We start from the raw sequence: 72,089 nt of genomic DNA on the forward strand, positions 1-72,089 counted from the left end.
GAGTGTAGAGTATCGATTCAGACAAGAGCAAGATTCAGCTGGCAAGCCTATGCCTTGGAGGCATTGCCTTGGTTTGGTGGGAAGGCGGGACCCAAGCTGACATGAAGAGACATGGTAATACTATTTCTGTTTGGAGTGAATTTGTTTCTGCAATAAAAAAGTAGTTCTATCCATTGGCCTACATGCAACAATCCATGATGAGCTGGCAAACTCTTCGACAGTTGAAAGGGAAAAGTGTACAAGGATACACCCAAGAATTTAGGAAGAGAGAATTGATTCTAGGAATCTCATTAGACTCACCTGAGGCTCTGTTGAAGTAAATTAGTGGTCTACAAAGCTACATGAGGCACACTATCCTCATGTTTAATCCCACTAGTATAGATGAGGTATTTGTACAAGCTACTCATCTAGAAGCTAGAGGAAGGAATGGAAGTCTAGAAGTTGGGGGATCATCCCAACCCACTGCAAGAAAAAATAAGGAGAAAAGAAAAAAAAATGGAAAGCAAGGAAGGCTAACACTGCACAGAAGAGCAAGGCTTCATGCACGCAATGTAAGAAGGATGGACATGAGGATGAGCACTGTTGGCTTCTGAATCTGGAGTTGAGACCTAAAAATTTCAAGGGCAAGAAGAATAAGACTGTTGCAGCTATTCAACAAGATTTGGGGTCAAACTTAGGAGATGAAACAAATATTGCAACCACAAGTATAAAAGGTAAGAATTCTGAAGCATCTACTACTAATTCTGCACAATATACTACTGATGAAGAAAATGAGAGAAAAAGACATGAGCTTTTTCATATTCGAGTTATTTCCAAACATCAAAAGATTGATACTTTGTTTGATAGTGTCTCACAAGTAAATTTAATTTCTGAAGAAATTGTAAAGAAGTTGGGATTACTAACTACATCTTACAAGAAACCATACCCATTCGGATGGTTAAATGATAAAGCACAACTACAAGTGACTAGACAATGCAAACTCAAGTTTTCTTTTGGGTCGACATTTGTAGATGAGGTTGAGTTAGACATAATTCCTTTGGATATATGTGGAATTGTTTTAGGAAGTCCTTACTTCTAAGATAGAAAATATATTTTCTATAGAGTTGAGAACAAGTATCTACTTGTTAAAGATGGAATCAAATACTTTGTAAGAGCTCATAAGCTCAAGGATAATTACACTCTCATAAACTCGGGGCAGGTGAAACGAATGATAAATTCATGAAAACAATTATTACTGATGGTTGTAAAGGAAAAGAAGCCTGATAAAACCAATGTATTTGAGGGCTGTAATGCTAAACAGCATGCTGATTTAGAAAAAATTGTTTCAGAGTATGATATCTTGTTTCAAGAACCTAAAGGTCTGCCACCTAAAAAGGAAATAGTGCATGATATTATTTTGCAGTAAGATGCTCCATTTCCTAACATTAGAATGCACAGGTTGTCCACTTTAGAGAACGCAAAAGTCAGGAAGCAGGTGCAGGAGTTGTTCGAGAAGGGGTTCATCAGACCTAGCACATCACCATGTGGGTCACCAATTGTTTTGGTGAGAAAGAAAGATGGCTCGTGGAGAATGTGCATTGATTACCGAGCACTCAATAAGATAACAATAAAGAATCATTATCCCCTTCCTCGCATAGATAATATTTTAGATCAATTGAAAGAAGCTGTTTATTTTTCCAAGTTAGACTTGCATAGTGGATATCATCAGGTTAGAGTTGCAGAACAAGATATATGGAAGACTGCTTTCAAAACAAAGTAGGGATTGTATGAGTGGCTGGTTATGCCTTTTGGCTTAACTAATGCTCTTGCTACTTTCATGAGATTAATGAATGATGTACTTAGACCTTTTCTTGATGATTTTTTCATTGTGTATCTAGATGACATTCTGTTATTTAGCAAAACATGGGAAGAACATTTAAAGCATGTTAAGCAGACACTAGATGTTTTGAAAAGAGAAAAACTTTATGTTAAACTCTCAACATGTGAATTTGGCAAGACATCTTTGAATTATTTGGGTCATATAGTAGGGGGTGGTGAATTGAAGATAGATCCCTCTAAGGTGGCAGTCATTGTAAACTGGCCTAAACCCAAATCTGCTATAGAAGTTAGGAGCTTCTTAGGAGCAGCACAATATTGGAGAAAGTTTATTTCTAACTTTTCCTTAATTGCATCTCCCTTACATGCCTTAACAGGATTGAATAAGGTGTTTCAGTGGGAAGGCAAATAGCAGAAATCCTTCAACACCTTGAAAGAAAAGATTAGTACAACACCAGTACTAGAACTGCCTGATCTTCAAAGACCATTTGAGATCCAAACGGATGCCAATGACTATGCCATGGGAGCAGTGTTGACACAGAACAGTAAACCCATATGTTATCATTTTGAGACATTTAATTCTGTGGTAGTCAACTATCCTACATATGATAAAGAATTGTATGCATTAGTACAGAGTGTGAAAAGTGGAAACATTATTTAATGGGCAAAGAGACAGTAATACATACTGATCATGAACCGCTTCAATATCTACACTCCCAAACTAAGTTACAACAATCAAGACACTATAGATGGATGGGTTTTCTACAACAGTTTCATTTAGTCATCAAATATAAAAAGGGCATACACAGTAAAGTTGCAAATATGTTATCTAGACCTATTATAAATGCATCTACTATACTTAAGCATAATTCTGTGTTACATGAAAGCTATATTGAACAATGTGCTCAAGAGATAGACTTTAAGGATGTATATGCAACTTTAAGTCAAGGCAAATGAGTAGAAGAATTGGATTATCATATTAAGGACCAACTCCTATATCATTGTGGGAAGTTATGCATTCCACAAACTGAAAGAGTAAAGATAATTCGAGAAGCACACACTTCTCTAATATCAGGTCACTTTCGGGTAAGTAAAACAGCTGCACAGCTACAAAGATTTTGCTATTAGCAAAAAATTAATGAGACAGTTTCTAGATATGTAAGAGGGTGTACTATGTGTGCAAAAAGAAAGCCCAACAATAGAAAACTAGGTTTGTACACTCCATTACCAGTTCCTTCTCATCCTTGGGAAAGTGTTTCTATGGATTTTGTTGGAGGACTGCCTAAATCTAGGAATGGTCATGATTATCTATATGTTTTTGTGGATAGATTCAGAAAAATAGATTACATCTGAACAAACTACAAAACTATTCTTTCAACATGTATGGGTTCATTTTGAACTACCCACTTCCATTGTATCTGATCAAGACACCCGATTTTTGGGGAAGTTTTGATCAAGTCCGTGGGAACTGATGGACACCAAACTGAAGAAAAGCATAGCCTTTCATCCACCAACTAATGGCGAGAGCGAAGCAGTTAAGAGGAAAATGATCTAGTTACTCAGGGGATATTGCAGCAAACATCCTAAGCTTTGGGATGAACATTTGTGTTATGTGCAACATGCTTACAATAGAGCAAAACATTTTTCTACACAGAGATATCCTTTTAAGACCTGTTTTGGTTTTATACCCAGGTCACCCTTAGATTTTATCTTTGGTAAAGTCACCACAGTTGAGGGACACAGTGATGTGGACAAGGCAACTAGGTTCATTGAACAAATCCGGGAAATCCACCAGGTAGTACAGGAACAGCTGGAAAGGAGCCAAGCCAAATACAAGGCAAGGCATGACAAGCATCGGATGGAGCATAGTTTCCAAGTTGGTGACCAAGTCTGGCTGTATATTAGCAAGGACAGAATGCAAGGTGAAGGTAAAAAGGTAAAGCCTATCAAGTATGGACCTTTCAAGATACTTGAGAAGATTGGTGAGAATGATTTTCGTCTTGATCTACCAGCTTACATGCACATCTACTTAGTCATAAATGCAGATTGCTTGAGATTATTTGAACCTCCTATAATTGAGGATCCTGAAGAGTAGAGTCAATTTCCTTCTATTGATGACATGTTACCTGAACATCTTAATGAATTGCAGGAAGACACAGTTCTGGACAGGAAGGTGAGAACAACACATAGGGGAGATGTTGAGTACCTCAGAGTTGGGCTCAAGGGTTCAAAGCCAAGTAGTGCAAAGTGGATAGAGATTGGACAAGTGAGACAATTGTACCCTCACTTAGTTGATGCTTGAAAACAAACTTTTGGTGGCCCAAAAGCTTTTTTAGTGGGAAGGTTTTGATCCAAATTGGATCCATGAGAATTATCATAGTTCTATGAGTGTATCAAATCATGACAGACTTCAAGAAACTTGTGAACAATGAGCTATTAAGAAGACCTCTAGATAGTGGAAGTTTGTAGCCAGTAAGGAACGACGAGGACCTCGGTCAAAGTGCGTTGACTTAGGCCCATGGAGACCGCGCAGTGGTGCAAACTAGCAATTAAGAAGTCCAGATGAGAAAAAGGAGGTCATTTCTGATGCATGATTAGAAATGGAAAGGCCCTAAGGCTCATGCATCGCTGGGCAAAACCCCTCGAAATGGAAAGGCCCTGAGCACTCGGTCACAAGGGAAGCCGAAAATTGTGGGAAAAGTACTAAAGAAAAAGGCAGGTCCCGTCCTTCAAAACTGGTGGAATATCGGAGGCATTTGGGTGGTAAGAAAAATTTTGAGGGAAACGAGCAATTCCATACATTGCATGACGCGTGTGTGGTAGATGAGAGAGAAAACTGCCTCTCATCGTGGGCTAATGTCTGAGAAAGTCAACCACACGATAAGAGCGATAACCGTAGGATCTGGAGGCCCCAGATCTAACAGCGGAGATTGTGCCCAATGGGAAACTGGATTTGACAGGAGAAATAAACTTCGGCACATAAAAGTCTGAAGTCCAATTGGACCGCTGAGTTGGCAGATGAACCATTACACAGAGTAACCAAAATAATGAACCATCGAGGAAAGATGGCGCTCATTTTGCGAGAGGACAAGTGGCCACTTCCCTGTGAGATGTTACATAGTGGCGATGATGCCGAGGAAGGGAAATCCAAGCGAATAGCAGCAGGTAATCCGAAGAGGCAAAAGAGGAAGCGAGCAGTCATGAGACAAATTGGCTTTAATCCATGAACGAAAGAATACTGAGAGGGAGCACTGTAAAAAAAATAAGGCAACAATGAGAAGAGAAGAAGGAGACCGAAGAGATAGAAACAAAGAACAGAGAGCTGAGCTGAGCATCAGAGTTAAGGCAGCATCGAGTAGACAGAACCATTGTTGTAGGGAAAAGTATCCGATTCGGATGACCCTATCCCACTCTAAGGGTGATAGTACCTCAGCAACAACTGTAAAGAAAACTACTTAAGGTTTACTTCTTTATGAAAGCAAGAGAGAATGAAGAAATGCACTAACCGTTGCCTTGCGCTTAATGTCGAATCCAAACTCTTCTCTTTGCTTGCTTGCTCCCAGCTCCTTGCTCTTTTGCTGGCCCAGCTACAATGAGATCCTGCAAAATAACAAAGAAGGAAACTACAAGAAGCATGCAATCATAACTGATTCAAGGATTAGCATAAATCAAATATACAATTATCACAACACATCATTGAAACAAATGCATATAGAAGAACCTCAATAGCTTTTATTAATGAAGAAGTAAAGTTCTGAGAGAGTTACAACCATTGAAGGCCCCAATCCAGCAACACCTCCCAGCAGAAAGAATTTCTCCTCTTCACCTCCTTCAAGCAATCACCCAATAGCTCTATAGTGAAACCAACAGCATATCATTACTTTGCACAAAATTCCAGCCTCCTGAGCTCATAGGAGAGAGCTCAATATATAGATGAATTGAGAAAGGATGAGTCAGCTTGCAACTGATGTGTAGCTACCTTGTGTCCTCTCTCTCTTCAGTTGATCTTCAGTTCTTGAGTCCACTTGGAGAACTTTGCTTCCACTTGGAGAAACAGAGCCTCTGACTCATCACAAGGCGAAATCCCTGATCCAAGTGTCATTTTTGGAAGATTCCAGAGCAATGACTCAGTGTGCACTTGTCCCATCTCGCTCAGCGCAGGTGGCCTTTGTTCCACTTGCTTTGCAACGCAGGTACACCATGGAGGAGTTGAGTTTCAGTGCAGAAGCCTAGTGGAGCACCTGCTTTGATTTCAGGATTTCTTGTTTTTGAGTGTTTTCAGGTGGAGAACTGATCTGAGAGCTGTTGGTTTGCTGACCTTGTTCCTCTAGGGGTAGGAACATCATGTTTAGGGACTTTGGATCCCTTGGATTATTGACAATTCATGCCTGATGCTACAAGGCAAAAAATTGTCTATAACAGATGCCCCCTAAAGTATGAGGTCATTTATCGGGTGAAATGCTTTATTAGGAGGATCCGAAATTCATTCAATCTGCTGAGAAGTGTCTTGTAATAAGATACAATACAATACATTCTTTTTCATTCTTTTTCATGATCTAGCTGAGGCGGGCATTCCCATGCTCTGCTTTATAAATTCATTTTGGTACATAGAACAGACGATCGTCTGATGGTAGACTGATAATTCTCTGCTGAAATTATCATCCTTTGAGAAGGATGATCATCTGCTGCAATGATGTACACATCAAATGTCTTTATATCCTGAATATATATCGCAGCCCGGATGGATGAAACTAGATCCGGGGTCTTCAATCTCTTCCGATCTTCACTCGATGTACAAGTCAATCCATGTGAGAATTTCTTGGAGTCGAACATGGAAAGACATCGCTTGATTACCGGTCAATAATGTAAACTGTTAACAAGCGCGAGAGGAATCACCGATAAGGATGATGACCCTCAAGGTACGGCAGTACAATTCACATGGTGGGAATAAAGGACTTGGTGTCGACCACCATGCAAAATCTTCTGGTCGAAGGTCATTGATGTATACCTGTCGCCGGAAGTGAGAAACTTGCCATTGAGGCATGCAAGCTTCAAAGTACTGAAGGGGTTGTTCCTAGATCAACTCCTTGGATAATGAGCTGATGTCGACAAGGAGCGATCCGTCAAAGGAGGGCCTTAATGAATCCCACATCAGTGACACGGAACGGAGCTAGTGATTGTGATGAGGTGAAAACAAACTGTGATGTATGATTCAGGGTGGCGGTCATGAAATGGATGAAGGACAATGTATGGCAGTGGATGGGACACGGTTGACTCTTTGCAGAACAACATCTCTTGAACATATAACGACACTGATGTGATGGATTGGTAGCATTACCCCAAATGTGGATGGTGTGGTGAGGACCATGGTGATGAGACCGGTGAATGAAACAACCCAACCCGATGTGACACGGAGGACAAAGTGTCATGTTCAAGAGCGACTTGCTACCATTAAAGCTGTGAGGTTCTCCCAATTTTTCCCCAGTCATTGCTGACCAGTACCTCTTTATTTTTGTCAAGCTTGAGGAGGATAACATATGCTTGTTCTATAACCTGCCCTTAGGGCAAGCCTATCGCTATGTTTTAACGAGCCTAGCGATAGGGAAACTCGTTCTCGTCTAAAGACAAGTTTGTCGCTATTTAATGAATTTAACGAGTCTAACGACAAGGATAACTCGGTCCTTTTCATTTTTAGAGAGTCTGAAAAGGTACATAAAGTCAACTCCAGAATTCCTTTTTCGTCATCTAATCCCTTAAGTCCGAAAAAGTATAAAACAATACAGAAGGGATGAATTTTTGATTGCTTTAACGAGCTGAACAAAACAAGCGCTCGATCTTTTTGTGCAATAATCCCTCAGGTCCAAAAAGATTAAAATCTAGAGGAGGGATAGCTCTTCCGGTCGTTTAACGAGCTGGAAGACCAAAACTCGGCAAACTTTTCATATTTTACGAGTCAGTGAAAAGAGCTCAAAGAAGACTCGTCTTTTGAGGAACAAGTGATGAACAGGGCAGCAGCAGATTCCAGGTACAGGTTGGAATATTCCAATCACGGCAGTGTCACAAGGATGGCTAAGTGAAATCACTCTTTGCAGCTGTTCCTCAAAATGGGTAAACAAACATATGGAGATGAACGATTGGCCAAATGAACGGATGGAGGTGAGACTGCAAGAACACGACCAAGGGCTTTAATATGGCTGTCAAAGGTTACATTCACCAAGGTTATTTACCGGTTCATTTTTCTGGGTGAGCTTGAACTCTAGGGAAAGATTGCTCACAACTTATGTTTATTTTTTAACGAGCATGAACTATGTGCTAAAACTGCTCGGATCTTGCGTTTATTTTTTAACGAGCATGAACTGTGTGCTAAAACTGCTCGAATATATGGTTTACTTTTGATTTTTTCTTTTACCATAACTAGCTTCTCTTTTTCACTGATAGCACTGCATTTTCAAATTGCTGCAACAAACTAGTTAGAAATGAGTAATATTTACTTGAAAATGAGATTAACACATTAATATTTACCTCGAATTACGTAAGAAAGCAAATAAAGAGGGTTTTTACCTCTCATTTTACCATTTCATTTGCACTTGCTTGTTGGAGCTTTGGAGGAGCCTCTTTCCCCTCGATTTTCATCAGCTGATTCCGGGAGATTCTGCGGACGATTTTCGGCGCCGTTTGGACTAGGTAGGAGCTAAACCTGAGCTCTTCATTTTCATGGTTTCATTTTCCTGTTTTATGCCTGTTTTGCTGTTCTATTGAGCCTCTGGGGTTTTGCCAGGGCGCCCTCTGATCAACGCAGGTTCCCCATTCGAAAACTGCGTTGGGATCCAAGCTGCTTGAAGGCAGCTTGTCCCCCAACGCAGGTAGTACACTGGGCACCTGCTTTGGGGCATAAAAGCAACAATTTTTCACAGATTTTGATGAAATTTTCGCCAGTTTTTCATCATTTTCAGGAGCTGACTCATTCTCTTGTTTGTTTTGCAGGGATTCTTGATCAAGATGGCCCTAACATGGCGAGAACGAGAACATGAAGAAGAAGATATGATTGCCCTTCATGATCCTGTTACGGTGGGCGCATTACGAGACTGTGGTTTGCTGAAGTTTTTCCGTATCTCTAGCATGAGAGCACAGATTTCTCTACTGCAGTATATGCTTGATGCTTGGGATCCTGTTAACCAAGTATTCCAGATCAGGAACAAACCTATTCCGTTGACTGTGACAGATATTTATTTCTTGACTGGCTTGTCAAGGCGGGGTGCCCCCATTTCTTTATCAGGTACAGTTCGGGGGAATGATTCCGTGAGAGATTATGTCCGCCAGTATTGCAGGGAGGGGTCCCAGCCGAGCAGAGACGACAAGGTAGTCATCCGTGATGTTACTAGCAGGCCTCTCAGGTCTATTATGTATACTCTTGGTAGGATGGCCGGTAGCGCATCTTTACATGTTGCCAACAGGTCTCATATGCAGCATGCCTTGGAGTGTCTCCAACCGAAGATCTTCAACTGGAGTGATGCGGTGCTTACTCAAATGAAAAGTCAACTGAACAAGGTGAAGGATGGGAAGCTGAAGAACTTTGGTTTTGGTTCGATTCTGACTGCCTTCGCCTTAGAGAAGATCCCTCTGATGCAACCTCAGTATATTGATCTCGGAGTGCCTTCTCCTACCGAGCCACGTATGCAGCGATGGGTCGATCACATGTCCAGACATGCAGGTCAATCCCAGATTTCTTTCAATGCCGCTTTCTTCAGGTGGTTCGATCGCCAGGAGATGGCTTTTTCCGAGTACCCATATGTTGGTATGGATTTCCGGGGTGATCCGGATATGGTACTGCCAGATGGTGCTCAGTGGGATGCTACTGGTAAGAACTTCAACCATATTACTATTCATTGTTTTCATTTATAATGTTCTTGTGCTTTATTCTCTCAAGACTTTAATTGAACTCATGTGTGCCTGCAGATGTCGGTCCTGTTCGTCCGGCAGTTCGTCTGAGACCACCTGTTGCTGCTCCAGCAGAGGAACCTGCTCGGAGAGTTATTATCCGTGATCTTAGCGATACTGAGACCCTTACAGCTGTGCAGGGGCAGGTCAAGAACCTTACCCGTGGTCTTCCGGATGTACAGATTGACGAGTTGCCTTTACCGATGCAGCAGCATACTATTGGTGTACCTAGACGATGCACCCGTCTTCTGCGCATGATAGCACAGACTGTGGCTTACTATCAGGAGCATCACTAGGCTAGGGTGCCCCCTAGCATTTTTGAGTTTTTAGGTCACATGACCAATTTTTTGTCTCGGTTACAGGACATTATGTATGAACTTTATGAACAACTTATATATATATTTTTATTTTCGAGTTTTATTCTGGTTGATTTGGATGATTCATATGTACACTCTTTTATGATGTGTCCTTTTTATAAATGTTGCAAATGTCTATCTAACACATAGTTTGCTAATGAGTCAGTTAATGTGTTTAAATTTCTTGAAATATGTTGATATTGAATTGAATCAAATCGTCTTTCCAAGATTTTTACTCTTAGGAACATGCGATAAATAGCTGGATTGCGAACAGAATATATACCATTGAGTTGTCGTATTACGAGCTGTGAGTCTAGCCTGACGATTAGTCGGCATATGCCGCGTGTGATGGCATCAGAGAGTAGTTCTATCAACGCGCTATACTCAGCGATGTTATTCGTTGATTGCCCAATACATACACCTCTGAAACTTACTAACTCGCCGCTTGGATCAAAAATGGCCCAGGCTGCGGAGGATAGGTTCCGCGAACTACGACTCGCTCTGTCAGCATATCCAACACATGTCTCCATAAGGTTTGACATCTGCAACGAATGAAAAAGGGGAATCACTCAACCCGAACAAGAACTTTGGCGAAAACAAAATACAACAAAAGCATGCAGGTTACTATTTAAGCATAGTAACGCTTGAGGTACAGCCCGTTCTGGGGCTGCGCCAGTGGAATTCCGTCGTAATCTATTAACTCATAGGCTCCTTTTTCTAACACTCTTTTAACAATATAGGGGCCCATCCATAACGAATTGAATTTACCTGCTCCTAATTTATCGGATTCTTGGTCATAAAGCAAGACCGAATCACCTTCTGAGAAGACACGGGGTTTGACATTTTTGTCGAACTGAGCCTTGACTCGTTTCTTATGGGCTTCGTTAGCCAAAGCGGCATCATGACGGGTTTCATCCAATTGGATTAATTCCAAGAAACGAGCCTCTTCTTCTGAAGTTCCGGGGAGGAGATCAATTGCGAGTTTAAGCGACGAAATTTCACACTGGATCGGTAAGACTGCTTCTAGACCGTACACCAATTGGAAAGGTGTGAATCCGGTTGCGTTTCTTACCGAGGTTCGGTAGGCCCACAAGGCTGCATACAGGATTAGGTGCCATCTTCTTTTATGAACTCCGATCATCCTCTGCAACATACGCTTCAGGACCTTGTTGATTGCTTCAACTTGTCCGTTGGCTTGTGGATAATACGGAGTAGAGCTGTCGTGAGATAGCCCTAGTTTGGCAGCTAATTCGACCATCATGTGATTGCGGAAATGCGATCCATGATCTGTAACTATAGCCTGGGGTACGCCGAACCTGGCGACTACATGATTGAAAAAGAATAGGGCAGCTGTTTCACCAGTATTGTCCAATGTAGGCATCGCCTCGGCCCACTTGGTAAAATAGTCTACTGTGACTATAATATACCCATGCCCCCCGGTCGAGGTGGGGTTACATTGCATGAAATCGATGCCCCATTTGGCGAATGGCCCAACTGCAACTATTGGTTGCAGGGGTGCGGGCGGTCTTCTGGTTTTGCTATCAAAGATTTGGCAGGAATGGCAACTTCGGACTGCGATTATGCAATCTTGAACATTGTTGGCCAAAAATATCCTGCTCTTAATATCTTTTGGGCTGTAGCGAAACCTGATTGATGCCCCCCACACGCGCCTGAATGACAGTCATTCAGGGCTTTTTCGGCTTCTTCATGGGTGAGACACCTCCTCAGAACGGTATCGATACCACGACGGTAAAGAGTATCACCGACGATCATGTAGTCTTTTGCTTGGTATCGTATACGTTTCTGTTCGGAGTGTGAGGTGTCTGGCCGAAACTTTTGGGTTTGGAGATAGATAATTATATCTCCATACCATTCATCGCTTGCAGATATCAGAAACAAATTCTCGTCCATGATTGATTCTTTGGAGGTTTTATCGTTGGACGACGAAGGGAGGTCGCATAATAATTCTGCGAATACCTGAGCTTTCTTTGACTTGGATTTCACAAATTCCAGATCAAACTCTTGAAGAATCGCTATCCATTTGGAATACTTGCCCCCCAGCAACTGTCGCGACAGTATATAAGTCATGGGGTTGCAATTTGACAGAATGGTAGTTTTCCTAAAGAGGATATAATGTCGAAATCTCTGTACCGCTTGAACAGCAGCAAGTGCTAGCTTTTCAACGTAAGAATATTTAATCTGGGGCGTACATTAATGATGCGTACATTAATCTGGGGCGTACATTAATGATGCTTTTACTAGAGATTCTTTCAAAGCGTCAAAGGAAGCTTGCGCAACCTGGTCCCAATCGAAGGGTACATATTTTTTCAAAAGACGTGTATAACCTTTAGCAAGTTCTGCGTAATTTGGAATGAACCTCCTCAGAAAGTTTGCTTTCCCTTGGAGTTTCTGAATCTGAAGCAAATTCGAAGGTGGAGGCAAATTGATGATTTCCTGAACCTTACAAGGGTCGAGACGAATCCCATCTTTAGAGACTACAAAGCCAAGTAAATGACCAGAACCGACGCAAAACACACACTTGTGTGGGTTGAGTCTTATCTTGTAGTGTCGGCAACGTAGAAATATCGCTCTTAAATGTTGCGGATCATCAGTCCGCTTTCGCGAATGAGCCGGAAGATCGTCGAGATATGGTTGAACAATGCTCTTGATGTCATGGAAGGCATAATTCATAGCCCTCTGAAAAGTCGCCCCTGCGTTTTTCAAGCCAAAGGGTAATTTTCGATAAGCGAATGTGCCCCATGGACATATAAATGCAGTCTTCGACTGGTCCTGCGGGCGGATATTAATTTGATTATACCCGGAGAATCCATCCATAAAGCAAAAGATTTCACATCCGGCGCATTCATCAATTATCTGGTCGATGAAGGGTGTAGGGTAGTTGTCCTTCGGACAAGCTTGATTTACATCTCTATAATCGATGCACACTCGTATTGTTCCTTGTTTTTTCATAACAGGAACAATATTCGATACCCAATCGGTTAGAGGAACTGGGTAGATGAATCCAGCATGGAGAAGTTTCTCAACTTCTGCTTTAATGGCAGCGGCTTTCTTATGGTGCACCTGTCGAAGCCGTTGTCTTACTAGTTTGACATCAGGATACATTTTAATTTCATGTTCAACGATACTTGAGTCGATGCCTAGCATTTCATCATATGACCAAGCAAAGACATCTCTAAATTCGCAAAAAAGAGCGTTATATATTTCCAGTTCTGAAGGGGAACAACCTTTGCCAACATGAATATTCTCTACAACACCTGTTTTGGTCGAGATATTTATGGCTATGGTCTCTTCGATGTTGGATAAGTTTCGCTCGGAATCCACCGTGTTTACAGTATTTGTTAGGAATTCAAAGACTGAAGGGTGGTAAAGGTCTTTTTGAGTATCTTCTTCGTATTCTGGAAGAAGGGAACGATGGTGGTGGTCATTCCATGGTGCCCCCTCAATCATCATTGATTGTAAGATTCCTTCGTCAGTCCCATGTACTTTTGACCAAGGATCTAATGGGGTACCATATTCTCTAGATCTATCTACCCAAACGCATGACGCTGATTGGGGTTTGCCTCCCAGGCCTGAAACATTGATTGCTACAATATTTCAATGGGGCTTGGTGGCAAAACCATCGAATGATCCATAGCGACTCTGCCTTCTGTGACTTTCAAGGTGGATACCATATTGCATGTTGCCACAAATGGTACATTTCCTATGCAAATAGGAGGTGGCAGCGTGAAAGTCCCCATCATGGTGGGATCTTTCAACAGACCTACTCCAATATCTTGAATCGACTGGTCGCTTCCATGGATCATGGGAACGCTTCCTGTAACTTGTGAACCATTAGGGAGGAAGTTCTGTTGGTCGACGACCGTAATCCCTCCTTCAAAGGGGAATGCGATCTTCCTAAAATAAGTCGACACCACAGCTTGCATGGCATAAATCCAAGGTCTTCCCAGTAGGATGTTATAGTCAAGATTGCCATCGATGACTTCAACATCTATTTCTACTGTTTTTCCCCCTAGTTCAACTTTCAAGTTACTAAGGATACCGTAAGGGGTATATATCCTTCCGTCGAATGCTTTTAATGTTGTCGATGATCGCGACAAGGTTGGAGATCCTAAAGTTTTCCAGCAACTCATTGACATAATACATGTCAATGCCCCCTCATCAATAATCGTTCTATGAACTGTTTTGCTGAGGGCTTTCACTTGGACGAGGAAAGCTAATTGAGCTGGTAACTGATGATCATACCCTTTGTGATCAAAGGATACAAGATTTGAATCTTTAGGATCCACTCCACCAATTGCTGATAACAATGCCTGCCTTTGGGATGGGCAATGTTGTAGTACCTCAAGAGTCGACATAGCAGATGGCGATTGCGCCAAATCTTCCACTATGTTATAATGCTGTGCCGCTCTGGCACGAGGATTAAATGTCGACTTGTGTACTACTCCCTTTGGTGGTTTTATTGTTAATTCATGCGTGATGGGGGGTACAACTTCTGCCGAAGTTGTTGTCGAACTGCTAGGTTGATCTTTACCTTTATCGTTCGACACCTGTGGATTCCCGTAATCTTTGTTCCTTGTCGAAATCAAAGCATCATTTTGCTGTTTTGAAACTGACAACATAAGCACTTGAGATGGGGAAGCGTTTCCGCTATCGACCAGATTTTGACCTGGGTTAGGAAATGGATCACTCGACACAGTTGAGGCATGAGGACTCTTAAAGAACCTCTTTAGCTCAGCTTTGAATGGGAAATTCTTAGTGTTATGATCTTTGTCATCGCATATTTGACATGGATTTTGTTTCCTATTCCCAAGAGGGTTCGAAGAATTTTTCTTAGGGGATGACTCACCTTGTTTATTCTTCTTCCCTTTGTTTTGTTTCTTCCTGCTTACTGGTTGATTGGTTTCTTTGCCCTTATCTGTCGATATGGCATTTACTTCCGAAGCAAGAATTTCCTCATGCGCATTTTGATTCGAATCCTTACGGGCCTTCTTTTGATTGGTCCTTTTCGGATTCGTGTTTGCCGTGCCAATCACGCCGTCGCCGGCATGAGAGTCACTATTTGATTTAGGAGGAGGAGGGATTGAAAATTCTGGTCTAGGGGCGTCTGGTATTTTGTCATAGAGCGTGCCGGACTGAGTATATACTAAGTCCAAATATTGTGCACGAGCGATAACCTGCTCTTCTGTTACGACCCCCCCTTTTGCCACATCTTCCGTTATGGCCGGAAGTAACGACTTTATAAACAACTCAGCTAAAAGCTGATCAGGAACGTATGTTTTGACCATTCTTCGTCGACGTCGCCACTCATGTATATGATCTGATATATGAGTTGCAGTTGTCTGTTTGAAGTTAGTCAATATCTCTGTTCCCGTTTCATACCTTATTGGTAATTGAAAGTGGGTTAAGAATGTCGTGGCAAGGGAGCTAAAATTGTCGAACGAAGCTCTTGGCAATTCTATATACCATTTCGCCGCTGGACCTGTCAATGTCCTCTGAAATAGGCGAAGTCTTATCGAATCATCATTTAAAGTGTTCGACGAACACCATAGATGAAATGTCATCACATGATTCGACGGGTCTTCACCTGGATTTCCATTGAATTTAGGAATGTCGGATGGAAGTTTGTGCGGGATCACTGGCCACCATGGGGCGTAAGCGATTGGATCATTGGTTAACCGATATAAATCAGGCAACTCTAAAGTCGCCACGAATGGTAACTGTTGATTCAAGTTAGGGGAAGCGTAACCAGGGTACGATGGAATTGCCTGAACAGTTGGTCTTTGCATACCAGCATAATGGAGTTGATGTTGGTATGATTGATACGGTTGATGGACTTGACCACCATAAAGTGGTTGATTTTGGCCATTTTGGATATATGGTTGTCCAGTATTCGCAAAGATTTGCTGTTCAGAACCTTGGTACCCTTGTTGGAATTGTGGCTGTTGGTATTGCACTATCCATGGTTGCGATACCATGGGTTGTTGCGCTACACTAACCATTGGACCAAGATGTGGGGTAATTGTACCCGATTGTACTTGTGTCGCCCCACCAGTAGGCGATTGTGGTTGGGTCGCAGGGTCAAGGGGCTGTTGCATGAGAACCTGAGAAATCTGAGGTTGACATACAACAGGCATCGTTTGAACTTGCGACACGGTTACAATAGCCGGTGTAGTTGGGATGTTCGTCACAGGTTCACACTGTTGCATAGAATATACAAATCTTGGTGGCTGGGATAGCATAGGTACCCAACTACTCATTGCAATTCCACCATAACTTGAATAAGGTTGAGAACTCCCATATGGGTACCCTCCCGGAGGGGGTAATGAAAGGGCATACTGCCCCCCATACGGTGGTAATCCAGAACTCAAGGCAATTGATTGTCCTGGAGGACTGGATGGTCTAAATTGATTCCCAAAAGGGTCAATTTGATGAGTCTCACCATAAGAGTTACCAGACATTACTCTGGAACAAACAGGAACAGACCATACTACCGAGATAGTCCCTTGGTGGACTCCTTCTAGCGATTGAGAGCTAGTTGGGACAGATGGTATGCCGACGAACATTGTTGGATTTGCAGCAGGTAATTCTGCCGTCGCCGTGTCATTTGACACAGTCCTAGATGTCGACGGTTGTTCAGACATTTTGAGTCTATCCAATTGATTGCCTAGTGATTCTACAGGAACTTCCACTGGTGATGGACAAACTTCTGTTGTAGCAGGAAATAGAGTGACCCCTACTCCAAAATGAGTTGGAGTGGATACTTGCGGTTCCTCTATAATTTCCTCTATCGCAATCAGACCAGGTGGAAGAGGAAGACCGTCAGGTCCGTAATAGATTTCCGGTGCCGAAGAAGGGGTTGTATCGACAGCGACAGATGTTTGAGGAACAAAACTCTCTGGACCAGTTACAGATGGAACTGGTTCAGTTATACAGGTATTTGCCCCCAGACTAGGATCAGTATTACTGTCCTTCTGCGGCGGTTGAACTTCTTCTATAGAGGCAGGGTTTCCGGAAATGTTTGGAGTAACCAGAATCTCAGATGTTGTTGGAACACTTGTTCTAATTTTTAAAGGAGATTTTGAACTGGTTCGACGAGCTCGCTTTGTCCGGACTGTTTTCGATTCCGGAGACAAAGACGATTGACTCGCAAGCCTCCGAGAATGACGGATATTCAATTGACTTTCTTCCACGATTGCGGATTACTCGATCAACTAAAATATAAAGGGGAAGATTTGTGTTTCCGATTTGAATGAATTTTATTAGACGCTTTTAAACATAACTTTGCTTTTTCATGTTTTAAGAGTCGAGAAAAAGCTAAAGATGACTCTAGTCTCCTTCGATGTATTAACGAGCCCGAAGTGACAAATGCTCGGTTGGACCTTTTCAGTTATAGAGTTTGAAAAGGGCCAAAAGAAACTGCTCTGGAGATCTAGGCAGAGGGTGTGCCAAACCTTTCGCGAAACCACAGAATACGTTTTACGGTACGGGTGGTCGATCTTCGTGAATGCTGTATTCACTGCATCGCGATCAGTAGGGCAGCCGACACGGCTTCCTAAGGATAAAGGATAAATGCCTATAGGGGTCTCCCAATATATACGCGACGGTACGTGGGAGCACAAGTCCGTATTAGTGCTATCGTCCCTCAGGAGGAATCACCCACCTTCGTAGAGATCGACAGTCACTACGTTTAACGACGCCGGAACACGTCTCTAGCTTAGACCTCTATGTGTTTGCGTTATGTTTCAATGCGTTGTTAGGTTCATTCAGTATATTTTAAGTTGATGTTTTTAAAGTTTGCCTTTCAAGGTTCACCACGAGATGTATATGACAAATTCCTAAATGCAGCCTAAGATGAGAAGCAAGCTTTTTCAAATCTTTTTGACTGATGAAAATCTTAACTACTGAGGGAGAAGAAAGGCATATCTTTTCACACAGTTCATACAGCAAAAACTAATGCACTTTCTCCTAAATCATCATGCAAACTTTTTCAAATGCAAAATGCACAATACATGTATTTTCTTTTCCCTTTCTTAATGTTGATGTATTACAAAAAGAAAGTTGTTATTTAACTTTGATTTCGATTTAAAGCGAAAACAAACAAGTTTGTCCAAAATCAAAGAAACCTTAAGATTTACTTGTTTAATCACTGGAAATACATGAAATCAAACCATAATGACGAAAGTAAAAAGACTAATCAGCTATGGATAGCAAACAAGCTAACTCTTTAGACCAGCAAAAATGCCTAACACAGGTTCAGATCTAAGAGGCCAAAGCAAGACTAGTTCACTTTCGTTATGGGAAATTGCAAATGATGTAAGAAATACAAAAGAACAAGTACAATTTCGTTATATAACAGAGGCGGAATGATGGCAAGTAAGGTTGGTTTCAGAATAGGCACAAGACTGGTAACTGGCAGCCAAATCTATAGTGAAAACAGGCAAGAAAAAGGGAGGAAACCCCAAATGCACAAGGCAAAATTGGGCCAACGCAGGTGCTGCACAGCCAATCTGGCTCTCAGTGCAGGTAGCCCCTTCGGGACCTGCATTGCAAAGCAGGTAGCCTCTGTACTACCTGCTTTGGAAAACGAAAGTTGCGTTTTCTCAGTTTCCGGGTCACAATTTTCTCAAAAATGCACAGTTTTTGCTCAAATCAGAAGCAATCAGTCAAGTACACACAAAGGGATGATTAGGAGGATGAAAAGCTATCACTAAGAGCTTACAAGGATCCTTGTAGATCAGCTCTTCAAATCATGAACATGCTCAGAAATGAGCTAGAGTAGCTGCCCTCTACTTCGCTTTTGATATAGTCAAAAGCTTTTCGATTTGGTACTCTTTTGTTCAGGAAATGAATAGCAAAATACTACAAACAATCAAACAGATACGGTCCCCAGCGGAGTCGCTAGTTTGTTGTAGGGAAAAGTATCCGATTCGGATGACCCTATCCCACTCTAAGGGTGATAGTACCTCAGCAACAACTGTGAAGAAAACTACTTAAGGTTTACTTCTTTATGAAAGCAAGAGAGAATGAAGAAATGCACTAACCGTTGCCTTGCGCTTAATGTCGAATCCAAACTCTTCTCTTTGCTTGCTTGCTCCCAGCTCCTTGCTCTTTTGCTGGCCCAGCTACAATGAGATCCTGCAAAATAACAAAGAAGGAAACTACAAGAAGCATGCAATCATAACTGATTCAAGGATTAGCATAAATCAAATATACAATTATCACAACACATCATTGAAACAAATGCATATAGAAGAACCTCAATAGCTTTTATTAATGAAGAAGTAAAGTTCTGAGAGAGTTACAACCATTGAAGGCCCCAATCCAGCAACACCTCCCAGCAGAAAGAATTTCTCCTCTTCACCTCCTTCAAGCAATCACCCAATAGCTCTATAGTGAAACCAACAGCATATCATTACTTTGCACAAAATTCCAGCCTCCTGAGCTCATAGGAGAGAGCTCAATATATAGATGAATTGAGAAAGGATGAGTCAGCTTGCAACTGATGTGTAGCTGCCTTGTGTCCTCTCTCTCTTCAGTTGATCTTCAGTTCTTGAGTCCACTTGGAGAACTTTGCTTCCACTTGGAGAAACAGAGCCTCTGACTCATCACAAGACGAAATCCCTGATCCAAGTGTCATTTTTGGAAGATTCCAGAGCAATGACTCAGTGTGCCACTTGTCCCATCTCGCTCAGCGCAGGTGGCATTTGTTCCACTTGCTTTGCAACGCAGGTACACCATGGAGGAGTTGAGTTTCAGCGCAGAAGCCTAGTGGAGCACCTGCTTTGATTTCAGGATTGCTTGTTTTTGAGTGTTTTCAGGTGGAGAACTGATCTGAGAGCTGTTGGTTTGCTGACCTTGTTCCTCTAGGGGTAGGAACATCATGTTTAGGGACTTTGGATCCCTTGGATTATTGACAATTCATGCCTGATGCTGCAAGGCACAAAATTGTCTATAACAACCAGGCTTGAGAGGTTCAAGCAAATCCCTGTGAGGATATATGTCAGGAACTGAGTAGCAAATTGGACTCATCCCATCAAGACCAGTTGAGGTCGCGACTTCGTAAGGGAGAGTCTGTGCACTCTAGTGGCTTGGGGAATCCAAGTACCACCCTACTAAGTATCATCTGTTTCAGGAGACTCAAATTGAGCTCCTTATTGTAAAACTCTGTTCACAGACACAATAAAAGAAGGCCACCATTGAAAGCTCGACCAAAGACGTAGCCTAGGAGGATTGGGTGAACTCCTTATTAATTTGTTGTGTTTTTGTTTTGCTTACTGTGTTTCTTGTACTGTTTTCTGTTTTCCAGTGTCTGTGTATTTTGCAATCTCATCGATCTGTTGCCTAAGATAACATAGACACACACCAGCACATGAGTCTATAATACCTTCATTAATTAATTAATTAATTGAGATCACTCACGAGTGATTTCCAGATCAAATACCAAAGAAACATTTTAACTTCAGGCCAATCAATGAAATTGAGTACATGAGACCAATCATCCCTTTAGGATCTGGAGAACATGCCTTCAATGGTGCTTATTGCTTCAAAGAACAACATTCTTCCACTGGAATCTCCAGGGACAAGTTCATTAATGGCAAAACAGGGTCAATAAAGAGATGATCCCAATGGAAAGTCAGGAAACAAATAACAGGGATTCCTTCCTTGTTTTAGTCATCGTTTCCAACCAAATACTAAAAGTGGATATCACAAGATAATTTATCATTTTCAGTTAGCTTTTGGATAGAAAACATTAATGTTGATCATCCTCAGTTTCAATTCGTTCAAACAAATCTATTTGGTTCTTATTTGTTAGCTAACATGACTAATGGAAAATGGATAATTGTGTGCCATGAGCAGTGCGACTGGAAAAATTAAGGAGCAGTGTGTTCTCTTGGGGAGGGGAGTAGGAATGCACGAAGGAAGCAAGAGCAAGACAAAGGAATTCTGGATTAGTGAAGATAAGCCCCTCAGTAAAGTTTTGAAAATTACAATTTTTATTAAAACATTGATTGCCCAAATGGCCAAGCTCAGCTCCAAATTCCATGCACCTTGCAGCCATAACACACAAGTCAAACATCAAGCCAAGCCAATCCAAGGAGGTGTATAATGTGCACAATGCGTCAAACTATGTTGTGAGTGGTAAGTATTATAAATAACTACGTTTTATTTTGCTGCTTGCATGTGGGATAAATCCCATTTAGAAAAGTGTGGTTATCTATATATGCTGCGCCCTTGGACTCGTCAAAAAACATGATGGTGATCAGCATGAATTGAGCGCATACTCGCTACAGAATTTTACTGGAAAAAAAAAAATCGTCTTCAGCAATGACCACGAAAGGCAATAATATCAGAGCCCATGTGGGCATCTTCCCAAAGGATTTTTGTTTTTTTTTGGAATGATCGTCTCATACATAGAAGTTAGGGGCACTGCATGTAGCCCTTTAGCACTACATGTAGGGCCATCCTTAGATTTACATCAATGAAGGACACCCAGCGTTGGGATGCATTGACTGGTGATGAGAAGCACTTCATCACTCATGTCCTTGCATTCTTTGCTACCTCTGACGGGATTGTTCTCGAAAGCATGGCTGGGAATTTCATGATTCAACTCTAGCCCCTTTAGTTTCAACTTGTTTGATACTGAATCTGGCTCACTAATGGATGGAGCAACAATAGGAGCTACAATTCTCAGAGACAAGGGTTTTCCATCATTGGCAGAGGCATGCCTTAACTTGGAAGCCAATGCAACCAGGCTAGAAGCCAAGTCACTATCCTCTATATCCATAGAACTGTAACTATGAAGGTGATCATTATTTCATGATGAGATAATAAAAATGTTTATGATATCCTTTATGATTGATAATCTTTCAAAAATTGTGCGACATAATTACATCTTCCATTAAATTGACATAACTCTTATCCACTGGTAACCCTGTAGCACTAAAGCAACCCTGATCATCTTGTTCTGACACATATAGAAACAATTTATGTTCCGGTGAGGTTAGCCTTTGAAGGACCCATGAAGAAGATGAATAATAGTAAGTTGCTTCATTTATCAGACATGAAAATAAAAAAATTTATGTTCATGATAATTTCCAGGATTTAGAATTGTGACAATTTGAGTAATAGCTAGTTGGAACAACAATCATCCCATCAAATGAGAAACAATCTTCATTCGACCATATCTTTTGATCCGGGAGTTGGTTTCAGGCATGTGATATACCATTGGAAAACTCTTTCTAAGGTTTTTGTGATGGACATGCTTATGACATGTTTTACACTAAACATCATGTGCCAAACATCTAACAAAACAGACATAATAAGAGGCCCATTTTGATCACTAAAGGAAGGCGAAAGGACTAACTCTAACAAGAGGAACAACGTTATCCTTGGAAAGTAGTCACTTTCAAGAAAGGGAAATGTAAGGCTGTTATAAGGTACATATAACATAACAGGTTCATTTGTGAATTTCTTGTTTAAGGGTATTTATATAAATATGCATCAAGGTTTTTCTATATGTTGAGTCTAGGATTTGTAGTCTAATATTTCTTTAATATTTTTGAATACCTAGGATTACAAACCCTAGACAAATATTGAATTAGAGAATCCTAGTTCATATAGAAACCCTTATGACATTCTATTTTGTTCCCTCATATAAACCCTAGTTTTGGTTTCTAGGGTTTGTAGGTAGTTTAGGGTGAAATGAAAAGCCCTAGTAAGTATAGAATTGGATTTGGAACCCTAGAATTGATATTTTAGGGTTTTGGATATGAAAATACCAATTTTATAATCATACACTTGTACTTGTATTTTTTTGGCAGTACTTGATAAGTAAATGTTATAGGTACATAAAGAAATATTGATCTTATGCTATGCTTCATGGTAAGAGAGAGCTCCTCAAGAATAAGCTTCGACATTCTCACAAAAATATAAGTATAATTTTTTATGTCCTATATATTTAACTTTATCTTTGTTACTTAATGATTATTCTTTCTCTTATATTCTTCTTGGAAAGACTAAGCTTGCAGGTATAAGGATTATGGCTAGATTCAAATGGAGACTTCAAAATGTTGGAAATAATACTGAGAAGTGGGGGGATGAATCAGTATTAGCAAATCACTAACTTTTTCATTTCCATAATCTGATTCATATATGCTACTTCAGTTAAGGGAACTTGCGTGTACACGCAACTGTGCTTAATGCAACTAGCGTATATACAACAAACTTGTGATTCAGTTAATTCATCATAAGTTGATCTTTAATCAGTGCATCAAAACTCCATTAACCATATAAATAGTAAGTAGGTGCAATAAAACAGAACATATCATCACAGATAAACACCATGAGATAAGGTGGAAACTCAATGCGGGACAAAAGCCACCTGATGTTGTCTTCCTTTTAATATAGAAAAACATGTTTAAAATCTTGTACTAGAGGAGACTCATACCAGTATGTAGGCACCAACCTGCAGAAGGCTACAACCTTATCTTGTTCTCCAGCTTCTACTTGAATTGATCTACAACCCCCTAGTTCTTGTACTGGCCGATATGTTTACTAGTATGTAGGCACCGACCTACAGAAGGCTAGAACCCTCTCTCGTTTTCCAGCTGCTACGGGAAGGGAGCTCCAACCGCCTAGCTCTTGTACTGGCTTATATGTTTACCAGTACGTAGGAACTGGCCTACTGAAGGCTCCAACCTTCACTCTTCTTCCAGGGACCACGTTTCATAAGTTTACAGACTGGATACTCCCGAAACATAGCACCATAATATGAAGGCCACATTTCATCCAATTTTCATACTGGACCCATCAACAAAATTGAAGCTCATAATCAATCACCACTAGAATACAACCATTGCATCAACCAATCATTAAATTCTAAATCACCAAACAATAAATCACTAAAGACCTGTCACCAGAACACAGAGCAGAACCCAGAACTCTGCAACAATCACGAGAACCATTTTTACATTCAGATATCATATTTCATAATGTATACACTACTCTGATGAGCCGAACCAGCATGTATACATGCTTTTACCAAAGAGAAACCACGTACAGATCTGCAAATATTAGCTCATAACTTTGCAACTATTCTAGACATCAGTCATACCTAGATCATAACATTTATAGAATAAACATGCGTCAGTAATTCAAATCTAGTCTATCCATGATCAAACAACATAATTATAATACATTTCAAGCCTTATGATCTTGATCCATCATCCATCATCATCCACATAGGTGCATCCTTAGTTCAGATCAAGCAAAACATCACTAACCCATAACCTGCATACTGGATCTCACACTTCATCAGATATTCAATACTTGCACACCTGGCCTAACGATCTTCTCCTCCTTTTATAGTTTTAGGCCTTTCTCAATACCATGGTCAAAAACCACTTAGGACCAATACCTTGGACCAACTACCTAGGGTCAATACCTCAGACCAGATACCTTGGACCAATACCATGGATCAAAATACCATGGACCAAATACCTCAGACCAAAACTTAGTTTTCCAACATATACATGCCTTTCCTTCTGTGAAACTGTGTGTGTATGTTATACACACCTTTTGGTCTATTAACCCACGTGTATACACTCCTTTGTCAAGGTGAACCTGAGTATATCTCTCTCTGATCATTAATTCTTTTCTATTGATCTACTGCACTATGATCTGTCATCTGAGTGAGTTGCCATCAAGGACAACACCTGTATCATAATTCCAACACAAAATACTTGTATCATGAAAAAAGCCTTGTTGTTGAAGAAACCCTACAAATTTTGTGAAAGAAACAACTATATATATGTATAAAAAAATTTAGTACATCTACTTCATATAAGGTATGATCATTTTTCTTATTACTAACTTTTATGTCTATTGTTGTGCTATAAATATTCTTATGTTGTTGAGGTTGACTGGTCTTTAGATGAAGTCAATCATTGTTGTACTATCCTTCCTTTTTTAACTTTCGTAAAGCCCTAATATTTAGGGTTCACTATAAAACCCTAGCCTACTTAGGTTTTGCTAATAAATTCTAGAGCATATAATGAAATGCTAATCTCTTGATGTTTAAGGTTTTTTGATATAAAACCCTAGATTTTTAGGATTTGTTATTGAGGTAGATTATATAATGAAGCCCTAAATTTTTAGGGATTAATGAATTAGGGTTTATGAAAAAACCCTTTAAATAGTTAATGGAAGATCCTAGGAATGAAACACTAGATGTATATGCTTATGTATGATTGAAACCTTAGCTTGGTCAAAATTGTTGAATATCTAACATTGAAGTTTTGATGTTTGTATCTAGGGTTTACGAAAAAACCCTAGTATAAATTGATATGAGATTCTAGGGCATGATAATGAAGCCAGAGATGTAAAATGTTTTTGCTATGATAGAATTCCTAACTTGATTTAGTTTTTTAGCCTTGATGATGAAATCTATGGTTTGTAGAGAAAACCTAGCAAGTTTGTTGTAAAAGTCTAGGGTATGAAGTATGTACCCTTTATTGATTATAAACCTAACTAGGCTTAATTTTTGGATACCTAAAGCTTGATTTCTTATTTAATGTATTGATAACCCTATATTTTCCCATTGTAATAACATGCTAACATATATAGATAAATTTAATTTAATATATATATATATATATATATATATATATATATATATGTGTGCATGGTTTTAGTTGTTGTTGTTGTTGAAGATTTGTAGGTACATAGTCTTCAAGATGTCAAATATGCTTACCTAATTCATACTTCATGATGACTTGATGATGATGTTGAGCATGATGGAAAGATGGGGTTGTAATAGATGACCTTGTTAAGATAGAAGGAATGATCTTTTGAAATGTTGAAGTTCTCTAATAATATGATGGTAAAGCTTGTGTGGTTGCATTGTTGTCCCTTAGTAAAGAAGAATATCAAATAAAGGAAGTCTATTACTCCCTAGTTAAGGGGGAGGGAATATTGTGACAACTATAGTAGAGACCTTTAAGAAAGAGTAAGATAGGAAAAAGGATAAAGCACTACAAATGATTATTCATGATTGATGAAAAGAAGAATTGGATGTCTTGGAAAGTGTTGAGGCTAGGTTTGGTGTCGTTGAATAAGATGAAGAAGGAAGATTTTGTTGAAATGTTTTCTGATATTGTGATGACGTAAGTAGCATTAGAATAGTTGAAGACCCTGAAGATTGTGCTAGCATACAAGAACATATATATTATAAATTTGAATAATAGTTGGGGTCGTGAAGCTACAATATGTGCCAGCAAATGAATAAGTAGCTTATGTGTTGACGAGATCTCTTCACAACAAGAAGTTAGTTTATTTTAGGAGCATGCTTAGAATTGTGGATATCTCTGATTTGGTTAAGAGGGAGAGATGAGTACCATAAAATTTCATGTATGATGGTACTTGGGAGGACATCTTGGCTTGGTTAGTATTGAGATCTCAGTTGATGTCTAGATCTCAGACAGATGGTATCATGTAGTGGTGATATCTGGATCCCTTTAAGGGTTCATGTTAGGGCATGGAGGCCTAGATGGTATCTATATCTTGTTGGATGGATACAAAGCATGCAACGTGATGGTAGCTATAGAGGAAATTTCCTAGATGACACCTTAATCCATGTTGGGAGAATACATTGGTAGTAAGGTTATCTCTAGCATTGTGTATTTTGTTGAACTCTTCTTAAGAAAATTTCAAATTGAGATCAACCTTTTACTAGTTGAACAATTATGAGTACCTCCCCAGTTAAGATAAAGTTTTGAGAAATCTAACTAGTATCAGTGTTCACAATTATATTTCAGTCATGATCTAATTATGAAAAGAAGAAAAAGGAAAAAATATTTTAGCGTGGGTTTCATGCTTTATTATTTAATTTCTACGTTAAAACCTCCATTGAAGGCTTATAGGTTAGATTCATGAGTCTATATCGTTGAAAATGATGGTATAGACCCTTATTGGGCATTTTGTATCAAAGAAATAAAATCATTTTTATGTAATTATGTAATCTACTTATCCACTATCAATTCAACCTTCCAATTGTTCATGTTAGCCTCAAAGAACAACTTCAAACCGCTATATATTGAAAAGGATTCGACCTAGTTTTATAGGAGCAAGAGAAATATTTGATCTGCAGTTGTTAAGTCAAGAAAAGGAGTGTAAGGAGCCTTTTAGAAAACGACTAATCATTGCTTGAATTAAGGAAACCAGGAGAAGAAGTAAATATATTCTTACTATGTCACATGTGTAAAGAAAATACTATAATAAAGGTGCTAGATTGTAGGACCAAAGGTTCATTGCGAATCTCAGAATTGGAGAGCAGGCCGAGAGTCGTGATAAAGTTTGACTTACCTTTATGGGAGGCTGACTTGATGGATGAAGGAAATCTTGTCTTGGTCAAAAGGTATTAATCATCTCAATTTGACTTGATTCTACTACTAGATAAGAGTTTTAATGGGTTTCCCCCTTGAAGGGGGATTTTCCTGAGTTGAGAGCCTACATCTTGTCTCATTGATCTTCATATTTAATTTTTTGGTAGTTTCTTGATGATAGAAAATAAAAGAAGAACACAGAGAAGTTAATAACAATACAAGAATATCACAAGTAATTATCAGGATAAGAAAATATTTCCACCTTTATGATTTTCCAGTAGGGACATACATTCTTCATAAGGTAATATAAACTTTGTTTATTTAAGGTTCATCATTCACTTCACTTCCTTAATATTATAGTAGTTGGCTTGTTACTTGCATTTCAACATTCTTCTCATGCAACTTGCTTATCCATATCCTTAATGGAAACTTCCACCTCTTTCTTCATTTGAAGCTATACTTCCACTCACTAATGTGTCGTTAGGATAATGTTAGGGATTGTCTTCTCTGTCAATGATTGTACTAATGATATATCTGAATCATCATCCTCATGCGTTAGAGAAAATTTTAGCCTAAAAGTTCCCATGAAATTTTCATGTAAGTTCCACGTCATAATATGTAAACCAATCAAAATTGTTTATATTTGAAAAGAGGTACATGTAAATTTTTTAGAGGGAAAAGAAGAAAAACTACCTTGTTTGATTCTTTTTTTGGCTTATCTCCTTATGGGTTTTGTTGACACCTAATCATTGGGATTGGGTGAATATATGTAAAATAGTGTAAAGAATAAATAAGGAAAATAGGAATATGAAGAGACATTGGGAGGTGAAGTCCAAGAGTCTCTCCCTCCATGTATATATATCCATTAGCAATCATAATGCAAAATACAATTCGCATTGTGGAGTTACCTCCTAACATGACATGGTATCAGGGCTAGCTCCATTTTTAGCTTTCCTTCCCTTGTAACTCACTTGTTCCATTTCTGCAGTCTTCCCCATTTCTGCACTCTGCCATGCTCTCTATCCTCTGTGTTAGTCTTATAGAATGCATGAATCATATGTGTATGGTGAATGGTATACTCTTTGTCCTCATGTGGTCCCTTCTCCATTCACTGGTTGTTAATACAGTCCACCACACTAGTCGATATGTTGCAGGCATCGCATCACTCTCGTTTTTAATTTTATCATTACATAGTGTTGTATACTCCGGTTTGGCTTTTTTTATAATAAGTTATAGTTTTTGATAGTCCATGTTAGACAATCCAATGTCCTAGCCTCTATTCTTGAATGTTAGGATAGGCTGTGTTACATAGTCCACTCACTCACTATCAATGCTCCTCTCTACCACACTTCGATTGTGTAAAACAATGCTAACTCCACATCGCTCGACCCCTCGGCCTCTCCCCTTGACCTCGATCCCTTGGCTTTGATTCCACACAGCTTATACCCAGTTCTGCATAGTCTATACTGCATAGTTCATATAATCCTCCCAGACATCAAACCTCCTCCTCCCCATCGACAGCAGAGTCACGTTGCTCCCATACTCTAGCATCCAATTCATGTCCTCTATTTCCCAACTCCACTCTAGCTCTATCAGACGCTAGAGCTTCAGAGAAATAATGAAACAATGAAGTGGAACATCCTCCACCAGCAACAAGCCCACTGAGCGAGCCGAGGAATTCACCTTATCCAAGCTCAAAACCATGACCATGAACTTTGCATAGTCGAATAGAATCAATGTCAGGGTCTTTGGCATACTCCTCACTTTCATATATGCTAGCACATTGCAGACATCTACGATGTCCCATATATGATGTCTACACTATCTACACTCTCTCCATATCACACTATCTACGCTCACTAGCTCCCCACAAATAATCCCTACCCCACATATCCACTCTCCCATATACAGCCTCCCGCTTATAACAACTCCCTGAGGTAATACCTCTCTTGATTAAATAAAAGTGCAATTTTTTTATATAGAACTACACCTTTTGCTACCATAAGTACAATTTATTTCATTGTATACATTTTTAAATTCATTAACTGATCTCTATAGTTGGAGTAGTTCTTTATGGGAAATAAAACTATCTAGAATGGTCATGGAAGATAAAACACACTCTCATTTTCAATTTTTTGTGGAAAGGACTTTGTGTAGGAGAATGAGATAATGAATTGACAAAGGCCAACTTAAATAAGGATATCACCATTTGGGAAAACAACAAAAATAAGGCCTATGCCTTGATTGTAGCATCTATAAATGAAGAAGCGAGTCACCATATTTCACCATTGTTAAATGATCTTGAAGCCTTATAGAAGTTGAAGGAACTCTATGACTCACACTCTGAAATTTAAGTTGTCCAATTGATGATAAAATTGTTCAGTGTTGAATTAAAAAGTGATTTTCCTCTTTATTTATCATCAGGAGTAAGATCTATTATGCATGATATCCAAACCATTAGTGTTCAGCGAGACATTCCTCTCATATATTTTGTCAAGGAACTATATCCCACTTACTCAAATTATCTTGAGTTATTGCAAGAAAGTGGAAACCTTAAGGAAATTACCTTTGAATCCCTTCAGAAGAAGTTTGCTAAGAGAGAGAAGTCTTTTGGAAAGAAGACAACTTCTCAATATTCTGAAGAAGCTATGTATCTTGCACATAGAGAGAAGAATCATGCTCAAGATTCTTCTAGAGGAAGAGGTGGTTGAAAAGGAAGAGGAAGAAGAAATTTCAGAGGCATGGGGGGTAGACACTCTCAAGGAGTAAAATCTGATCTTCATAGCATACATTGCAATAGAGATGGACATGATGCATCTACATGTAAGTTTCCTTGGGATAAAATTGAGAAAGAAATAAATAAAGCCAAAGGTAAACCAAAGGACAAAGCAAAGGGTAAAGCACTTGAGTTGCCTCACTATGTTGTGGCACACTGTAATATTTAAGTAACTGAAGACTTGTTCAACGCTTCACTTGGTTCTTGCAAAAATGATTAGTTGCTTGATTAAAGGGGAAATTTCCACATGAATTTTAGAAGAGATTTTTTTGAAGAATTTATTGACAATGCTGATGGAGTAGCATACTTTCTAGATAAATCGAAACTCAAGCAATCATGGCTTGAAACAATTAGGCTCAAACTTCCTAGTCTTCCAGAATTTCTTCTACATGATGTTTTATCTCTCTTGGAGCTGAGGAGAAACTTGATATCCTTGGTCCACATCCACCAACAGGGAACCTCCTTTAGTATGTTTTATGGCAAGTTTGAGGTTAGAAAAGCATCATATCACTCACTTGTCGTGAGAGGGATAGAAGACTAAATACTTCTGAAGCTGCAAGGTACCTCTTCTCATGCACAAAACTTCTCATACCACTCTCATTGTGATGAAGGTACATTTCCACCAAGTATCTTATGACATGCTAGAATTTCACACTTGAATTATGACAACTGTCACTTGTCGAAGAAAAATGGTGTTATTGGTTTGCCTACAATTCCTAGGAAACTTAAGCAATGTGATGCTTGTATTCTAGGAAAGCATAGAAAACAGTGGTTTCATGATTCACATTCCAGAGAACATAGAAAAAACGAACTCATTCATTCATATTTATGCGGTCCAATGCCTGTTCCTTCTTCAAATGGAAATAAATATATGATGACATTGATTGATGACTACACTAGAATGTGTTGGATTTATTTATTGAAGAAAAAATTTGATGCTTTTCGAAAATTCAAGAAATTTCGTGCATGGATTGAAAATGATGAAAAATCTCATATTGGATCTATTCACACTGAAATGGAAAATAATACACTTCAAATGAATTTTAAAACTATCTTTGCCATCATGGGATCAAACATCAAACAACTGTGTCTTATAATCCCCAACATAACAGAGTAGTTGAAAGACTAAACAAGACAATCTTAAATATGGTATGTTCCATGATGTTTTTCAATAATTTAAAATTGATGTTTTGGGTTGATTCATTTCTATGTGATTTGTATGTAAAGAATATGTGTCCATCTAATTCTATTAGAAAAAGGACTCCTTATGAAATTTGGTATGGCCACATTCCTTCGGTAAATCATCTCAGAGTCTTTGGTTCCACCTGTTATGACTTGATACCAAAGGAACAAAGAAACAAACTTGGTACAAGGAGTCATAAGTGTATCTTCTTGGGGTATTCAAATACCTCCAAAGAATATTGTCTCTATGATGAAGATAATAAGAAGTTTTTTGTATTTAGAGATGTAATATTTCTTGAATCTTGCAAAGTGGACAATGTTGTTGAGCAACAATTTGATCACTTGGATAGATTCGTACATGCAAAATATTTTCAAGAATTTTATAATCAGATTCCACATGTTGAAGGGGGGAGTCCTACACTAGATCAACCTTTGGAATCTTCTTCTGAAACACTCTCTCCCCCACATGAAGTTCCATCCACATATGATACTTTGAGTGATGTGATTGATAGAATTGGGAGACTAAATCTTGACTCAGTCCCAACTCTACCAACTGAGTAGCCTGAGCCATCTTCGAAAGGTCCTACAAAATGGTTGAAAAGGAAACTTGAAAGTGTTCATCATGATGAGGTTGGAAAGATAGGAACATGAAGTACAACCAAGAAAAATGGAGGTGACATAGACGATTTTGATTCCCTTGTTGATATGGATGTTTCTTATGATTATGAACTAAGTTTGTCTACAGATTTTGAACCGAATTCCTTCAAAGAATCCACTTCTCATGATGAATGGAAAGAAGCGATGCAAAATGAGTATGATGCCTTAATAAAGAATGACACTTGGAAGATGGTTGATTCTCCATTGGGAACCAAACCAATTGGCTGCAAGTGGGTCTATAAGAAAAAGTATAAATCTTATGGCGCACTTGTCAAGCAGAAATACAGGCTTGCGGAAAAATTTTTTGCAGAGAAGGAAGGGGTCAATTATGAGGAGACTTTTCCTACCACAACAAAATGGGCTACCATCTAGAAACTCTTTTCCTTGGAAGCTCAAAAGGGTTGGGAAGTCCATCAAATGGATGTAAAAATTACTTTCTTGAATGGAGATCTGAAAGAGAGTGTTTTTATGTCCCATAAGAAGGATTTGTTGTAAAGGGCCAAGAAAAAAAAGTATGCAAGCTTGTGAAATCCTCGTATGGCCTCAAGAAAGCACTGCGAGCCTGGTATGAAAAGTTAACTAAGCATATTTTGAAACTCAACTTCAAACATTATGATCTTGATGATGCAACTCTATTTTTCAAGAAAATTGGCACAACAGTTATATATATTATGGTGTATGTAGATGATATTTCTATGACAAGGAACAATGAGAGATACATTGCATCCATAATGAAGGAATTGAGGAAATGTTTTGAAATGACTAACTTGGGTTATGTTCACTACTATATTGGTATTGAAGTAACTCAATGTCCATAGTTTATATTCCTCTCTCAGAAGAAGTACATTGGAGATTTGTTGAACAAGTTTGGCATGGTTGAGTGAAATCCTTTGACTACTCTAATGGAAAAAAACTTTAAAGTCACATCCATTGAAAGAAAATAATTTGAGGATGAAATAAAGTATATATAGCTTGTAGGAAGTCTCAACTACCTAACTAATACTAGAATAGACACTTCATTTGATGTTGGAATCCTCTATATGTTTATGAAAAAGCATTGTGAGGGACATTGGTCCACTGCAAAGTCTCAACTACCTAACTAATACTAGAATAGAGACTTCATTTGATGTTGGAATCCTCTCTATGTTTATGCAAAAGCCTTGTGAGGGACAATGGTCCACTGCAAAAATATTTCTAAAGTACTTTAAGGGAACTCAAGACTTTGGACTCAAGTATACACAGGTGGGTGACTTCATGTTGATTGTATACTCTGATTTAGACTTTGAAGAAGACAAAGAAATTGGCGTATCTAATTCAGGTTGTGTTATGAGTCTTGGATCATTAGCTGTGTCCTGGAGATAACGCAAACAATCAGTTCCAATAGATTCCACAAGAGAGGCATAATATGTGGCAGCAGTTGAAGAAATAAAGGAAATTGTGTGGCTTAGGAAAATTTTGGAAGATTTGCAGGTGAAACAAGTGCATTCAACTCCACTCATGATTGACAACACCTCTGAAATAAAGTTGGACAAGAATCCAAAGTTCTATGATGGAACGAAGAACATAAATACATAATACCATTTGATTCGACATCGTGTTGAGGCCAAGACAATCCATCTACGTCATTGCTCCACTAATGAGCAGATTGCAAACATCTCACGAAAGTGTTTGGAAGAGAAAAGTTTGAAAGATTCCGAATGATGTTTGCTCTCACCAACACCCCTTGAGATTAAGGGGGGGAATGTTGACACATAATCATTGGGATTTGGTGAATATATGTAAAATAGTGTAAATAATAAATAAGGAGAATAGGACTATGAAGAGACATTGGGAGGTGAATCCAAAGAGTCTCTCCCTCTATGTATATATCCATGAGAAATCTTAATGTAAAATACAATTCACATTATGGAGTTACATCTTGGCTTGATAGGTTTACTCAAATTTCAAGTGTATACACCCACTGATATATATATATATATATATATATATATATATATATATATATATATATATATATATATATATATATATATATATATATATATATATATATATATATATATATATATTTGTGTGTGTATAAGAAACTTTTTATTATTATTAAATGATCTTGTAAACACCAATCTACTATTACATTGATTTACTAGCGCCAACTAGAAGGAGGCACCAACCATCTGAAATGTTTATTGGTTCCAACTAGAAGGGGGGACTGGTCCCCTAAGTAATGAAAATACGAACCTAAAATTCTTTACTCCTAGATCCCTTTTTCATAACATTTTCAAACTTAGATCCATAGGTGCTTTTTTTAATACAACTTTTGTGATTTTTGACTCAATGTGTCTCTTCTCAAGATCTCTGATTCAACACATCATTCCCTACTCTATATCTTTAGCTCTATTCTATCCAATATCCTTCCACATTGTCGTTATACTCTATACATTGAGACTCTCATGCCTTAGATGCCATACTTTGTTCCTTTTCTTTACAACACATAATTTGGACAATATTTTAGCATGTCATACTTACATATTTCACAACATATTATTGCACTTGGATCTTCACACATATTACTTGAATTCACATTTTCATGATAAAATGTCTTCCATTGAGTTCATTTCTCAGGATCCCTCTACTTACAATCATGCAAGACTTCGTTTTTCTTCTCTATATTTCTCGCTCTTCACATAACCAAACCAAACAAATATTCATTCCATGTATTATGTGTATCCATTAGATACTCACAATTTCAATGATTCAAACATTTTCTAATTTATTTATGATTTAGTACAATAATAGAACTTGGAAATACTAAAACTTAATGGCTCAAGACAATTCAAAAAAGTTGGATTATTCATTTCATTTTCTCAACTCGAAATTTGGTCGAGAGGACCCCAATAAAACCTATTTTGATTTCTCCTTTCCTCCTTAGGGGATTAATATTAATTCAATGAAACAACAAGATATAACCCTAGTTAAACAAACATTCCATTAAATCTTTGCTTGGGTCCATTTGCATTTGACAAGTTATTGGGCATATGTATTTCCATTTACCATGATTGCTTTTTACTCTAGTTCCAGGGGATTTAATTCCATCCCATATGATCGAGAGTAGGGATGAAAACTTTAGGGGCTAGCTAACATATTCATTTGTATCCATATTTGGGTTTAAGCTTTAATATTCTAGGCTCACTCCACACTAAGAGGCCCCAATAGTTAGATAACCTCTTATGCATGGAACCATTTCACATGACAAATGTTGCCTAGTATTCATTTGCGATAACATATGAATCTAGGTTTAAAGATTATGTTCATGATACTTGCATCCCCAGACCAACAAATGGTAACATGTGTCTAAAATTCACTCGAGTAACATTTTATTTACCTACTAATTTTTTTTTAGTTTCTTTAAGGTCTACATCATCTTTATTTATTAGAATCTTGGCTATTATATTATTAACACATGAAGGAATCATTATAGTTTTCATTTTAGGGTTTCTCTTGTGTTATGAGGCCTTGATTACGAATTGTTTCCTCAAAAGATTACTTTTCTTCATGCTTGGATTTATTAGGGTGTTTAGAATCTATATTCAAATTTTTCAAAAGTTTCCATGTCACTTGAGACATTCCTATTTATTATGTCAATGGTTGTTACCATGTAACAAGTCTACACATAACTTATTAATGGTTATATTGTTACTAGATTGGACATAAGCTTGGATAGGACCAAGCTAAACTAAGGAGTTTCCCTTATCGCACCAAAGATCATTATATGTATACATTGTAGGGATTGATAAAATTTTATCATGTTGTTTGGGATTAAATGAAAAGAGGGTCCAACTATGTTCCCAATCATGTGAAGGGGGGCACGTGGTTTGAGGTCTTCGTCTAGCCCATCCCCTAGTCACATGAAACAAAACTATGAATGGTTGAGATACATAAAAAGATATTTGATGATGGATATTATTCAAGGCATGTTTAAGGTAACAGATTTCCCCTCCCTCCTCCTCTAACTTTTCCATTTGCATGTTTTAGTTTTGAAAGTGGAGCTCTATAATTATGAATAAGATTAATTTGTTATGTTTTTTCGTTTTATTGGTTTAGCTACCACTATGAATATTGACTCAAATGGGATATTCTTCATGGTATATTTTGTGAAATGATGTTATTTAGATAAGGTTCCATGTGTAGGTCAACACAAGAACTCTGGCCTGTTTTTGAATTTTTATTTTTGCATGTTATCTCAGGTTTATGTTTCCTTACTCGCATGATTTCGACATTGGCTAACTTGGTTTCAAAATATATCTTTCTTGTAGAGAGGATTAGCATTCCTATCATCGATCTTGGCATTTGACTTCAAGGTCTTCCATGGAGTTTCCACTTCACCCCTTCCTTGACTTCCTCATGTATATTTGATATTTGTTATCATTTTTCTTAAAAAGCTTAATCAATATGTCTCTTCTCTTAGTAGGATTCTTTAATTTTGATGGTGTTTCTAAGAACAAGCCATCACTGTGCTTGGAAGTGGCATGGGTTTATGCCTTCTTTTCTGAAGGTAATTGTTATCTCACATTCTCTAGATTTTTATTAGGATATTCTTTACTATTCCTTCTCAAATTCTGGCATATAATTAGGGTAAAGTTTATAGGTTATCCTTTACACAATTCTTCGAAATTCAAAGGGAAATGAACATTTGAGGGTTTACTCGCTATCCTTTTAGTGAGTTTCAGGTACTTATTTTTCTCTATCTTCATGCCTTATCATAGTTTTGGAGTGGCTTTGATCAGACATGCTAGTGCTATACGATGTGGTTCCTTAGTCCATCTTACTTAATTTTGTGTAAATTTTATGAGGAGTTGAGGGTTACCACTTAATGTGTGTGTGTGTGTGTATCTGTATGTATATATATATATATATATATATATATATATATATATATATATATATATATATATATATATATATATATATATATATATATATATATATATATATATATATATATATATATATGTATGTATATACATACATATTTTTTTTTCTTGTAAAAAATGAATTATGGGGCATGTCCCCTATTGCTTGAACAATTAAGGGAATGTTAACCAAGGGTTTCTGCATTTTTGGCTAGAACATTCAATATTTATGTACTATGGATACAACCATAAGCTGCCATGGCTAAAATTCTTGTAGATTTAATTATTTTGAATAATGGATGTTTTTTTTTTATAAAATGTTAGCTTCCTTGGTTACAACATTTATTAGATGAGCTTATATTTTCATCATGAATACTAGAAGTTATATTCTTAAAATCATACATATTCATACATGGTCCACTCTTACTGAATTTCTCCCTAAATGTATAAATATTTCATTGTGTTACTTTCTCGATGCTATTAAATTTATAGTATTTTGGATTAGATATTATACTTATATAGACTTATATTATCAATAAATATATAGGCTAGGGGACCTTGTACACTCTTGTTATCAATTTTGTACACATGGTTCTATAACCACTATTAGGATGGGCAATGATAGTATGCACTCATAGATCAACGAGGAATTATTTCTTGCCACTAGACTATTTCCATGCTAACCTTGCCTCATGCCTTAAATCCCACTGTACTTATAGTTTATTGTTCTACAACATTTTAAAATTCTATGTATATATACGTATGCTATTATGAGTTCTAGTAATATAACTTTGTTTGTACACATATATAGATTTTATACTTCCTAGTGTAAATTTTGATTTGACTGAACCCCTATCATCCTTAGTTTGTATGTTAAATACTAACTCATTGTCTTTGTAAAAATAAGAATAAGTATTGGGATCCTGGTTCAGGGTACCCTTACTCGTATTTCCATAGTAAAAGAGATATTTAGGTTTTAAAATTCCGAAGAACAGCTTTAGGTCTTCTACATATGATTTCTCTAGTCTTCTTGCATTATTCAATACACATATAATTTTCCACAATAACCATTAATATTAATAAAACTAACTCATTAATATAAAAAATCTTTAATAAATGCTCATAACATCATCTTTCTTTATACATTCTCATTCTTGATCCTACTTCAAATAATAAACTGACCCTAAGGCTTCATATGCTTAGTAAAAAATTACAAAACAATTCAAATACTTATCTAAAATTTTTATAAATGAAATAGAGGGTGTCATATTCCTCCCAATCATTGAAATACAATTTTAGTAGTTCCCCCTTACCTGTAAGCTACTTTCTACTAGGAAACTAATCATAAATATTCCACATATTTACACCTCCTGAACTGAAGCAACGTCCTGCTAATTTTGGGCATAGGGGGAGTATTTTTCTCCAAATTGTATCTTATTTTTTTAAATTTAGACTTCCTTTATCTCCAGTAATTTTTTTTCATACATCTCCCTTCCATGACATTTATCTCCAATCATGTTAACTCTAGTGGTTAGATTAACAAAAAAGGTCATCTCCCCCTTAGAAAAATGGAGTACTCTTCCTTTATCTATGTTTACTCACTCTTCTTGGACCATAATTAGTTCTAACTGTTTCTTGGAATTTAGGAGTCTAACCTCTCACGTGGTGGCTCCTATTTTATTTCCAAAAATAATAGTCGGTAAAATAATTGTATATACTAATAGAAATAAATATTTACATTCTAATAAAATGTTCACTTTTCACTTTTCACTAGGAGTACTACATAGATTTCTGAATAAATTTTCCATTCTACATGGAACCACAACCTGATAACATTATGTTGGCATTATGGCTAAAGTGTTGTCCTTGATGGCAACCCATTCAGGTGATAGATCACTGTACTTCAAGTCAGCAGCAGAGGTTGATGATCAGCTATCAAATATTGAAGAAAATAAGGGGTACGCAGGTACACATTACAGAAAGTGCGTACCCGCAGGTACACCGTGCAGGGACCGCGTCCAGATACGCAGGCTAGCCATTCAGGAGGTGCGTACCCCCAGTGCACACATTTCAAGGCAGAGAAAAGCACACGTGGGGTTTCTTATGTTTTACTCTTGGTATTTAGCTGATGGTATTTGTGTTATTACGGTTTTGGCTCGTGGTATTGTTCCATGATTTTAGGAGGAGCTTTCCTATATAAAGCAAAGGAGATCATTTGGCTTAGTGTGCTTTTGTTGAACATCTTATGAGAGCTAGATCTGAAATATGATGATCTCTTGGGAGTAATGTATAGATCTAAATAAGGCAAATCTACTGATGGGTTGAGATCTCTTCGGCGCATGATCAGATCTATAGATCTGACTGTCTGGGTTATTCTTGAAGTCTTGAAATCATCTATGCCCGAAGGTACGCAGGTACAGTGAAAGAAAGGTGCGCCGGTACGCAGGCGCAGAAGCGCTGCAGGTGCACCGGTACGCAGGCGCAGAAGCGCTGCAGTTGCGGAGGTACGCAGGAAGTCTAATTGGCACAGTGCGTGGGTACGTAGGTGCACAGTTCAGAACAGTGCGTACTGTACGCAGGCATTACATGGGAGAAGCTGTGTAGTTCTCTTGAAATCAATTTAGTTGTTCATGTTTATCATTGCTGTGTTCTGGGTTTTGAAGTGATGTCTGGTTTCTGGTATTATGTTCTGATAACAGCAGTGATTGAGTGAATGATTATGATTAGCTTCAGAATTGATGGATCAGGTTCTTAATGATCCGATGGACTAGATCTGATTGATGACTTTCATTGTATATGTATTGATCTAGTGATTGGGTGATTCAGAAGGTTGTTTGATTATGAGCTTCAATGTTGTTGTTGGGTCCAGTATGAAAATTGGATGAAATGTGGCCTTTTAGATTATATGTTGTGCTTCAGTGTATCCAGTATGAAAATTGATGAAACGTGGTACCTGGAGGAGAGAAGATTGTAGGCCGGCGCCTACGTACTAGTATTTAAGCTAGTACAAGAGCTAAGGGAAATCTTTGGAGCATTGTAGCAGGTAGCAGCATGCGTACTAGTAAATGAATCGGCTAGTACAAGAGCAAAGGGGGTTGTAGCTCCCGTACTGGTATAAGACTGCACCAGTACAAATATTGTAAAAGGTTTTTCTTATTAAGAAGAAGATTGAGATGACTTGCAGCAGGTGGTTTTTCTCCCGCATTGGGTTTCCACCTTATATCATGGTGTTCATGTGTGTGCCTTATGTGTGATGATCTATTCTCTATTACTGCATCTGTTATCTGATAATATGGTTGATAATATTCTAATGACTCATTGAAGACCAATTAACTTCATCATAAGAAGTTGTGGAAGTAGCATATATGAATCTGATTATGGAAATGAAAAAGTGTTATTAATGTGATAATACTGATTCACCCCCCCCCTCTCAGTATTATTTTCAACAATTGGTATCAGAGAAGGTCCTATGATAGAAGCTTGATCGCTTGAAGGAGATCCGTGGAACAATGGGAAAGAAGCTTAAGAAGAAAGCTCATAAGAAAAAGAAGTCATCTCAGAAGAACTATGATAGTGGAAGAATCGATTGGGGATTAGGCATAAGAAGCTCTTCAGATTCAGAATCAGATTCAGAATCATTATCAGGTATGAATGTGTTATCCTCTGATGTTCCAGCTATATTTCCTTGTGAAAGAGATGAAAGTGATAGTGAGACTACTGAACTTGCTCTTATGGGTGAGCAAGAAAGATGTCAAATAGAGGCAGAATTTAACAGGCTGACAAACAAAATTATTGAACAAGAAAAACGTTTTGACGTAAAGAGTGGTGCCCTCAAGTTATGCAAGGAAAGGTATCAAAAGTTGCAGGATGAAGCAACATCTCTAAGAAATGAAGTCATTGAAAAGAACACAACAATCAAGGAGCTCAGAGATCGATCCAGTTATTATGAAAATCTTGAAACTACAATCCTCTCACTAAAAGGAGATCTTGAAGAATCAAAGAAGCAGAATACAGATCTACTCCAAGCTATTGAAAAACAAGAAAACGAAGTCACCAGCTTCAAATCTCAACTAGAATGTGCCTTCCGAGTTCGTCAAATGCAGCAGGATCTGAATGAAGAACAAGAAAAGAAGATTCTCAAAGTAAGGGAACAAATGGAAGAAGGAAGGAAAGCTGAAGAAGTTTTGAAAAAGAAATCTCTTGAAAAGGAAGAACAGCTTCAGGTTGAGGTAAATATCTTGAAAGGTAAACTAGAAGAAAAGGATAAGCTTTTACGATTTCAAGATAGCTCTAAAGTATTGGATGATATTCTTAGTAGTCAAAGGTCCCCTGCTATAAAGACTGGTCTTGGTTTCCATGAATATGTTGAAGGTGAATCTAGTTCACAAGGTAAGGCAAGGAATTCTAAATCTAAAGTGATCATTGAAGAAATGAAAGATCAATCTCATCATCAACCAAGGAAAGAGATTCCTCAAAGAAAATCCTTTACTCCTCCTATGAATAATGTTGAATGTTATGTATGTCATAATCTTGGACATGTTGTAGCTAGATGTAGAAGAAGAAGAGTTCAAGACCATTATGCAGACAAGTCATCTCAATCAAGGTATTTTTAGGGATATTGCTTTGCTTGCAATACGTTTGGTCACAAAGCTGCTGATTGTTACAGGAGGAATATGAAACATGTAAGATGTTATGCATGTAACAAGCCTGGACATATAGCTAAGGAATGCAGGAACAAAGTGTGGGCACCATATCAAAAGGAGAAAATGTCATCATCACGCTTGAAGATATGGAAGAAAAAGGAAGTACAGTCAGAAAAGGATGGCACAGCACAATGTACAGACATACCAGAATCAGAGGAAGCTGAAAGTACAAAACTTCAGGTTCCTGAATCTCATATGCAAACTTCATAAAGGCAAGTCGCATATATACGCGAGTTGAATACTGCACAATCGCGTATATGCTTGTTTGAAGGCAGTAGGCAAGTGAAGTTGGAAATGAATCTATTAGATCTGGGAATCTGACTATCAGTGGCACAAGGGAGGACTATTAATTTGGCCCTAATTAGAAGTACGCAGATCATCAACTGTGAAAGTGCGGGCATACGCAGCAGAGCGTAAGACTGGGTGCGGATGTACGCAAGTGAAGGCACAGTCCCTATGTGGCGGTACGCGGCTTATCAGAAGAGGACATGCGGATGGATGCGGAGAAACAGAAAAAGAGGTGTGGACTTACAGAGGAGTACGCAGCGTGATAGAAGCAAAGGGTGCGTGTGGTACGCGGCGTGATAAAGGATACCCTGCGGACTTACAGAAAAGTACGCGGCGCGATAAAATAAAAGGTGCGTGCAGTACGCGGCGCAACTGATGGAGCAGGTGCGTGGGTACGCTCTGTAATAGAAGACTATCTACGTATATACGCAGTGCAGCAGAAGGATATCTGCGGGTGTACGCAGGGGAGCAGAAGATGAAGTGCGTACCTATCTTAAGGCATTTATTGGCTGATTCTTCTTATTGATATTCATGATCAGATTTGACAGATGGCACTGGTTCAGGGGGAGAATATGTCCTGAATGCATTGTTGGCATTATGGTCCTTGGTGACGATGCTTATGATTCATCTTGCTATGGTTATGAGTTGGTCACATGATCAGATTTATGGTTGATTCTCTAATGATGCTTGCATGGAGTCTTTATTGTTCTTGGCACATATATGGATAAGGTTGGATGATTATTCAAAGTTGCATTGTTAGAGACATGATGATGATGAGTCACTCATATGCTGCTGTTGACATGTGCATGATGCATGATTCCTTTCTTGGCACAAATAGATGAGGATTGTTGGCTGGATACAGGGAAGATTATTCATACATATGTTGATTGATGCAGATGCTTTCATTTGATGGCTCTTGATTCATGTAGATCTGGATGGTTATGAGTTGATGCAGAAGTCCTTGATGTTGACAGATACTATGGAGCAGATTATACAGTGCTGTTGATGATGTTTGTCATGATCTTTAGATGTTTGATGTAAAGGTCATAGCAAGACTCATGTTGTAATGGTCTATCTATTGTAGTCATCTCTTTAGGTCATGTAACGGCCTATGTCCCCCCACTATGCATGGGATGAAGATGTAATGTATTTGGTTTTCATATTTCTGATGTATTCCCACTTGGTTGGATGGATGATCCTTATTATGATGGGTGATGGATGTATGTATTGAGTCTTTTGGTGATAGGAAGGTCATTTATGATATATAGAGTCATGTTCTTCTTGTAGAACATCTTTTTTTCAGACCTTGCTTACAGTCAGGGGGAGCTTGAGCATGAACAGCACTATATAGCAGAGTAGACATCTCAGCTTGTTCTCAGAAAGACCATTATCAGATTGGAGCACCATGACATATACAAAGGGGGAGCTCATTCAGAGACTTCAGCAGATCTGGTTTATAGTCAAGGGGAGCATGTTCTTAGGGGGAGCATACCCCTTTGCCCTTGATGTCAAAGGGGGAGAGTGATTTGGTGTTGTTGCCATCAAGTCCAAAGGGGGAGATTGTTGGCATTATGGCTAAAGTGTTGTCCTTGATGGCAACCCATTCAGGTGATAGATCACTGTACTTCAAGTCAGCAGCAGAGGTTGATGATCAGCTATCAAATATTGAAGAAAATAAGGGGTACGCAGGTACAGCTTACAGAAAGTGCGTACCCACAGGTACACCATGCAGGGACCGCGTCCAGATACGCAGGCCAACTGTTCAGGAGGTGTGTACCCCCAGTGCACACATTTCAAGGCAGAGAAAAGCACACGTGGGGTTTCTTATGTTTTACTCTTGGTATTTAGCCGACGGTATTTGTGTTATTACGGTTTTGGCTCGTGGTATTGTTCCATGACTTTAGGAGGAGCTTTCCTATATAAAGCAAAGGAGATCATTTGGCTTAGTGTGCTTGTGTTGAACATCTTATGAGAGCTAGATCTGAAATATGATGATCTCTTGGGAGTAATGTCTAGATCTAAATAAGGAAAATCTACTGATGGGTTGAGATCTCTTTGGCGCATGATCAGATCTGTAGATCTGACTGTCTGGGTTATTCTTTAAGTCTTGAAATCATCTATGCCTAAAGGTATGCAGGTATAGTGAAATAAAGGTGCGCCGGTAGGCAGGCGCAGAAGCGCTGCAGGTGTGCCGGTACGCAAGTGCAGAAGCGCTGCAGTTGCGGAGGTACGCGGGAAGTCTAATTGGCACAGTGCGTGGGTACGCAGGTGCATAGTTCAGAATAGTGCGTACTGTACGCAGGCATTACATGGGAGAAGCTGCGTACTTCTCTTGAAATCAATTTAGCTGTTCATGTTTATCATTGTTGTGTTCTGGGTTTTGAAGTGATGTCTGGTTTCTGGTATTATGTTCTGATAACAGCAGTGATTGAGTGAATGATTATGATTAGCTTCAGAATTGATGGATCAGGTTGTTAATGATCTGATGGACTAGATCTGATTGATGACTCTCATTGTATATGTATTGATCTACTGATTGGGTGATTCAGAAGGTTGTTTGATTATGAGCTTCAATGTTGTTGTTGGGTCCAGTATGAAAATTGGATGAAATGTGGCCTTTCAGATTATGTGTTGTGCTTCAGTGTATCTAGTATGAAAATTGATGAAACGTGGTACCTGGAGGAGAGAAGATTGTAGGTCGGCGCCTACGTACTAGTATCTAAGCTAGTACAAGAGCTAAGGGAAATCCTTGGAGCATTGTAGCAGGTAGCAGCCTGCGTACTAGTAAATGAATCGGCTAGTACAAGAGCAAAGGGGGTTGTAGCTCCCGTACTGGTATAAGACTGCACCAGTACAAATATTGTAAAAGGTTTTTCTTATTAAGAAGAAGATTGAGATGACTTGCAGCAGGTGGTTTTTCTCCCGCATTGGGTTTCCACCTTATATCATGGTGTTCATGTGTGTGCCTTATGTGTGATGATCTATTCTCTATTACTGCATCTGTTATCTGATAATATGGTTGATAATGTTCTAATGACTCATTGAAGACCAATTAACTTAATCATAAGAAGTTGTGGAAGTAGCATATATGAATCTGATTATGGAAATGAAAAAGTTTTATTAATGTGATAATACTGATTCACCCCCCCCCTCTCAGTATTATTTTCAACACATTAACCATAATACTTTTTCAAGTTTATCTAGATTCACTCTATTTGTTGATGTAAGTGCGACATACAACCTAAATTTCTTATAATGCTAGATATATTATTTGAACTACCTATGAATCTGAGGGATCCAATATTTAGCTAGATTTATGAGGAAGACCTATGAACTGATGAAACATTAGATCACTAGATGGCCGAATAGTTTGGAATTGATTTCTTTCACATTTTTGGGACAATATTCCTTGTTTATCACCAATTTGGCCAAAAACTAAATACACAAGAAACCTTCACCAAACTAGTAGTTGGTGGGAATCCTGAGGCTTTAGGAGTGTCACATTGAAACTTTGAGAACCAATCAAAATATTCCACATGGCTTTGTTGCCATGTCATCTCTTCCATGTCACTACCTATCATCTACCAAATATTCACACTAATACATGTTATTCTCTACTACCACCATATGTCCAACTACCTATCTTGTGTCAATTTCCACCTATCCAATTGGCGAGCTAAAAGTGTAAAAAATAAGTGCCACTTGTCATCACCTTTGACTTCCATGTCAATAAATTCTATTAATTGATGTTACTTGTGATCCCACCTATACTTTCATATCACAAGTCCACAATATGGAAACCCAATTCTTTTTGTTAAGAATTTCTTTGTTGTAGTCCCCGAATACCAAGATGTAGAGAAAATTATTTGGATGTATCTGGTGTCTAAATGTTAAGCTAATGAATCTTGAGGCATATGTCTTGGATGCTAGGATATGTTGAGGATGCCGAGATACATTAATGAAACTCAAACATGACTATAAGATGACTACTTCACTTCAACTTCATTGTCCTCTTGATTCCTATGGATCTAGGAGAAGTGCCATATACCATTACGAAAAGCTCAGAATAGACTATTCAACCATACACCATTCATTCTCATTTGGACTAGGGACTAGATAAGAAATTCCTTCAAACATATGTTATCCAAACTGTAAGTTTGACAACATGTTATTCATAATGACAACACACATTCAACAATACCCCATGTTGTTGAACTTTGAAGTCAGTGAGACCATAGTTGACATCATTGACAACATAATTTATCTCAAAGATACTTATTGCATTTTTGTTTTTCAATTTAATTAATATATACAGAAATGAGTTATGGCTTTTTGGACATGTGGTATTCATAAGTCAGTGTATTGGCCCATGGTGTTAAAGTTGGGTGAATGTCCATGGTTAATAATCTTATTACAAGTTTCTTAAATGTATATGTGTTTAACTCATATATTAACTATTTTTAGAATTAATAATAAAAATAATAATACTTTAAAATGAAATTATACCTTAGTTAATTTTTATATATTTTTAAAATATTGACAATGTGAAATGTGTCATTATAAGGCAAGTGTTCTGATGCCTATTGATATTAACAACCATTTATTTTATGTAGCACTATACGAGAATTTGTTGCACTATAGGATAAAACTAATACCTAACATTGAGGCTTATTGAAATGGGTTTGATGCTCAAATGTCACTTCACATAGGCGACATGAAGGCTTAAGGCTTTGTGGAGTGACAATCAACTTTGAGATTGAAGATTTATCAATTTATAATGAAGCACAATTCTAAATAGCTTTTGAAACTATTCAATGGAAATTCAAATCTACAAGTTGAAATGTTTTACCTTGCACATATATTAAAATTATGCGGCAGTTTGAATGCCTCTCCTTACTAAATCCATTTTCACTTAGATATTTAATTTGTAATGAACTCTTTAATACTTAAATTGCAGTCATCTTTTTTTTTAGTATATCCTCATTTATATGAAGAAGGTAATCAAGTAGAATTTTAGGGGTTAAAATTATAAGGATAGTCCTCAACCCTTGAACCTGAACCTTTAATGGCAATGGATCAAGCAACCTATTAATCTATGCATTCAAATATGGAATAGTTAATATTCCAATAATTTCCTAGAAAAGGACCTCATCATGATAGATTCACAATGCCTAGGCTCCATGATTTGGAACATTATATTCAAAAGTATAGGCATTTTCCACAACATTTCTTATGGGAGATAAGAGATTATGTGTTTTACCTCTTCTAAGAAGATTTTTAGGAGCAAGAATATAAAGTATCAGCAAGTAATAATTTTCAATATATGAAAAACAAGTTTCCATAACCAAGGTGGAGGAAAGCCAACCACTACTGGAAGGAGTCAGGCATAAGAGATACCTAATATTTCATAGTTGGAAATCAAATTTCAATTAACCTATGATCCTAACTAGAGAATAAAATATGGAATTAAAAAACCCTTTACAAATTAGAAAAATTAATTATTAGACATGTCCATACATAATTCAATTGGGCTCTCAAGATGGGGTGTTTTAAAGAAAAAACAAGTTATATTTTTCTTACAAACTACCAAGATAAAGGGATTTAATAAATTTGGGTCAAACTATGGATTTGTAAACTTTGGTTCAAAATTTCAACATTCTTGTGGCTAGTAAGTAGAAAAAAAAATATAACATGGGATAGGCTCACAAAATAGTGTTTTCATGGTCTTTCACTTGGCTTCTTATGCCATGAAAAAGGAGACTATTGAACATCTATTTAATGATGATAAGGAGGTGGCCACATTATGGGACACATGAGTTGGTTTCTTCAAACAAGATAAGAAATAACATCACTAAAACTGTAAATAACTAAATACAATCCCACTTCTCTAGCTCCATGATACATAAGTTTGAAACACCTTTCTAGGCTTTCTCCTTTAGTCACTCTATGAGGAAAGACACAGGAAAAAATTTGAAAAGCAATCTATATTTATGGATGAGATATGAAACTCTTTAAAATGGATCATTTAAGAGTACATCAAAACAAAAAATGGTCTAATGAAGTAAAGAAGGTCGAAAGGGAAGAAAACAATATCCTTGAGAATTCGAGCATCATGTTAGAGCCTTTTCTTAATTCCTTTAGATCCCAATAATCATCTCAAACTCAATTTTGATGTAGTATATCAAGGAAATGCCCAACCATGTAAGGAGATATTTTACAATTATCAAGGTAGAATTTTGGCCATCTACCCTCCTACTCCTTGAAACAAAACTAATAATGAAGCTTAACATGAAAATTTTGATTAGGGTCTACAATTCACTCAAAGCTTCAGGAACCGCAACCTCATTGCAAAAGGATACCTTGCAACAATCGTTCATGCAATGATTTGATTTCTAAAAAAGTACTCGTCTTGAGAAATTATTCACAAACTGTTATGAAACCAGCTCAAGAAAAGATATAAAAGATAGATCAACACCTTAGAATTCCGCCTCTTCGAGGGGGAAACCTCCTTTACATTACATAAATGAACAATTCTTGGATGATTCAAATGAAAAAACCTCTCCCTATATATAGGAGTCTAAGGAGTCACAATTTAATCCAGTCGAACTAACAATAATAATATAAAGCCACAAAAATGACAATAGATGGATTCCATGGGGCACAGAAATAACAATAAGAGGGTAATAGGGGCACAACAATATAAATAAGGGGTATAACTATAATAGTAATGGGGTAATCACTACTATTATAGGGACCCAACATGCCCCTCTCCTTCAAAAAAGTGTTGTCCTCAACGCTTGAGTAATTCTGGATACTTCTGCATAAAATTCTCATCCTCCCATGTGGAATCTTCAGCGGATAAGTTCTTCCACTTGATAAGATACTTTGAAATTGATCGATTTCGTAGCTGTTGAGTTCTTGTTTCTGTGACTGCTTCCGGTTCCAATATAATTTTTCCTTCCTCGTCAAGTTTTGGCAATATTGTTTGAATTGGGAGTTTGTCACCTATAACCTTCTTTAAACATGAAACATGGAAAACTGGGTGCAATCGAGAAGCTGCAGGAAGCTCCAATTTGTATGCCATAGTACCAATATTTTGCAACACCTTGTACGGACCATAATACTTTGGTGATATTTTATTATCCTTCTTAGCTTGCTTTAGGGACATTTTGTTGGCATTATGGCTAAAGTGTTGTCCTTGATGGCAACCCATTCAGGTGATAGATCACAGTACTTCAAGTTAGCAGCAGAGGTTGATGATCAGCTATCAAATATTGAAGAAAATAAGGGGTACGCAGGTACACCTTACATAAGGTGCGTACATGCAGGTCGGTGTTACATAAAGTGCGTACATACCTGCACTTATCCCGTTCAGGAGGTGCGTACCCCCAGTGCACACATTTCAAGGCAGAGAAAAGCACACGTGGGGTTTCTTATGTTTAACCTTTGGTATTTAACCGACGGTTTTGTGTTATTATGGTGTCAGCCCGTGGTATTGATCCATGATTTAAGGAAGAGCTTTCCTATATAAAGCAAAGGAGATCATTTGGCTTGAGCATGTTTTGCGTTGAATATCTTATGAGGGCTAGATCTGAAATATTATGATCTCTTGGGAGTAATGTTTAGATCTAAATAAGGCGAATCTACTAATGGATTGAGATCTCTTCGGCGCATGTTCAGATCTGTAGATCTGACTGTCTGGGTTATTTCTGAAGTCTTGAAATCATCTATGCCCGAAGGTACATAGGTATAGTGAAAGAAAAGTGTGTACATACGCAGGAATGAAGCGTTTCAGGTGCGTCGGTACGCAGGCACAGAAGGGTTGCAGGTGCAGAGGTCCGCAAGCAGTCCAATGGATACAGTGCGTATGTAAGCAGGCGAGCAGTTGAGCAAGGTGCGTACGTAAGCAGGCGAACAGTTGAGCAGGGTGCGTACGTAAGCAGGCGAGCAGTTGAGCAGGGTGCTTACTATAAGCAGGCAGTACATGGGTGAAGCTGCTTACTTCTCTTAAAATCTTTGTTTATCATTGCTGTGTTCTGGGTTTGGTTCTATTATTGTTGATCTGGTTACTACAGTTGACTGGGTGATTCTCTTATACTTGATGATCATTTGATGCTTATAATTCCAGTTTGAAAATTTATGAAAAGTGGTCCTTGTAAGAAAAGAAGTAGGGGGTTGTAGCTCCCTTCCAGGAGAGACTGGAAAACGAGAGAGAGTTGTAGCTCTCTGTAGGTTGCAGCCTGCGTACTGGTAAAGGACTGCACCAGTACAAAACCATTGTAAAAGGAGTTTCTAATTTGAAAGAAGATAGAGACATATTGCAGCAGGTGGTTTTCACCCACATTGGGTTTCCACCTTACATCTTGTGTTCTTTGGTGTGACTATCTGTTTTCTTTGTTCATGCTCATTATTTTATTGTACTGACATGCAAAACTAATTCAAAGAACAAATAAGGAAGATTTATTAAAAGAATCAGATAATACTGATTCACCCCCCCTCTCAGTATTATTTCCAACACATTTGCTTATATGGTTGTAGCCGTAGGAATACCCAATCACCTACATCAAAACTTCTTTCACTGCGATGTTGATCTGCCTGTTGTTTCATTCTATTTTGTGGGAACACGAGGTTATCGTTTAAGAGCTGGAGGACTTGTTGTTGATGTTCGATGTGATGTTCCACTTCCTGAACCTTAGAATTTTCTCTTAAATATGATGTGATGGATGGTGGTTGATACCCATAAACTGCCATAAATGGGGTCATTTTTGTTGCTGTATGGAAGGACGTGTTATACCACCATTCAGCCAGAGGCAACCATTTGACCCATTGTGTATGTTTATCAGATACAAAGCAACGAAGATATCCTTCCAACCATTTGTTTACTATCTCAGTTTGCCCATCAGATTGAGGATGATAAGATGAGCTATGAGCTAACTGACTACCAAGACAAGAAAATAATTCTGTCCAAAAATTTCCAGTGAAAATGGGATCTCTGTCACTTACAATAATCTTTGGGTTTCCATGTAGCTTTTGAACTGTTTCCATAAATGCAGTAGAAACTATACTGGCTTTAAATGGGTGTGATAATGCACAAAAGTGTGCATACTTGGTAAGTCTGTCAACTACCACCATGATGACACTCTTTCCCTCAGACTTGGGTAAACCTGTGATAAAATCCATTGAAACCTCCTCCCAACGTTGGCTTTGAATGGATAAAGGTTGTAATAGACCCGGTGTCTTAATTGTTTCAACTTTATTTTGTTGGCAAACCAAACATTCCGACACAAAATTTTGAATATCTGATTTAAGTCCATCCCAAAAAAATTCCTTCTTAACCCTGTGGTAAGTTTTTAAAAATCCTGAGTGCCCTCCTAAGGGAGAAGTGTGCAATTCCATAAGAATATTTTGTTTTAGCTGGGAATTCTTACAGAGGTATAAGCGATCTTTTTACCATAACGAATCATTTTTCCAGCTAAATGTATCAGAAGTACTGGAATATTGTTGTAGCTTTCGAATAAGTGCCCACACTTCTTCGTCATTCTTCCATTCCTCCCTTGCTTCGTTTATCCAATCTGGTTGGATAATAGAAATGGCACACAACAATGCTTCCACATCCTCATCCTTTCTTGAGAGTGCATCTGCCACCACATTTTACTTCCCCTTTTTGTAGATGATTTCAAAGTCATAACCCAACATCTTTGTGACCCAATTTTGTTGCTCTTCAGAGGATAATCTTTGTTCTAAAAAGTATTTAAGGCTATCATGATCCGTTTTTACCTTGAAGTGTCTTCCCATTAGGTAGGGTCGCCATTTCTTAAGTGCATGGAGTATTGCCAACATTTCCTTCTCATAAATAGCTTTGCTTAAAAACTTTCCCTTGATTGGACGACTTTCAAAAGCAATGGGTCTTTCATCTTGCATTAGAACAGCACCAATTCCATTTCCTGAAGCATCACATTCCACAATAAAGGTTTTTGTGAAGTCTGGTGTAGCTAAGACCGGTGCTTGGCACATTGCCTCTTTAAGATGTTCAAAGGCCTTTGTTGCTTCCGGAGTCCATGAAAATGAATCTTTCTTCAATAATGTTGTTAGAGGTGCTGCTATTCTCCCATAATTCTTAACAAACTTGCGATAATACCCTGTCAACCCAAGAAATCCTCGCAGATGCTTTATGGATGTGGGGATTTTCCATTCCTTAATGGCTTTAATTTTTCTAGGGTCTACCTTAACTCCTTCATGAGATACAATATGACCCAAATATTCCACCTCCTGGACTCCAAAGAAACATTTGGATCTTTTTGCATATAATTGTTTCTCCTCCAATAGTTGTAGCACCCTGTCAACATGTTCAACATGATCCTTCCAAGACTTTCTGTAGATTAGTATATCATCAAAAAATACTAACACAAATTTTCTAAGGAATGGTTTGAAAATTGAATTCATCAAACCTTGAAATGTTGAAGGTGCATTGGTAAGGCCAAAAGGCATGACCAAAAATTCATAATGACCCTCATGAGTTCTAAATTCCGTTTTCGGAATGTCTTCAATCTTCATTCTGATTTGATGATATCCCGAACAAAGATCCAACTTGGTGAAGTAAATTGATCCATGCAATTCATCCAGTAATTCATCAATGACAGGAATGGGGAACTTATCTTTAATAGTGAGCTTGTTGAGCTCCCTATAATCCGGACACATGTGCCATGATCCATCCTTCTTGTGCACCAATACTACTGGAGCTGAGAAAGAACTTTGACTCGGTTGAATTATACCAGCCTCTAGCATTTCTGCAACCATACGTTCAATTTCACTTTTTTGGACATAGGGATATCTGTACGACCTGATGTTTGGAGGAACACTTCCTGGAATCAGATGAATAGCATGATCATGATCACGCATAGGTGGGAGACCTTTGGGAGTCTCAAATACCTTGGAATGATTGTCCAGGACTTTTTGGAGATCTGGAGAAATAGATGATTCCAATGTGGAAACATCTAGTGAACATAATTGTGCAATTACAACTCTTTGCTCCTTTTTTAGAAGCTTAGTCATGCCATTAGAGTTGATTATCTTTACTGGTTTCCCTGCAATACCCCTTAATTCAACTTCCTTTCCTTCCATAGAAAATTTCATGAAAAGTTCTTGAAAATTAAAAGCTATTGTACCCAAGGATTGTAGCCATTGGACTCCTAGTACAACATCGGCACCTCCCATTGGAATGGAAAGCATTGGGCTAGTCAATACATATTCTCCCATGGATAGCTTGATATTATGGCACTTTCCAGAGCAATTTATTGTTCCTCCATTTGCAATCATCACTTGACACTCTGGTGCTGGATATAGGAAGCAATTCAATTCTTTTGCTACCCTACAATGAATAAAATTGTGGGTGCTTCCTGAATCAATCAACACTATTACCATTTTCTTCTTGATTTGTCCTTCTATCTTGATGGTTTGAGGAGTGGTAATTCCAACCAATGCATTACAAGATATGGTCGTATTTATTTGTTCTTCATCTAGGCTTTGTTCCTGGAATATATCCTCTTCTTTTGACCTTTCTTGCTCCTTTTCTTCTTCCTCTTCACAATCTATGTAGAATAATTTCTTCTTAGCACACTTATGACCTTTTGTGTATTTTCTATCACAATTGTAACAAAGCCCTTTTTCTCTTTTTTCTTCCAATTGTTTTGGTGTCAACCTTGTAGGTTGTGGAAGACTAGGCGCAACAACACTTCCGTCTTTATAGTGAGTGGTATGCTTCCTAGTTGCCATAATTTTGCTTTCCATTTTTCTTGCTAACCTGAATGCCTTCTCTAATGAATCAAGTTCCCAAAGGCGAACATCATGTTGGATATTATCATTTAAAGACCCTATGAACACATAAATTCTATGCTCCTCTGGAATATCTTTTACCCTTATGTTCAATTTTTGGAACTCCTCAATGTGCTCCATTATTGAACCCTTTTGTTTGAGAGTTATCAATTGGCTAAAAAAAGTGTTGCTTTTTGTGTCCTCATAATGTGCTATCAATTCTTCCGTAAAAATTGCCCAAGTGATAAATTGTTTACGAGAATAAAGACATTGATACCATACAAATTGATTTGGTTCCAAATATACAGTTGCAATATGTACCTTTTGTGCGTTTTGCACATTATTGAGATCGAAGAATTGTTCCATCTGTAATATCCATGTGGCGGGATCCTTGCCATCAAACTTCCTCATATCGATTTTTGGAATATGGTGATTCTTCGATCCAACATTAGCATCTATGGAATCATGATTAACATTTCTTTTGTTCTCATCATGAGTTTCCTTTACTACCTTTTCACCATTAGTAAGTATTTCTTGTAGAAAATTTGTCAAATCTGTCTTAAAATCTACCATGTCTATCTTCAAATTTGTGTTCAAATCTATCTTCAAATTTTCCATCTTAGCTTCCACGCCATTTATCTTAGCATCTGTTAACTTTTGTGAGCGTGACATTTGTTGCACTTGTTCTTGTAATTTTGATATATCATGTGGCATTTCTTCCTCTTCTTCATGAGTCATGCTAGAGCTTTCAGGTTCCTTACTACGTGTTTGCATTTTCTTTCCTCAAGGAATCAGTTACCGATAATAATGCTCTACTATACCCTTTGAATTCCTTCAAAATAATTTTTCAAACCAAGCTTAAGCAAAAATTTAAAAAAATCTACACACCTTTTTTCACTTTGTAGGAGCTCGATATTGCCTTTGATGTATCTCTGTACTTTCCAATCATCTAGTTCTAAATTTGTGACCTGTAGTATCTCTCTATGTCCTCTTTCCAATGCCACCAGTCTGATCCAAATTGGATTCTCCAAGAAAGAGTTATGCACAATCTCCGAAGATGACCTTATTATAGACCTTTCCAGAAGAGCAAAGTTGTATGAAGTTCCACGTGTACAATTTTAGATATTTGTTTCTAAAAATGATATAAAAGAAACTACAGTCTGTCCTCTTTCTGTACCTTCTTACGAAATTTCAATCTAATTCCCAGAGAGAAAGTTATGAGAATTTTCCCCAGGTCACCTGTTTTGAATTTAATTCAGGAGTCTGTAAAAAGACCAATTTCCTCAGATCATATCTCCTACCATATCGTGCGAAAAGCTCTGAAATTCTGACCCAAGGTTCAGCGTGAATTCTTCTCAAATGGGTTTTTTTTGCGACTTCTGAAACGTCACAGAAAAAACGTTATAGCGACAATGCCACGATGACCTGTTTGGAGCAGTGAAACCCTAGAATCCAAAGCTCTGATACCAAATGTTATGAAACTAGCTCAAGAAAAGATAGAAAAGATAGATCAACGCCTTAGAATTCAGCCTCTTCGAGGGGGCAACCTCCTTTACATTACATAAATGAACAATTCTTGAATGATTCAAATGACAAAACCTCCTTTCTATATATAGGAGTCTAAGGAGTCACAATTTAATCGAGCTGACCTAACAATAATAATATAAAGCCACAAAAATAACAATAGATGGATTCTATGGGGCACAGAAATAACAATAAGGGGGTAATAGGGGCACAACAATATAAATAAGGGGTATAACTATAATAGTAATGGGGTAATCACTAGTATTATAGGGACCCAACACAAACTAGTGTCTATAAATCAAAATGGTAATGAGAAATTTTTCCTTTCTCAAAACTAATCTCAATATCAACCCCAACCTTATTCACAAAATATAACATCTCTTAGATGGTGCATTTTACAATGAAGTGACCACAAATCTACAATAGGATATAACAAACTATTACAGATAATGTAGCTAGAACACAACTCAAGAATAATTTCTCTTGCATGAGTGAGGAATCTGTAGAAATTTTGAATAATTTAACACATATTCAACAGAGATTATCCTGATCATGTACTATTGTGGAATACATACACAATACATAAGCTCCTCTACGTTGATCATCAATATAGCAGCATCAATAACAATAAAACATCAAGAGCATCCACACATTAACACACTATGTATCCCGGGGAAAGCATCTCGCTAAAAACCCCAACTATATGTATATTAATGATTGAGTCATGTAACATTACACAGTATAATACTTCTCACAAGTATCTCCACCTCTGTTACACACAATACAACTCAGATCTGATCTCCAAATCTCTTCCACTGCTCAATAACTGCTCAAGAACTGATGAGAATGGTTCACCAAACCCGTTTTTCACCTGTAAAATAGTCACTCACACTTTGTTGGACGTGAGAACAACCTATAATGTGGGCAAATACGTGAGCAAACTCATTGGCATACTCAATCCCTTGATTGTGCAAGATCTGGTGCACAACTATAGTCACAATTGATAGCAATCTGATTCTCTACCACCTGTTCCTGTTGAACTGAACATGCACTGACATGCAACTGAGTTAACTGATGTATTCATTAGTTGTATTATGAGTTAATAACTTGTGAATTAATTAATAACTAATTCACCACACTCATCTCTAGTCTATTTGCCAGTTAGACTAAATACAACCAGTTTAACAAAGCTAAACTGAACACAACTCCATCAACTCCACAATCAACTCCACCAAACTCAACTGATTGAGTTCTAACTGAAGTCATGCATGCAACAACTGAACTGACTCATAAGAAAAGCGTATTTCCTTCTCACAGCTGCATGTGCCACCTCTGTAGCTCAAACTGAAGTGCTCCAAGAGAATAAGATTAAGTTTATAGTCCAAATATTATTATGAGATAATAATATTTGACTTTTCTATTTTTGACAGCCAGTCTAAAAATAGACTTTGATCACTCACACTGTGATCATTCACACTTTCATCAAAAAATAGAAGTCCATCTATTTTTCCTAACTTGATCAATCATCCATAAACAGCAACCTGCAATCCATAGACATGATCCATATGTCTAAAAATAGACATAGTCTAAAAATAGACTTGCGCCAAAAATAGCCTGCGGGCCCACTTAGTGAAGACGACTCTTTTCACTAAGCTCCATCATCTTGTTGCAATCTCAATAGAATATAATCATTATCAAGCTATAGGGAGGCCTTAAAGCAAATTTTCTCTCATATCTAACACTTGCTACCCCTAACAATAAAAAGAGATTGACATGGGTGAGAAACCTAGAAGGGATGAAGAATAGTTCCATCCTATTATGTGGTAGGTGGATAGAATCATATCGGTTATAGGAAATTTTCTTCTCAACAACTAGGTCCATTCTGTAACCAAACCAAAGGACAAGTACAAATCCATTCATGAATATTTATGTTCCAAGGTACTAACCAAGTAGTTTCACGATCTACATGTTCAATATGGGACTCAATTCAACATCACAACTATTGACATAGTCATCCTACCTAGTTTTCAACCCTCTTGTATCCATATTTAGTCTATGAAAACTTCAATTGGCCTCAAATAAAAAGAAATGATCTGCTTGCTTTCAAGTCCAATTCATCCAACTTATTGGTATCAATATACACACATGTTTGATTTTATACCTCCCTAATTATAATTTCAACTTTAGGCTACATTGGAAGTTCTAATTGTTTTGGGTCTTTTTATATTTTCTTTTTCTTTCTCCTTAGTAAGAACTTTAGTTTTCTAGTTACTTTCTGTCTTCCAGACTCTATTTTTTATGAGCACACCAATACTCTGGGTTTTAAGTCCAATATTTCATTTCAAATCCATGTTTATCTTTACTCACTTGGAATTTCACTCTATCATGGTATGCCCCATGGAAACCCCATACCCACTTTTGCTCTATCGATACCTAACACCTCTTCTATTTTTCTTGTAATCAACCAAGATTTATCCCTCTCCTCTATCATTAGAATAATCAAAACTAGATGCATCACTCAACCATACGAAATCTCTTCAATCACTTAAAAGAATAAGTGATGTACCAATGTATGTGATTTTGAGAATCCTTCTAGATCTAGGAACATAAGAAAGGAAAAACTAGATGAAAGGCAAACTAAAAAGATGTATAAATAGGACATAGGTCCATAGGCTTGGGATAAAGTTGATATATTGGAAATAAATGTGGCTCAAATTAGATAACAAATTTCCAAGGAACATGGGTGAGAAAATAATAGAATGGATTGGAGATAAGGTCATCTCCAAGATGATATATGAAACTTCAACAAAGAAGGGAACTCTTTTGGAATATGAAATAACATTGGCCCCAGTTCTTGCAAAACAATACGACCCCAACAACAATTTTCCCTTTGACTAGATATAATGAAAAAGAGAACAACTTTACTAGATAAAAACCTAGAGGCATTGGGAAAATATGCTTTTGAATTTTGGTTTAGGTCATCAACACCATCAATTTGTGACAACTCTGAGGTGTAGGAAAATAATAATGATGCAATCAGAATCTATATCAACCCAATCATCATTAAGAACCCTCCAAAATTAGAAATTAGTCCACCAAAAAGAAGAAAGGCAAGACCCCAAACTTTAGGTTTACAAAATATGAATAGGTCTATATGCCATATAGTCATTCTAGATTATAGACTAAACAATGTTTACAGGAAAACATTTTCACATGTTTTCTCAAAACAATTAATGTCTAGTAATTTAGTTTCTATCATGGCCATCTATAGGTAATGATGATATTGATTGTAATTTAAAATATATAAGAGAAAACTAATTGGTTTACCGAAAAGAAATGTATTCGATTAAAAAAAAAAAAAATCCAAGAAATTCAAAATCACATAATTACAAAATAAAAATAAAAATCTTGGATAACTGTAACATGGGAAAAATTCAACTCAAAATGGCTTCCTTAGCTTCTCATTATTATAGGAAAATCATATTTTGGAATGTCTGCAACTAGAGATTGTGGGAAAAAAATCAATGACTTCAAGGGTTAATGCTTCTTTTGGTATACTTTATTCTAGTGCATAACCAACTTGTTATCACTTCTTATTAATGCTACATTCACTTTTACTAAACTAACTCTGATTGACTAGCTAACTAAAGAACAAAATACCAACCAACAACAAAACTAGATTTTCAAACCCCTCGTACCCCTCATTATTTGTTCACTATTTTATTTATCACCTTGTTTCCCTAAAAACCAAATAACACTACAAATAATTACCAATAACCCAACAAATAATTACCAAAGCGTAGGAAAATGTATCTATCCGATCTTAGATGGAACCATTGTGAACCCTATGGTGGTCCTCATAGTTCAACTTTCCCTATAGACAATTAATGTCACATGGATAAGAAGTCATGTCCTCTATGTATTCAATTTTTTATGTTTATTATAGGATTTTTGTCAACTAAAGAAACCAATGATCATGATTTGAATTTCATATTACTAAAATCAAATGTATAATGTTGATAAAGGAAATGGTTTTATAATATGCTTGGGATGCAGACACCTTGTCCACATACTTATAGGTCATATAACCTTCCCTATGCATTTGCAAGTCACTAATTGATCCTTGTGAGTGTTGAGAACTCTCAACTTTCTTTAAAGGTGCACTCTCTTGACATTTTTTTTAAGCCCATAGAATACAAATTAAAATATTTATTAGTCTTAGTTGAAGGCTAAGATCATAACAATGGATTCATTGTTGACTTTGCATCAATTGAGTTTTGAATATAAATATTTAACTATTTGCTAATCTATAACAGTGAATATTGTTTTCTTTGTGATATAACAAAATTTTATTTTTGTATCATTTTATTGCGAAAAATAATTGAAGTTTTATTGTATAACTAAATTGAAAGTTATAAAAAAAGAAGGAAAAGACAAAAAAATTAAAAAAGTCAAAATTAAAAGGAATAGACAATAAAACTTATGACTAATGTAAGAAAAAAACTTATGACTAATAAAAAAAGATAAAAATAGTTTCAATTATGTTTTCTACCTCAAACTCCTAATCTTGTGGATAAATTTTAACAAAAAAATATATATATATATATATATATATAAGAATTGCACGATATTAGCAAGGGATACATAGTAACTATTATTTGTTGCTTAGTTTAAATATAGTTAAAATGAAGTAAAAATTAATAAAAAACTAAAATTTCATATATCTAATCTTGCAACAAGATAGGAAAGAAATTTAATATCCTTTGATCAATTTATTATTTTTGTTACTGAGACATTCATTTTTATGTGTTGCTGACACATTTATTTTGACCTACTTTTACTTCATTATATATAATTCATAGATTTCATAATGTTAGTTCACTACATAAGCGTTAAAAAACAATATTAATGATAAACAAATATTAGTGGTTAAATATACGAATCCCCACTTAGCCATTCACACCTGCCCTACTCATTTTTCATAATTAACCTATCAAATTATTTTTACTAAGGAGAACATATAATTAAGTTCTTAGACTTTCCATTCAAAAGTTTGACATTTATTGGGAGTTCCCTAATTTTTGTGGGGACATTTAGTCATAGAAAACAATAATTTCATCGTTGTATTTCTCGCTCAGCTTCTCTTTAATTATTCGTTGAATCTCAAGCAATAATAACTAGATAGAAACATGTTTTAAAATTTTATGAAAATCAATAATGAATGAACTTCCCATTTTAATTAATTTTTCATAATGAATGAACTTCACATTTTAATTAATTCAATTGCATGATGTTTATGGAATTTTTTTGTTTTGTTGTGTTGTAGTTACTCGGGAAATATAATGAGGCTTCATATTCACAATTTTTTTAGTTTTTTTTGTACTTTTGTTAATAAAACTTCCCTTTACCAAATATTATTAAAATTAATGTGGAACATATTACACACATATCATAGGTTACTTCGGATAGGCAATACTTTACCATATAAATGGTTCGTACCATTATCATGTTTTGAATGTGGTATTAAATTTGAGGTTTGGATGACTGGTTGTGGTAAAGTCTACGCTATTAATAATGAAACTTATAAATTATTCTACACTTACATGTGACGCTTTCCGGTGTATCCAAGCGTGGTACCTTTGACCTACCGAATCAACACTAGAGATTGAACCTTGCACAATCAACAGTGGCATTCAACATAGGATTTCTCGAAATCCTAATGACTACTTTGTATTTACCAAAATTCATTCATTTATCTCGTTTTCTTTCACCAAATAAACCATCCTGTAAGTAGTGTTATAGGGTTAGTTTTCCTTTGGTGTTTTCGTACAGTTAACTTATATTATTTATATGAGAGTTTGAATTTAAGCTCATGGTGTTGGTCTCTTGCATGTTCAGTCGAATGTATTTTGTTTTTATTAGTTTTCAATGACTTCCGGTAAAGATAAATAGATTTCTAACCTTTTCTAGTGTTCCCCGTTAATTACATTTATTTATTTAGATACTATATGTTATTCCACTTAGGAAGTATTTGTCATTTTCTTCATTTATGCTCACATGTTAGCAGATAATTCTCTCATTTTCTTCGAAAGTACTTCTGAACATTACCCGTTAAAACCCTAGCATTTTATTTTTGCATTGTGTAATGTTTTGCTCCAACTCGAATTAGAAGACGGCTAAAAGAGTTACTATACTCTTTAATCCTCCTGCACCAATATTGTTCAAGTAAAATTTCACTTGCTGACTAAATTTACAATTGATACATCTCAGTCTCCATGTTTCAAGGTGATACCAATGTACATCCATGTCACTCTTTATTGAATTTATAGTGGGTTTGTGCGTTCTTTGTATTGTAAACAAAAAGGGGTCTTGTGACACTCGGTGGTATACTTTATGTGTTACTTGTTTGATTTATTATCAACCCATTTGGGATCATTGTCAAGTAATGTAATATGAGGAAAGCCCTATTGACTTCAAGGTCCGTGGGTTTTACTATGGGCCATGCTTTTAAGTTTATTAATTATGAGTTTTTTTTGGTGTGTAACTTTCAACAGAGCATTGATATGTGTGAATAGTCTCGGTGGAATTCTCTGTAACTTTGTTTTAGCAAGCATTGTGTTAGATTTTACTCCAGTTTTTTTTACATGGAAATAGATGGATATATGAAGCCACTTGTCTGCTAGTTCATTTTTGTTACATTATTACTCAAGAGTTAGGAAATGGTTTTGATAATTGTAGCTATTATTTATTAAGTTCTCTTTCTTACCCTAACTAGGGTTTTTGTTTGGCACTTCACATACCAAATGGTACCATTACGACATCTCATAGGTGGGCGTTTTTATTTTAATTCCTAAATTCCAAATAATTAGAGTTTTTATTTAGCAGTTCTCACATTTTTGAGTAATTATACATGTATGTAGAACTTAATGTTTATTTTATTCACAAATTCCTCTATATGTAATTTACCATAGTTTACATCTCCTTCATCTCCTTCGTTTGACAAGAATAAAATAATATCTTGTGAACACTTATACATTAAACATATTTCATTATAAGGGGTCTAGTTTGATTATTTACCTTATACATTTAATATTGTTAAAACATTACCTCTCTTTCTATATGTCATGGCTATATATTTTTTCCATTGTTCACATAATAAAATCCCGTAGATATACAAAATCGTATTCTTAGGTATTTTTACTATAACCCTTTGTATAATAAATTTCTTTAACTACTAAACTCTATTTGTTTGTTTTTTACATAAATGCTTTTTACTAAGCATTCATTCTACTCACTAGTTATAATGGGATATGTCCAAACTCAATCTTAACACTACATATAAATTCTTTCAAGTTAGCATGGTTCCACTTCAACTTATTTGTCTTATTCACCAGGTGAGAGATCCCCAACTCTTGCTTCTACATGCATGAGGTTTCTATATATGGAGACAAGTCTTTAAATTATTGATAATTTAAATTTCCAATTGTCTTTCAAACTATCATGATTTAACAAAAAACAAACATATGCACATTTAATTACAAAAAATATGAAGCCAAGGGATATCACATACTCCCTTGCTTGAATTTGACATCGTCCTGGTGTTTAATCAATGTTATCCTAAAAATACATTCTAGTTTTGATTAAAATAGAGAAGGATATGATTATCGAAAATCATCCTCCAACTTCCAAGTCATTTCTTTTGGAATGAAATGTTTCTATTGAATCGTCAACTGTGATATATCTCTATTTTGAAGTGTGTCTACTCTTCAACCTAGAATACATAGTGGTTCTACTAGGAACTATCCCTCTGGTTCCACCTATACAAGATTCCATCAATGATGTGAGGTGGATGTTGTATATACTTCTTTAATAAAGACACGTGAAAAGCATTGTGAATTTTTATGTTTGCTGGGAGAGAAAGTTGATAGGATACAAGTCCAATTCTAGATAAAAAATCAAAAGGTCCACAATATCTAGGTGACAACTTTGCATAACTGCCAAGTTTAAGTATGATATTTTTGGGTTTGACTTTCAGAAATTAATAACCCCCCACATTGAAATCTTTTGGCAATCTTTTCAAAACTACATAACTCTTTTGATGGTCTTGCATTGTATTCATATTTTTTCTAACTTATTTAACCACTTTTTCCATTTCCTTTAACATGTCTATCCCAACTTAGGATAATACCAACTAATAGTTACTTTGCATTTTCTGCTATAAAGTACCTAAGAGGGACTTATTTTTAAATAAGTTTGATATCCATTCTTATAAGAAAACTAAACTAGAAGAAGGTAATCCTACCAATTGTTTATTTTTTCCATGGCATACATTCTTAACATGTCCCTTAAAATTTGATTGATCCTCTCTGTTTTTCCATCTATTTGAGAATGATAATCTATACTCAAATTCAGATTAGCTACCATTCCTTCAAACAATCCTGTTCATAGTTTTGAAGTAAATTTTCCATTACAGTTTGAAATTAAAATTTTGGGCATGCTATGAAGCCTAAATATTTCCTTCATAAATATTTTTCTATGATAATAGCTTTGAAAGTAGACTTAACGTGAATAAATTATGCAACCTTATTGATCGTTTCTACCTCTACCATTATCAAATCACGTCGTTTATTTGTTATTGGAAAACCAATAATGAAATCCATGGATATGTTTTCCCATTTCCATTATGGAATTGGAAATGGTTGTAGTAAACCTACTAGAAGTTTGTGTGATGCCTTTACTTGTTGGCATTCTAAACATATAACCACATATTATTCTACCTCATACTTCATGTCTTTCCAATAATAATCTTTCCTTAACACTATTATTAGCTTTTCATAACTAGGGTGTCGAGTTGTGGGGTTTTTATGTAATTTTTGTAGCACAAACATTTTCAGTTTTGGGTCATTTGGTGTGTAAATTATCCCTTTAAACAAAAAAATATATAAATTATTTACTGAAAAATCTGTTTCATTCTCGCCTATTTATTCAATTTGATGTCACCTTCCTTTTGATCTATAGATACTCGTCATCTTATTTTGCTATGGTTTTTATCATTTTAATTAGCTTGGTTTGCCAATTAGTTATTAAAAGCGCAAAAACATGATGTAGTTTTCTCCTCAAGGCATCAACAATTTTATTTTCCTTTCTTTTAATATTCACAATTTCAAAATCATACTCACTGATAAAGGCTAACCATCTATCTTGTCTTGCATTTATATTAGGATGATCATAAATGTATTTAAGGCTTACACTATTTGTCCTTAGCTAAAGTTTTCTCACAATCAAGTAGCATCTCAACATTTTTAAAGCATGAATTATGGATGTCAATTATAAATCATCTGTACCAAAATTCTTCTCATGGTCCTTGCGATTTGTGGACTCATAATTGAGTGTCTCTTTCAGTTTTTTAGTTTCCATAATTGTAGCACAATTTACTATTTTAGCAGTTTTTTGGGTCTTGAACTTCCGAAGCCATTTTGAGGCCCTAAATGACAATTTTTGGGAAATCTGGGAGCAACATGGGTCCATGGACTAATGTTTCTCTTCCCAAAGTTGTAGTTCTTGGATATATCTTTCTAACGAGCTATTGTACACATAAAACGAAGGTAAGGTGCCAAAGTTATGACCCCAAGAAATTGATGTACCAATTTACCCAAACGGGGCCCATGATTTGATGTTTCATCTTTTAGGGTTAGGTTTTGGGATGTTAAGGGTTTTCCATTGTTTCTCAACAATAAATAGGCCTTCGAGCCTCATTGTAACACAGTTCAGAGGCATGTATCCACGAAATCTCTTCTTAGAGATAAGCTACCATCACCCTAGCTAGTTTACTTCCATTTCTATTTGTAAGCATATTTCAATATTTTACATTAATAAAATGAAGTATTATTTCCACTGCATCTCTGTGTTTATGGTTATCTCTGTAATTTATTGCATTCCTATTTAAAACCAATTAGTGGTATCAAAGCGGTCTGCTTTTTCTTTGTTTTTCCTTGCATGTCCCCAACAAGGTCTGGATGTAAAGGGTTAGGGTTGGAACAGGTCGAACCTTTGCAAGACCAGCCTCGGAAATCTCGACGGCCTCCCATGGTGGATGAAAAGAAAGATGAGGGGGTAGGAGATCCTACCAAAATCTTGCTCGAAGAAGCACTCGAGTGACAAAGGAACACGATGAGGGACAACGTTGCCCAGATCCTTTAGTGGCTACCCAGAGGCACCGCATCGACTTCTAGTAGCTACTCTGGAAATGCCACGCCCTTTAAGGTACAAGTTGATTTTGAAATCCCCATCTTCGAGGGTGAAACAGGCGTAGATGCCGTAGATAAATGGTTAAATCTGTTAGATGGGTATTTTTTTGTTCATGAATTTTTGGGTCGGGAAAAGATTTTTTTCGATCTTCTCAAAGTAGCCCCCAACATCAAGGACCGGTGGGAAACCTACTATGAGCAAAAGATTGAAAGTACAGGCTCACTATTTTCAGCTACACCCACTTGGGATTCATTCCAGGATGTCATCATGGAACAGTACTACATTATCAAAAGCTACGAGGAAAAATACATCAAATGGACCACATTGTGGCAGGGAAGGGACCAAGATGTGTCAGAGTTCACAAACATTTTTCATACCCTTCGCACATAGTTGGGTATCAAGGACTCTAAGCTACATTTGGTACTCAAATACCATGACTGCGTACACAGATACATCTAGGAAGAGATGGAGTTCCTAAACATCTCCTCGCTCGCACGGTGTACCGATACACTGTCAAAATTGAGCAAAAGTTCAAACAGAAGAAGTGACACTTTGGATCTACAAATCCGAAGACCAAAGGACAAAGCCAAGGCGGGGTGACCCAAGACAACTTGTTGAAGCTGCAAGAAAAGAACAACACCACGAAGTTGAAGAAGGACACAAGAAAGTGGTGTGAGTTCCAGTAGAGTCCCACTCATAACACAAGTGAGTGTCGAACCAAGCAATCGCTGGTGGCCAAGTTGAAGGCTTCAGAATCAGATGCATGTTCTGACCCTGGGTTAGAACCCAACAAGGGGAATGGCAAAGGGAAGCAGATCATTGATGCAAAGCCCAACGTCACTATTGCCACCGCCAAGATCCAGAAGAATGAGCCCAAAGATCCAGAGGAGGGGAACGTCTTCTCCACTCACAGATGTGGGTGAAGGGTTCGCCGCTGCAATTCATTGTCAATAGTGGTAGCCAAATGAACCCCATTTTAGCATAGGTCGTGAAGCGGTTGGGCCTACTGACTACACCACACTCACAACTGTATAGTATCGGGTGGCTTCATGAAGGATGAGATCCCAAAGTTCGCGAGCAGTGTCGCCTTCCCTACATCATCATGCCTTTCACAAGTGAGGTATTGTGTGATGTTACACCTCTGGATGTTTGTGATGTATTATTAGGCCAACCATACTTGTGGAGGCAACATGCTCTGTATGAGTCTAGGCTTCATGCTATCATTATTTCTTTGAATAATTCATTATACAGGACACCAGAGGTAGCCCCACCTACCGCCACTTCTTTTATCGCTGCTAAGAAAGGCAGCAAGCTAATCTCACAGACTAGGAAATTTATTTTTTGTCTTGTTCGCTCCCAAAGTAAGGGGAAGATCATCACCACATCCATGGCCCCCGCGAAGGGTTCCTCCACACAGTAGCAACAGCAAAGGAATACGGTCATGATAGAACACAGTTAAAACTTCTCCTCACCCACAGGGGTACCACACAAGCTTCATGTGGGAAATAAAGTCTAGTTGCATCTATAGAAAGAATGCCTTACAAGAGCCCATCGGAAGCTCCGACCACACTGACATGGTACTTACACTATTACTAAGGCTATGGGAAACAATTCTTTCGAGCACAACATTCCTCCTTTCCTTCACCTACACCAAGTGCTCAATGTGTACCGCCCTCAACCATGCTTCACACCATTACTGGACACATCTGGGATTTTAGAACAGCTCACCAGGGACCAAGTTTAGCAGATGGAGGAACTCAACGCAATGAAAACCATTGCTTCCTAAGGGGGGAGGAATGATCCAGGTGGATGTTGGTGGCCACCCACCTATCCCATTTGGACCCCCATGTCTGTCTCTTTTAGTTTTTCAGCTTCCATAATTGTAGCACAATTTACTATTTTTAGCAGTTTTTCGGGTCCTGAACTTCTAGAGCCATTTTGAGGCCCTAAATGATCTTTTTTGGGAAATATGGGAGCAAAATAGCTCCATGGGTAGATGTTTCTCTTCCCAAAGTTGTAGTGTTGTGATAGATCTTTCTAACAAGCTATTGTACGTATCAAACAAAGGTCGGGTGCCAAAGTTACGACGCCGAGAAATTGATACACCAATTTACCCAAACGAGGCCCATAATTTGGCATTTCATCTTCTAGGGTTAGGTTTTGGGATGTTAAGGGTTTTCCATTGTTTCTCAACAATAAATAGGCCTTCGATCCTCATTGTAACACAGTTCAGAGACATGTAGCCACCACATCTCTTCTTAGAGATAAGCTACCACCGCCCTAGCTGGTTTATTTTTATTTCTGTTTGTAAGCATATTTCAGTATTTTACATTAATGAAATCAAGTATTATTTCCACTGCATCTTTGTGTTTATGGTTATCACTGTAATTTATTGCATTCCTATTTAAATCTCGATCAATGGTATCAGAGCGGTCTGCTTTTTCTCTATTTTTCTTTTCATGTCCCCAATAGGTTCAGATATAAGGAGTTTGGGCTTGAACTGGTCGAACCTTTGCAAGACCAGCCTCACAAATCCCGACGGCCTCCAATAGCGGATGAAAAGAAAGACGAGGGGGCAAGGAGATCTTATCAAAATCTTTCTCGAAGAAGCCCTCGAGTGACAAAGGAACGCGATGATGGATGACTTTGCCTAGATCCTTCAATGGCTACCCAGAGGTGACACATTGACTTCCAGCAGCTACTCTGGAAACTCCACGCCCTTTAAGGTACAAGTTAATTTTGAAATCCCCATCGTTGAGGGTCAAATAGAAGCAGATGTTGTACATAAATGGTTAAATCTATTAGACGGGTATTTTTCTGTTCATGAATTTTTGAGTCGGGAAAAGATTGTTTTCACTCTTCTTAAAAAAGCCCCCCACGTCAAGGATTGGTGGGAAACCTACTGCAAGCAGAAGAATGAAAGTACGGGCTCACTAATTTCAGCTACAACCACTTTGGATTCATTCTGGGATGCTGTCAAGGAGCAATACTACCCTATCAAAAGCTATGAGGACAAATACATAAAATGGACCACATTATGGCAGGGAAGGGACCAAGATGTGCCGGAGTTCACAAACATTTTTCATACCCTTCGCACACAGTTGGGTATCAAGGACTCTGAGCTATATTTGGTACTCAAAAACTGTGGCTTCCTACACAGATACAGCTAGGAAGAGATGGAATTCCTGAACATCTCATCTCTTGGCACAACATACTCATACGCTATCAAAATCGAGCAAAAGTTCAAACATAAGAAGCGAGACTTTGGATCTGCAAATCCAAAGAGAAAAGGACAAAGCCAAGGCAGGGTGACCCAAGACAAACTGTTAAAGCTGCAAGAAAAGAACAACACCACGAATTCGAAGAAGGACATAGGAAAGTGGTGTGAGTTCCAAAAGAGTCCCACTCATAACATAAGTGAGTGTCAGACCAAGCAATCGCTAGTGGCCGAGTTGAAGGCTTCAGAATTAGATGTATGTTCTGATGTTGAGTCAGAACCCAACAAGGTGAATGGAAAAGGGAATCAGATCATTGATGTGGAGCCCAACGTCACTATTGCCACCACCAAGATCCAGAAGAATGAGATCGAAGATCCAGAGGAGGGGGAACGTCTTTTCCACTCACAGATGTGGGTGAAGGGTTCGCTGCTGCACTTCATTGTCGACAGTGGTAGCCAAAAGAACCTCATTTTAGCAGAGGTCGTGAAATGATTGGGCCTATCGAATACACCACACCGGCAGCCATACAGTATCGGGTCGCTTCATGAAGGACAAGATCTCAAAGTTTGCTTGCAGTGTTGCCTTCCCTATAGCATCAAGCCTTTCACAGATGAGGTATTGTGTGATGTTACACCTCTAGATGTTTGTGATGTATTATTAGGCCAGCCATACTTGTGGAGGTGACATGCTCTATATGAGTCCAAGCCTCGTGCTATCATTATTTCTTTGAATGATTCATTATACATGATACCATAGGTAGCCCCACCTACCGGCACTTCTTTGATTGCTGTTAAGAAAGGAAACAATCTCATCTGACAGACTAGGAAATTTATTTTTTGTCTGGTTCACTCCCAAAGTAAGGGGAAGATTGTAACCACATCCATGACCCCCGCGACGGGTGCCTCCACACAGCAGCAACATCAAAGGAATACAGTCATGCCAGAACATAGGAACAACTTCTCCTGAGCCACAGGAGTACCACACAAGCTTTAGGTGGGAAACAAAGTCTGGTTGCATCTACAGAAAGAACACCTTACAAGAGCCCATCAGAAGCTCTGACCACACCGACATGGTCCTTACACCATTACTAAGGGTGTGGGAAATAATGCTTTGTGGCACAAAATTCATTTATTCCTTCACCTATACCAAGTGTTCAATGTGTACCGCCCTCGACCATGCTTCCCACCATTACTGGAGACATCCGAGATTGCAAAACAACTCACGAGGGACCATGTTCAGCAAATGGAGGAACTCAACGCAATGGGGACCACTGCTTCCTAAGGGGGGAGGAATGATCTAGGTGGATGTCAGTGGTGACCCACCTATCCCATTTGGATCCCCATGACTATCTCTTTCAATTTTTCAGTTTCTATAATTGTAGCATAATTTACTATTTTTAGTAGTTTTTCGGGTCCTGAAATTCTGGAGCCGTTTTGAGGCCCTAAACGACATTTTTTGGTAAATATGGGAGAAACATGGGTCCATTGACTAAAATCTCTTCCCAAAGTTGTAGTTCTCAGATAGATATTTTTAACGAGCTATTGTACGCATCAAATAAAGGTTGGGTGCCAAAGTTATGACCCTGGGAAATTGATGTAGAAATTTACCCAAAGGGGGTGCACAATTTTGTGTTTCATCTTCCAGGTTTAGGTTTTGGGATGTTAAGTGTTTTCCATTTTTTCTCAACAATAAATAGGCCTTCAAGCCTCATTGTAACAAAGTTCAAAGGCATGTAGCCACCACATCTCTTCTCAGATATAAGCTATGATAACCCTAGCTGGTTTATTTCCATTTCTGTTTGTAAGCATATTTCAGTATTTTATATTAATGAAATGAAGTATTATTTCCGCTGAATCTCTGTGTTTATGGTTATCTCTGTAATTTGTTGCATTCCTATTTAAATTTGAATCAAATAGTGAGATAAATAGTAAAATCTATAAATCTTCTTGGATGTAGTCTTCGTATCTCCTCAGGAGAAACATTATTGAATAGTTTTAACATAGGGTAGTCATCTAAAGATGGTTTTTTTTTTTCCCTCTAAGTCTTCAATCTAAGAAACAAACATCTAACAATCTTTATGACCACATTTCTTTAGTTGTAAAGAAGATATATGCCTTATTGAAATAATTATTGGCACTTATTTAACCATACAATCTTCTCCTTAATTATTAGCACAGGTAAAGTAACAAAGATAAAATTACTTTATGTGACTCTAACAAATCCATCCCAATTAGTACATCATATGAATGTAGAGGTAAAACATTTAAGTTCAGTTCTATGTGCATTCCATTCAAATTTACTAGAGAGTTTTTCCTTATCTCAGTTACTTTTCCTTTTGTCCCTGTAGGTAGTCGTACTATCAAAGGTTTCCTTTGTTTTTACTTCATATGTTCACACCTTTCAATTGTAGTAGGGGAAATATAGCTTAAAATAGATCGAAGATCAATTAGTACCGAAAATTTATATTCAAAAATTGTACCTTGAACTTCCACCATTTTTCATTGGTGATCTACTTGTCTTCCATTTAATGCTACAATGGTCCTCAGAATGTTGCAAGAAATATCATTAATAGTTGAAGCTTCTTGAAAATTATTCACCATCACTCTTTTGTTTACTGGATTTTTTGGAAAATATCTCCACAAGTGATTCTCATCTCATCATCAATATTTAAGACTAGTGTTGGGTCCCTATAATACTAGTGATTACCCCATTACTATTGTAGTTATACCCCTTATTTATATTGTTGTGCCCCTATTACCCCCATATTGTTATTTCTGTGCCCCATAGAATCCCTCTATTGTTATTTTTGTGGCTTTATATTATTATTGTTAGGTCGGCTGGATTATATTGTGACTCCCTAGACTCCTATATATAGAAAGGAAGTTTTGTCATTTGTATCATCCAAGAATTGTTCATTTATGTAATTTAAAGGAGGTTTCCCCCTCGAAGAGGCTGAATTCTAAGGCGTGGATCTCTCTTTTCTATCTTTGTGTGAGCTGGTTTCATAACATTTGGTATCAGAGCTTTGGATTCTAGGGTTTAGCTGCTCCAAACAGGTCATCGTGGAATTTTATCTATAACTTTTTTTCTGTGACGTTTCAGAAGTCGCAAGAAAAACCCATTTGGGAAGAATTGGCGCTGAACCTTGGGTCCAAATTTTAGAGCTTTTCCCGCGATATTTTCGGAGATATGATCTGAGAAAGTTGGTCTTTTTGCAGAATCCTGAATTACATTCAAAACAGGTGACCTGGGGAAAATCGT

This window comes from Pinus tabuliformis, chromosome 2_2 (assembly GCF_031772625.1).
Source record: "Pinus tabuliformis cultivar Carrire ecotype Pingquan chromosome 2_2, CPIR1, whole genome shotgun sequence".
Taxonomy (NCBI): Eukaryota; Viridiplantae; Streptophyta; class Pinopsida; order Pinales; family Pinaceae; genus Pinus; species Pinus tabuliformis.